The 63,563-nt window shown below is 39.2% G+C and overlaps 2 protein-coding genes across 6 annotated transcripts; both read left to right on the plus strand.

Annotated features, from left to right (window-relative positions):
- The first annotated feature begins 774 nt into the window (after positions 1–774).
- LOC140171583 (ubiquitin-conjugating enzyme E2-17 kDa) lies at positions 775–20,206 on the plus strand. Of its 4 annotated transcripts, none has more exons than XM_072194862.1 (6): positions 775–937; positions 10,007–10,070; positions 11,757–11,788; positions 12,431–12,508; positions 14,945–15,050; positions 16,519–18,381. In XM_072194862.1, the coding sequence occupies exons 1-6, from the start codon at positions 914–916 to the stop codon at positions 16,656–16,658; spliced, it is 444 nt and encodes a 147-aa protein (XP_072050963.1). In that variant the 5' UTR covers positions 775–913; the 3' UTR covers positions 16,659–18,381. The 4 variants fall into 4 exon arrangements, with proteins under 4 accessions (XP_072050963.1, XP_072050964.1, XP_072050965.1 ...); XM_072194863.1 differs by lacking the exon at positions 14,945–15,050 and adding an exon at positions 15,094–15,199; XM_072194864.1 differs by lacking the exon at positions 14,945–15,050 and adding an exon at positions 15,094–15,199 and having other exon boundaries at positions 777–937; positions 18,243–20,206.
- Positions 20,207–28,700: 8,494 nt separating this feature from the next.
- LOC140171582 (ubiquitin-conjugating enzyme E2-17 kDa-like) lies at positions 28,701–57,575 on the plus strand. Of its 2 annotated transcripts, none has more exons than XM_072194860.1 (6): positions 28,701–28,844; positions 38,341–38,404; positions 39,618–39,649; positions 50,127–50,204; positions 51,388–51,493; positions 52,701–57,575. In XM_072194860.1, the coding sequence occupies exons 1-6, from the start codon at positions 28,821–28,823 to the stop codon at positions 52,838–52,840; spliced, it is 444 nt and encodes a 147-aa protein (XP_072050961.1). In that variant the 5' UTR covers positions 28,701–28,820; the 3' UTR covers positions 52,841–57,575. The 2 variants fall into 2 exon arrangements, with proteins under 2 accessions (XP_072050961.1, XP_072050960.1); XM_072194859.1 differs by lacking the exon at positions 51,388–51,493 and adding an exon at positions 51,536–51,641.
- The last annotated feature ends 5,988 nt before the right edge of the window (positions 57,576–63,563 follow it).

The raw sequence follows: 63,563 nt of genomic DNA on the forward strand, positions 1-63,563 counted from the left end.
ACATATTTCGAATGGAAATTACCTTATGAATTGGTGACGCAGATTAAGAATGCTCAATTTTGGAGACAATCGTCAAAAACCGTGATTTTGTCATAAAATTTGTATTATATCGTGAATTTGACCCAAAAATTTACGTAAACCGTAACTAATTATTTTTTCAGTAAAATTTTTTTTTCAAAAACTATATAGGCCCCTAGGATCCGTTTTTTTATTTATTTTTTTAATCTTTTAGAAATATTCGATAAAAATGGTTGAAATTTGACAGTTTCAGTCTAATCTAGGCAATACTGGTGTACGGTATATTTTTGTTTTTTGACGGAAATTAAAAAAAAAATGAAAAAACGGCTCCTAGAGGAAAAGAAGCTGTACACGATAAGATAAAAATGTTACCTTATATCATATAATGAATCTGTTACTGAGCTTCAATAACGAAAAATTGAAAATATGCACGAAAATAACGGGCCATTGCGCGCGCAAAACTGTGCAATTTCACCCAATTTTATTCCAAAACATGGTGTTTCGGGCTAAAAAAGGATGCACAGGGCAATTCCCCCCCCCCTCCCCAAAATGTTAATTGTTGTTATAAAAGCCACCCACTATAAATGAGTCAGCTCAAGGAATATTAATGTTTTATTTTTTAGACCACCCTGTAGTACTCCGAAAAGGCCCAACCTTGTACTAGCCTAAGTACAAAAAGACTCGTATGTATGAAACACATGCGTACTTTGCAGTAAAAAATTAAACTAACAGTATTTCTTCATTGCGAGGCTTTGGTATCTCAGTTGCGCATGCGGCAGGTTCATGAATTAGATCACACAACCGGCCATTTTCATCGATGAGAGCAAGCTTCTAAAATTGCTTCCTGCTTTGTATAGTTTTCATACATGTTTATGATCTACAGATAACATAAATTATGGCATTGAAGAGAATAAATAAGGTAATTTATTGAAACGTTTTGAGATTTAGAAAGCCGATTTTTCCTGGTTGGAAAATGAGGGCTAGGCATTGTTGATTGTTCAACATAACTCATAATACATGTAATACGTGATTTTCTTTTTGTTGACATGACGATGATTTAATTGGGTTTTAAAGATAAATTGTTCTTTCAATCGGACTAAAAATCTCACATACATTAAATACGATGTTGATATAATGCGACTTCTAGGGACATCTAAAAGGAAAAGGTCTAAGAAAGTCCCAATGTTGATGATGAGAAGTATGCCAAATTCGGCAGGCTTGTCGCCGGCCAGAAATTTCAATCATGATTCATCTGCGTGAAATGTGTCATTGATTGTCTGGCAATAAGACTGTTACAAGTTATGTCTCTGTACATGATGACATTAAGACATGATGCTGATGATCTTTGTTGGCTTTGAACTCCTTATTTTAAGCACAGATGGCAGGGATCACAGTAAAAAAATAAAAATAAAAAAATCAAAAAAATCACATCAGTCATGTAATTGACAATCACATGTTCATACATACACGCTATGTAACGGCGCGCGTGATTGGTCGAGAGCCGGTGTCCCGGATGTGCGATCACCGGGTAGGAAAAATGAAGGAAAATCATGACTTTTAATAATGTTACTTGTAATTTTTGGCTCTTAGCGTAGCTAGGTGAGCCTGAGTCATTGCAGTCAGTGAGGACTGTATTTTTGCTACATATTTTGGCCACTTGCATTCTTGCTTTTTATGCTAAGGTTTCTTTTGTTTATGATATTTGGCTTTGAAATTACGTTCCAAGGTTTGCTTAGTTATTTAGCAATCGATTGCACTCCTTTAGAAGTGAATTTGGGGTGGGGAAAGTACTTATTTTGAAGTGAGAAAAGTCAAAAGTCGTCATGAGAAACAAGTCATTTCTATCGTTTTGCTTGGTTCCTGTATGCGCTAGAGATTATTTTGGTCTGAGTAATTTAAGTTGTGAGATCATGGCGGGATTGACGGATTGCACTATTTTTCTTTGGGAAAGTGACCTTTTATCATGAATTTTTGCGGTGATCTCACATGGATAGAAACGTGATTGGATGATTCCTTTGTCCAGATTGTTTATTGAGTTCTCGGGAGTTTTGTTACCATGGGACAACACTTCAAAATATTTAGAGACCAGCGGCGTAGTAATTTAGCTAAATTAACGCTAAATAACCAGGGTTGCCAAAAAAATTCAGCCCGAATCGCAGGTCAAATAATCGAAAAGTCGCCCAATATTTTTCTTTACCCTTTGCATTCTATGGGGCAGGAAATTGTCCCGGGGAAAATCTTCAAAAGTCGCCTAATTGGGTTACCAAATCGCGGGTTTGACAACCCTGAAAACAACGTCTCGACAGCGAAGGTCACATCTGGCTATTCATTATCATTGTTTGTCTGGCACGCTTTCTACAGCGTGGGTTGGGAATTCTGAAAATCTGTAAAAATTACAATTTTGCGGAATAAAGGGTGGGTTTCTAAAAGCGTGGGAGCAATATATAATTATAAAGCGTGTGGGTAACGCTACCAATTGCAAAAAAAATATAATAAAGTAATTTGATGATCTGTTGAAAAACATTCATATTTTCTTCATAAATCTGGAAAGAAAATGTCAAAAATTAATTTGCTGATGTTTTCAATTCATACGACGTCACCCCACAGTAGAATCGACGCGCCGTGAGTTTTATGAATGAATATAATTTTCAGTCTCTACATCAGTCGCTTTGGCCCGCTCGCTCACACTAGAAGTGGAGCGATCCGAACCACAGCGGCCGTGTAGAGAGTATAGACTGACGTTTTCATGTATTCAGGATCTCACAGGTATCTCAGCCCTTTACAATTTGCCCATGTGTTTATGATAAACAATCTAAAGTCGTATCTTTTCGATGCAGTTGCAGTGATGCAGTTTTGCCAACATTTAATATGTCGCAAATGTTTCAGATGAATAAGAAAATCACGAGTGTTTGATAGATGAGGATAAATTCTGCATCAATTCGGATTCTGAAATGGATTGATGGCGCAGATAATGATAAAAATGGACCCGGAAGTGACTGTATGAAGCGGTAACGCGCCCGATGTTCAGTCTTCGAATTTGATAAAGTAATGCTGGATGCTGTAAACAATCTAAAGTCGTATCTTTTCGAAAGATGTTTCAGATGAATAAGAAAATCATGAGTGTTTGATATAATAGATGAGGATAAATTCTGCATCAATTCGGATTCTGAAATGGATTGATGGCGCAGATAGTGCTAAAATGGACCTGGAAGTGACTGTATGAAACAGCGATAGCGCCGATGTTCAGTCTTCCGAATTTGATAAGTAATGCTGTAAGCTTTGGTCCGGAAGTGACTGTATGAAACAGCGATAGCGCCGATGTTCAGTCTTCCGAATTTGATAAGTAATGCTGTAAGCTTTGGTCACAAACACTGCATAAGGGTGGGGGTTCAATTTTTGATAAAAAAGGTGTCTGTCTAAAAAGTGTGGGGGAAATATAAATGGTGGGGATTTGACCCCCTGACAAACGTTCGAAATTTGTAGTTGCTACAACTCAACTGATCATCACTATTTAATTCACTATCTGTTTCTTTGTCTGTGTCTGCCTCTTTACTCAGAGACTATTGTAGTAGTAGCTCGTTCACGTAGTGATTCCGTTGTCCCACTGGCCTACAAAACTTAGATTGCATGGCGATCGGAGTGTTATCGTCAGAGCACCTCAGACTAGCATAGTAGGGAAGCATGTTCCTCAAACTTGGTGGGTGGATGCATCTTTAGTACACCATGTCACATACAATATTTTCTCAATTCAATTTTATCCTTTCTGGGTATGACTGATTTTGTTACCGTAAAATTTGTGTCAATTCCCGATATCACATGTTAGTACCGTACTACCGTACACTATAAATGCACCAGATTTTGTAGGCTCCAATTGCTGATTACATAAATGAGAACAGCTGGTAACCAGCGGCGGCACTGTGCAGTACCGGTCTGTTATTCAATTGCGTTGTGTGTGGGTTACGTGTATTTTATGTGTAAAATGCGGTGATCCACCCAAAAACAAAATCATCGATAGATCCCTGGTACTAGGTGCATCTTGACCCCAGCATAAGTTTGTATTGGTTAGCGGGTCAAGGTCACCTGAGGTCATCCAGGGTCATCTGAGGTCAAATTTGCAAAAACTGTTGTAGGGTCATGAAACTGGTTACAGTCAACATTTGGAGTCAAATTTTGGGAAGGTCATCCGGGGTCACCCAGGGGTCATCTGAGGTCAAATTACTAAAAACTCGTATGGGCATGAAACTTGGTGGGTACAGTCAACATTTAAAGTCAAATTTTGGGAAGATACTAAAAATTGTCGTATGGGCATGAAACTAGGTGGGTACAGTCAACCTTTGGAGTCAAATTTTGGGAAGGTCATCCGGGGTCACCTAGGGGTCATCTGAGGTCAAATTACTAAAAACTGTCGCATGGGCATGAAACTTGGTTGGTACTGTCAACATTTGGAGTCAAATTTTGGGAAGGTCATTTTGGGGTCATCAGGGGTCATCTGAGGTCAAATTACTAAAAACTGTCGTATGGTCATGAAACTTGGTGGGTACAGTCAACATTTGGAATCAAAATTTTGGGAAGGTCATTTTGGGGTCACCCAGGGGTCATCTGAGGTCATATTACTAAAAACTGTTGTATGAACATGAAACTGGATACAGTCAACATTTGGAGCCAAATTTTGTGGGGTCGCATGTTCCTCGAACTTGGTGGGTGCATCTTGACCCCAGGCAGAACAAGTTTGTATTGGTTAGTGGGTCAAGGACATTTGAGGTCATCCAGGGTCATCTGAGGTAAAATTAGCAAAAACTGCCATATGGGCATGAAACTTGGTGGGTACAGTCAACATTTGGAGTCAAATTTTTGGAAGGTCATTTCAGGATCAACCGGTGTCACCCAGGGGTCATCTGAGGTAAAATTGCTAAAAATGTCGTATGGGCATTGGTCGGTACGGCCAACATTTGGAGCCTAATTTTGTGGGGTCGCACAGAACAAGTTTGTATTGGTTAGTGGGTCACGGTCACCAGAGGTCATCCAGGGGTCATCTGAAGTCAAATTAGCAAACACTGTCGTATGGGCATGAAACTTGGTGGGTACAGTCAACATTTAGAACCGAATTTTTGGAAGGGTATTTTGGGGTCATCCAGGGGTCATCTGAGGTCAAATTACTAAAACTGTCGTATGTGCATGAAACTTGGTGCGTACAGTCAACATTTAGAGTCAAATTTTGGAAGCTCATTTCGAGTCAGCCAGGGGTCACCTGAGGTCAAATTACTAAAACTGTCGTATGGGCATGAAACTTGGTGGGTACAGTCAACATTTGAAGTCAAATTTTTGGAAGGTCATTTTGGGGTCATCTGAGGTCACCATTTAGAGCCAAATTTTTGGGAGGTCATTTTGGGGTCGTCTGAGGTCAATTTAGATGAATTCTAATAGTTGCCAAGGCTTTCTATAGTTGTTGAAAACTAAAAATACTAAAAAAGGGGATTTTAAAATTTTGCAGATCAAATTATTCTTGCTGGTTCAGTAGTAATTTGCACAATAATGAATTATTTTCAGATTTTGCAACTAATAGTAATGCGGCTAAAAATAATAATGCGGCGGAGGAAGATTGACCCCCGCATCGAGTTTCAAGGACCGTATTCAATATTTGTGGGGAATTTTTTTAAACCTTCAGGCCGACCTACCCAACCTTTCCATACAGCTACCAACCTGTTGCGCATTCGACTCCAAGAACAATTGCTTTCCCACAAAAAAAGCGTAGAGCCACAGTGCCATTGGTGCTCTTGTTTGTTATTATTTTGATGAAATAAGAATTACAAAATGTTCTTGTATGTATGAGCAGGGGTTCATTAATATATTTTCATGACTAAGCGGTTGTTTATGCCCTCGGGCAAGCGGCCCCTCGGGCATAAACAACCGTTTAGTCATGAAAATATATGAATGAACCCTAAATCATGCTATGCATGAATGGTTTATGAAATTATGACAAATGATTAATGTGTATAAAAGTACCGTACGGTATGTCATTTGTGACTGATGCATGGTGGTCATGGTGGTGTCCAAAATGGTGGGAAGTGGGTAGTGTCGTACTACTATAGTATAATACGCTGACTTTAGTATTCGGCGAGGATGACAATATCGACCTCGTTTGTTTACAAACAGAGTCAGGGAGGTAGACAAAACTAGCCTGTCAAAACTGTTCCGCTTGTCCAAATACTCAAGTATCAAAAAGATGGTCCACAATAGAGTGATTTATGCAACATGAATAGCAGATTAAAAAACTGAAGTAGGACCATGTGCTTCTTTTGTCCAATTTGCCATTAAGATTTCGAATGGAAACAGTTCAGATCCAGAACACGATCATGTCAGAAATTACTATTTTGTTCTGGGTCTGATTATTCGGACTAGGAAATGGGAAGGTATTTTGACAGCGTCATGAACGATTTACTGTAGTGTAGTACTACTACATTTAGATTCATGTCATGACATAGGCACCCATTACCCATATGGTCAAGGCTCAAGCATACTCAAAATTGCCCGAACATAGTGAGGGTGCTACTGCTTGGTATATCATTCATGCCATGTAAAAATTAAGATTGATTTGCTAGCATCCCTGTCTGTCAATTTAAGTTTCCCGGCTTGAAACACATGTACCATGGTACATTTATAACATGAAATCACACAGCATACCTTGTATATGGGGTAGGGTTCTCTATTGTAGGTGTAATACCAGGTCCGCGGTTAGTCGATTAATTAAATTTAACACAGAAGTCTATGTTTGGATTATGATGTGTGTGTGGGTCCATGGTTTTGCTGTTAGTGTTAGCAACCACACACACACAATACGGGTCCACAGTTGTCAGTGAAAACGTGTGGGGGTGAGTTTGTAAACCCCTCCAAATGCAGAGTTGGTGTTTTCCCCACTAAACTGGGGACTTCCCTACAAGTGGGGACATCCCCACAAGTGGGGACATCCCCAATGGTTGTTTCTATGGCTAGGGCTCCCCCTATGGGTGAAAATGTCAATAAAAGCATTACCACAACTGGGTACTTACAGGTGGGGTGAGGTCCCTGGTTGTACTAAACACAAAAACACATAGATTGGTAGGATTTTGGCCCCTAAAAGTCCCCAGTCGACACACAAGTCCCCGTTTGTCAAAAAAACTGGGGGTGTATCCCCAGTCAGGCACACAAATGAGTAGGGGTGTACATGTACAATGTATGTGTGTCATTGTCTCAGTTGGGCATATTTGGTTGTTGAATTGTTTCATCTTCATCTATTGCCCATTTCTCATGTCTGTCAAGATGAAGGGCTAAAAGGGGACACCCTCGGCCTCTTGACATCCCTAGATAGGTTTGTACAGGGTCCCTATTAATTTTCTGAGCACAGAAATGACCAATTTGTCTACTTCATTTTAATTTAAAAATACTGGGAGTTGATTTCCATGTTCCCCCCAAAGGAAATAGAACTTCTGGTATTGTTTCATTGTATGTATTGTAACTGTATGGCATGTTTTGTGATTCTCCCCATTGAGTGCAACAGCAAGCGCCCCCTTTGTGTCAGAGATTGGGAGATGTAACAACCAACCAATGCGATCTACCGCAACTCCGCAAGACCTTGGTAACCTTCATGTCGACTGACAGAATCTGATACCTAGTACTGTAGATGGTAGTAGGCCTACTACATTACATTTGTACACACATGTACAGTATAGTACACTTTGTACACACTTGGAAATCCAGAATTTCTAGGCCTACAATTGGTTATGCAAAAGGGCCTTGGCCTTGCTGAGAAAATCTAAAGTCAATTCTAAGTAACAGCAGTGAAGAGTAAAACCCCCATGATGCTTTGCGAGTAAAGCATATTATCGAATGAGTAGCAACTCTGACGTCATCATTTTCATGTTGGTCCTCAAAGGGTAAAGACCATTCTCTCACATGTGACTTCATCATTTTTAGATGGGGTATAAACCTAAAATGTTGAGTTGATTTGTGGAAGGAAATAATACTTAAAAGCAAAGATTCATGAAAAGAACTTGCAATGTATCATTAATCATCAACATTGGAATCGGTAGTTTCTTTTTTACAAATCAAATCAATTCGCCACATGACCATTATCAACCACATCTAACATTTCTCAAACCCTACACCCCTGTATTAGGCGATACCATTTTACGCAAGAAATATTTCTATTGAGACCTCAAACAAAACAAGGTTGAATTTAGCCCTATTTATAGAAAATATTTAATATGAGGCTAAAACTTTGATATGAAATAAAGAACCAAGAATTAAACTTCCATTTATGGATGGGATCGTGATGACGGCTAAAACTCTGTGAGTATTGCAAACCTGAGCAAATCCATGGAATGCATCAGCGTGTCATATGCACTGTGTAATGCCTGAGCACAACACATGATTACAAACATGACGAGTCGCGGCTCAAACTAGAACGAAATTAAACACATATACTGGCCTTATCTGGACATAAACGTTAATATATACGTAAATAAATTGTGTATCTTCCGGGAAATGGAGTAAAAATGACGTTGTATAGGCAGAAGTGTGATAAAATAAAATGATTCTGCCCCGTATTTTATTAATTCACACAGTACAGTATTCAGTGTATGTTGTTGTACACGAGTGCTCGACTACACGAGCCGACAATCATGACTCATGCAGTACTAGTCTATGCTCTAAAGAATGTTAGCCATGTGGGCCTCAAGCGGGCGCTCATAATAAAGACTACCAGGGCAGTGCATAGCGATTTTCATCTGGGTACGAGACTAACCTGTTTCGTAAACATTTCGCTGGTTTTCATACTCCTATGGATACATACTGTTTTAATGGATAAATGATGTAAATAATGGAGCGCTTCCAACAATAAGAACATGGTTTGCATCATCTAAACGTTATAAATCGATACAAGCAAAGAAATCTTGAAGCGCCCGTTTGTTTACATGCATATTAAGCTGTTATTAGCATGACCGTATTTGGCACGTATTTCAATGACGAGGTTCCCGGTTGTCGTTAAATGTGGAATTTTCGAAGAATTGTTCTATGGGAAGGCCCTCCACACTGCTGTGATTCTAAGTATACAGTGCAGTCTAGAAGGTCAGAGGATGTGCATGACTATGATGGACAGTGTTGTTGCTACGCCTCTAGGCGCCGGTCGGGTTGACTGCACTAAAAACAGGGTGTTTTTTTTCCACAAATGATTTATAATTATAGTAAAAAATCTAAATAATTTTAAGGGGTATACCCCCTAGCTTATTCCCTGATCCCTCATATTCGCTAAAGAGTTTGTGCCCCGAGGCAGCGCTTTATATTAAAATTAGTGGGCACTCAACTTGGGCTAGTTACAACCCTGACAATGGAAGAGTGCAAGATCTGACACAAGCCTTGAAATAAGCAGACTGGAACCAGGAGCAATTTGTAAAATGAACATAGCTCCTGGTTCACTGGGATTTTACAAGAACCAGGAGCAATTTCTGAAGAAACAGTCCTGAGCAATCTTCAAATAATAGCCTTTTCTGCATGTATACATTGTATAATACAATGTACCAGCACCACTGCTGCTGTACTGCATCAAGTGTAACAGGAGCAATTTGTTGTAGAAAATTTTTCCTGGTTCATGAGATTTTACAGGGACTGCCTTTTGAGGAGAGTGAGAGCAGTAATTGCTCTCTATTGCTCTCCTTAAATCTTATGGAGTGATTTTTAGCTCTCCTTTATTGACCATTCTCTTGTAAATGCTCTAAACAGCTCTCCTCAAAGGTACCAGATGAGCCATTTAATGCTCTCTTACAAATTCCAAAAGACAGTCCCTGAATTTACAAGGACCAGGAGCATTTGGTGGCTTTACGAATTGCAAATTTGTTCCCCACTCCTGCTTAGTTCAAGGCTTGATCTGACAGCTGGGCAACACGACATGCCTTTTCAAATTTGTGAAATTGAATTGACATTCAAACCCATGAACATTGTTCTTGTTTTCTTGCAGGAACTTCAAGACCTTGGTAGAGACCCTCCAGCACAATGTTCAGCAGGTCCAGTAGGTGATGATTGTAAGTATCTCATGGAGGGGGGGGCAAAAGCTTCATTGATGGCTGTGGGAATGAACTTCAACTTGGCAGGAATTCCTGAAATATTGTCCTTTTTAAAAACATTGGGGTGTAGTACCCCCTTAAAGTACGTTTTTGTACAGATAATTGAATGGTCATTGGCTTCTATTATAAAGAGATTATAATAACAGTGCCCACAGGCTGAAAAAATGTTTTTTTCCCTGCAAGCAATCCAGAATTTCCCTCTTGTATTTCTTTATTTTTTTGGTCAAAAACTAAAAATTTCCCGGCAATGAGCTTCCCGTATTGCCCACTTTTTCCTGCCATGTTAAATAACACATTCCATACAGCATTGAAAGCTAAAAGCCGTAACTCGGAGATTATAGATTTCAGTTAGCGCCAGAAAGATGTAACTCAGTACTTCAAGGAAAACTAAAGAATATCTTAAATTCTACTATTCTTAATCATAATTGGCATTATAATCAAATTAAGTATTTCTTGGCCAAACTGGAACACTGTGAACGCTAGTGGCTCCGCGATAAACACACCCGAATATAGTGCGGTACGGTACAGAAGAAAGTATACACACGCCTTACACTGTGTACACGGCACGCTTAGTACACTACATGGACGCAACATGCATGTTCCAGTTTGGCCAAGAAATACTTAATTTGATTATAGTTATGATGAATAGGATAACTTCCGGTTGTTGAACCAAATTTGAGTTAAATCAGACACTTACATTGTGAGTTGTAAATAGTTCGCAAAAATTTGTTTTTCTCAAAAAAGCATTTCATGTATCCAAAATAATTTACAATAAATCATATTTTTCTCATTACCATCCTAAAATTTGATGCTTCAAATTGATGTATTGCCGATGAAATTTTGGTAAAAGGCAGTCACAGACCGTGTTAGAAATTTAAAGCCAACATCTGCAAGCAGTGTTCGAAATAAGCACTTATCCTCTTGTCCTCTTGTCCAAAAATCACGGGGGACAACCAAATTGAGCTATGTACTTATCCCTGGGACAACCACTATATTTTACCTCCCAATATATCACACATATTGGGGACAACCCAACTGTTTTGAGGACAAGTAGAATTTATGCTTTAGTTGTCCTTGGGACAACCTCCATATTTTCCGTATTTCAGACACTGTCTGCAAGGGCCATTCAGGCCCTTAGGTCTTGCTATGAGCCCCTTAATGCCCCTCATGAAATAAATGGACCCCTTAATGCCTCTCATGAAATATATGAGCCCCTTAATACCCCTCATCAATATTTTATTGGCATGAAACCATGAGCTCTAACAATCTAGCTTTTAAACATTAACAATTTTAAAGGGCCACTCAGGCTCTTGTCAATGTGTACTGTAGGCTTTTGGGCTGCCACATTTCCAGTGGCGACACCAGGATTTTTTTCTAGGGAGTGGGGCCCTTTAAGTGAAATTTTAAGGAGGGACAAGCAGACAATATTTGTTAACATTGGCCAGTTTTCGCCCCAAATACAAAGGTTTTCTTACAAAATAGAGAGGCATTTTTTGCCTTTTTAAATAAAAAGTGGATTTTCTGTGATGTTTTGTCCTGACTAGGGGAGCAAAGAAATAATTTGATCCCCTGGTACCACCACTGCATATTTCTAACATTGTCTACAGACATCAATAACACATTGTTCTTTTTCTTACCCCACAGTATTCCATTGGCAAGCAACAATAATGGGTCCAGTAAGTAGAAATCATATTTGCTAAACATAAACCGTGTGTAATTTGTGAGTGGAATCACGAGTATTGAACAAGCAATTGTGGGGTGGCAGGGGTACAGAGAATGCCTGTTTTTAAAAATGTATTTTTAGATTCAGGTTGTGAGGATTTCTGTAGAATTGGCCCGTTTTGAATACTGTTTCCCTTAGACAATCCTTCAGTTTTCTACGCTGTGCATTTATTTGTGTTTGCTTGTAGTGATGACTGAAAATGTTACTGACTGTTATATCATGTCGGACTCATGAAAATATTCTCGCGTGACTTAGTATGTGGGTATATATATTGTATAAAAATGTGGTCAAAAGGTCAATATGGACTGGTGGAAAAGTCGGACACCTTTTAAAGTAAGTTTCTCGGTTGTCCACCCAGAAAGTTGACAAGTTGGCAGCAGTCTAGTTTCTCCTCGGGACTAAATTGATCCGGACCAGATTAATAAGGACCGAATTTTCAGTGGCCGGGCTTAATTTCTCAAAAGCTGTATGATACCTTATTTGTGCATGTGTGTTTGAAGTGTAGTATTTGATATTTACAAAGAGCGCTATTTTTAATGTAATCAGTGATCATCATGTGCTAACATCCCAATGTATTTCTTCTGTTTATTTACAGCCCGACAGTCCTTATCAAGGAGGTGTATTTTTTCTCACAATTCACTTCCCCACAGATTATCCATTCAAACCACCTAAGGTAAGCATACTTAACCCTCCCTTGAATACTATCTGCATGCTGATTGGCTAAGAGAAGTCTGTATTATGATTTTTTGAGCCAATCAGCATTCAGCAACATGGTAAGAATTCATTTGTACAACTGAAGAGCAATTATTGACCTTAGAAATTTGGAAGCTGTATTTTAATTGGTCAGTCATGTGAATAAATCTCATAATTAACCAATCAAAAACACTGTAATAATAAACAAGTATGTGACAAGATTCTTATTGTGGCCGTCTGTACAGGTACACCGTCGCCAAGGTACCTGACTGGTGCACACAAAGTACCCACATAGTATCACTGCTGCTACTGTACTGGACCCACCAGCAGTGGTATTGCACTCTGTGCACTGGTACTACATTGGTACTCCCTGGCGATGGTGTACCTTTGCAGGCCTCCCCAATAGGAATCTTGCAGTGTAGTTTTCCGGGGTTTAGGGTGTCTATTTTGTCTGTTATATTTCCAATACTAGTAACATGTCTTTCATAATGGCTAAGAATCTGATCAAAGTTAAGATATCCTGGTGATGTTCAGAAACGTTACGCACGTGATAAAACCAAAGTTCAGAGGTCATGATTCTCATTCCAATAATATGTATGTTTCAACAGTTGGTTTCCTTTATATATTGAATCGATTTTGAAATATCTTGCACCAGCAAAATACCCCTTATTTATTCCATAGGTGCCCCTCAGAATTGTAAGTTTATAACTTCTAAGAAATAATATTGTTTCTTGAAAGAGATTTTTTAAATTTCAGCAGTAGTTTCACTAAACATGGCAGTAAAAAAATTGAATTGTTGAGTAGAACCAGTGGCACAGCCAACATCTTGCACCCCGGTCCCTGATCATATCATCAACTCCAAATGCATGTCTGAGAAAAATCTGTGGCCCTTTGAAAAATGTAAGGAAAAGAATTGCCATAAATTTAAAGAGGCATTTGGATGATGTACTAACTTTGACTGTTATTTATAAGGAAACCAACTGTCCATCAAATGCATACATAGCCCTAGCTAGCTAGTTCATGACCTTTGACATTTGATCATATCCTATATGCAATTTATCAATTATGTCATCAGTTGGGTGAGGGTCATGTTTCATGTGAGAGGAAATGGACTCTAGTTTAATTATAAGCACACGATGAGAGTGGATTGCGACATTGCAGGTGACATTTGTAATAACACAGTGCAACATACGGCTCAGTCTGTCACATACTTTGTTACTATCACTGCGTAACAAATTGGTCTGGACATGCAAACATTTTAAAGGCCCTTTGTGTACTTAAAGGGTGTATGTGCGAAAGCATATTAAAGGCCCTTTGTGTACTTTAAGGGTGTATGTGCCAAGATATACGTTGGCACCATTCGTTTTCAATTCCAAGATTTTCTTCTCATCACATGAGGTTATTCCAGTCTGAAAAATACATATCCTATTTCATTATTAATTTAGACAAGATATTTTTGTGTGTATTTACAAGAATTCTGTTAAGCATGAGATGTTAAAAATATACCTACATAATTTAATGTTTCTTTTTACAGTCTATTCATGTATTTGCACCATTTTCTTGTTTGCTAGTGTTTTGTTTTCCCTTTTAAAGGAAATTCTACTAAAGTTTCATGCCTCCAAATAGAAGTTGCTTCTAAATTTTGACAGAAAAAAATGATGCATTTACAGTAATTGAATAATCAAAGGTTCCATATAATTGCAAATGGAGTCAAAGGTTTTTCATTAGGCGACAAAAAAACCCTGAACACCCTGTTCTACGTGGCAGACAGACCTTTTGGACCTTTCAAGTAGGGTCCAGTGCTGTACGGTGCAAAAACTGATATAAATTTAGGCGCCCAAATATTGCTCCCAGGCTCCCAAAAATATGAGGCGCCAACTGAACAGCCACATGCGTTGAATGTTCATAGCTGCTGTACTCAATATTCCCATTGTACGCTACATACTTCATACATAGCATGTACAGTGTAGGCCTATATGTTTTCCAGGAAGTCCCCATCAAGACATCATGATAAATGCATATTCATAGCATACGTTCGTACTCTTGAATGCTACATGTACATGTACGTTACATACGTATTTTGCAGTTGCTGGTGATTAAAAGCTTCAACAGTTGGTCGCCATTGTCGCCAGGGGTTGAATATTTAGTCGCATCAGAAAAAATCTAGTCGCCAATGCGCCTAAAATGGTCGCACCGTACAGCACTGGTAGGGTCACTTGTGCATTTTTTAAGTCAATAATTTTGCCAAAAAAAATCTGATATCACATGCATACAGTAAAAAAGAAATCCCAAAACACACAATCTGTGTTGGGTGGCCCCATAGAACAGGGGGTTTTCTGTCGCCTTACTGGGAAAATCTTTGGAATTCCCAACCAAAAACACTTCCATGTCTTAATTTGTATCATTGAATGTAAAGGTGGCCTTCACAACAAAGATCTATCATCCAAACATCAACAGCAATGGCAGTATCTGTCTAGATATCTTGAGGTCACAGTGGTCACCGGCTTTAACCATTTCAAAAGGTAATTAGCAAATTGCATGCAATTTTATTGTTTCATTGTACAGCTGTCTTTCACAACTAAGATCTATCATCCGAACATCAACAGCAATGGCAGTATCTGTTTAGATATCTTGAGGTCACAGTGGTCACCGGCGCTAACAATTTCAAAAGGTAATATGTGATGTGATCTTGCAAAACGAATCTCTTGTCAAACATTATCAAATTATGCTCCGCTTTATTTCGCTGAAAACGTCCATCGTAATACGGAGCACACCTATGGTTCTAAAGCATTTTGCACCTTGATGTGGCAGTGACATCAAAGCGTTGGGGCAGCTGTTTCACACGCACATCTATGCGGCGTCTTAAGGCGCGTGCGTGTGTACGCCAGCGCTTTAAGCGAACACTAGCGATTTGTAGCTGCACCTAATGAAATAAGCACTGACGTCACTGCCACATCAGGGTGGAAAATGCTTTAGAGATATGGTCATTGTGGTGTTCAGATCAATGCAATACAAATGAAGTTGAATCGTATTATTGGCTATATATCACAGAATTTATTTTTCGCGACAAACGTCTCGTTTAGCTTGATCATATCACATATGCATGATTGACAGTGCCGTGACAATACACTTTCTGTTAGTTTCTTTTCCCTGAATAGGCATTTTAATGTTGGACCATAGGTGAGGCACAGTGGCTCCCCAAAGTGTGAGTGCTACGTTTGGCAACAATGTTCTTTGTTGGATATCGAATGTTAAAATTAGTAGAAGTGGGGCATACTGACAGTAAAGGGCCATGATACTGTGTGGTAATTACGACTCCCTGTGAAGTCTTTACAGAGTCCTCAGATGTATAGACCACTTGATATACATTGGTTATCAACAAAGGCTAGGACTGGTCTATCGATATGCTTGAGCGAAACGCTAGACTGTTCAATGGCTTTCTTGTACTATATGGAATGTGGTGGGTGATTTTAAAATGCATGTGCCTTGAGCAAACTACGATGCGTCTTGCAACTGCAGGGCAAAGAACAATGGAAATTGCCATAATTAAATGCGTATACTGCTGGGCATTGATGTCACATGTCAAGTGGTCTATAGTTATATAAATATGCACATGCACAAATACACACCCTTCTTGTGCCTCCTTGGTCGAATAAACCTGGAGTGAATGATACAAGCAATATTTTGCAGTTAACAACTTGTAAATTGAATTCCCACAGTGGTAAGTATAGTTGCACAAAAATTAAAAACACACCCACATGCACACCCCCACATGTACAGTACATGTATCAATGGTTTCCTACATCTTTCTCAGCTTCACGGTCCTAGACAAAATCGGTTATAAAGATGCTTGCCAAGATTATAAAAATTGATAAGTTAGAGTAGCTTGTATGTAGCAGGTAAGCCCAGGTGATAATTTAAACTTTTAACGCCGTAGTATTTTTTGTCATTCTTTTTTCTTTTCAAACTTGTGCCCATTCTCTTCCACAGTTCTGTTATCAATCTGTTCGTTGCTTTGCGATCCCAATCCTGACGATCCGTTGGTACCAGACATAGCTCGTTTATTCAAAACGGACACGCCAAGATACAATGAGTTAGCGAGGGAGTGGACAAAGAAATATGCTATGTGATACAGTCAACATTATACTTAGAGAAAAAACAAACAAATTGATCTTATTATTTTGTCAAGTACTGTTATTATCATGTGTCCTTATATGAACCTAAAACAAAGAGGAGGAAAATTACACATAGCTCAGGTTGCTTTTTAGGTTGTATTAAAGGTGCAAATGAAAGAAAACCTGGGGTGATTTTAACTTTTTAATATTATACATACATGTGTGATTCAAGTTTGTTAGTAGAGAGTTTTGCTTCCAAATCTGGATCTTTTTATATCCTATTTGTTTACAAAAGCGAAGATGTTTTTTTTTTGGAAACAAAATGATGAAACCGATTGGTGCAAATTATAGGTCATTGCAAACTAGTATCATATGCCCCCCAAAGAGATAGTGATTTGCCGACAGTTGGTCTTAGATGAAATAGGGGAACTTGTTGACTGCGTCAGAAAACTGGCAAGTATGGAATCATTTCACCGCAAGGTGGTATTTTTGAATGATGCTTGTTGATTTAGTGTTGCCGTTAATGATTCTATAACATGAGCATCATGCACGTTTAGTTGTTTGACACCTTCCACAAAAGTAGATATGAATTCTTAATTAATTAACCGATATTTAACTAATTAATACCCCACACCCGCCCAGAATGAACTAATTGAGACTATTTCATGTGGTTTTTACTCTCAGTCTCGCCGGCCCACATATATTTTTTTGCATACTTTTTTTTTAAAGTAATGACAAGTGTGTCTTGTATTATGATGTTTGAATATAGTTCATGCTACTTTGAAGTGTTATTACATATTAGTTGCATGGACGACTGTGTTAAGAAAGATGTTTTGAACTAAACACTACCCTGAACTTTTCAATCTCATGATGTGTGGTATTACTAACACCATATTGTATGCACATGATCAGTTGCTGATAAAGGCGATGGCTTCAAGTTCAAATTCACTTCCTCTTTCTTATAAAAATCAGGAAAGAAACTGTTCTGGAGAGATCAAATTGATTTACTTATTTATTTACTCGGAATAAATGAGTGATGTTCATCTGTATGATTTGCAATAGCGGACATTGAAACTTTTTTTGGACGGAGGGGGGGGGGGATCCGAGGAAATATCTCGGATTAATATAGATTGATAAAAGAACAAGATGCACCTATCAGATAGCAATGCTACAGATGAGCTCAACCAATTTTGATTGTGAGAATCCGTCACATAAATCTGGCTTTTATGGGCAAGTGATGATCGTAAATCATCCTCGTCATGACTTGCCTGTTTTTGACGCCATACAATGTTTATTAAAGGTTTGTGGTCATTTTTTTCACAAAGTGGGAATTTGCGCAAGGGTCGTCTTTTTTGAATTGCTATCTTTGTGTAATAGCATCAGGCATGAGAATTTACAGGCTTTTGCCTGAATTCAGGCAGTTTTGTTGTCCAAATTTACACATTTTTATTTTATTTTTTTCAGGCCGAACTTGCATTGCACCATTTTGCAGGCAGTTTTCAAAAAAAGCCATTCTCATGCCTGAAGGGTTCACATTATAATCGTTCACACCATTCACAGTACTCTTTGTATGTCCCATTTTTTTCTCCTTCCCCACAGTTCTATTATCTATCTGTTCGTTGCTTTGTGACCCTAACCCCGACGATCCACTGGTACCAGACATAGCTCGTATATACAAAACAGACAAAGCCAAGTACAATGAAGTAGCGAAAGAGTGGACCAGGAAGTACGCCATGTGATACACGCAGCCGAGCCGGCCCAGCCGAGCCGACCGACGACACACTTGTGAACATTTTCTTTTTCATTTTTTTTTGGTCAAATTAAATCCGAAAACCCAGATGTCGTCGTCGCCTGACGTCATAATACTTAACTCCAGCGGAGCTCAGGTCATATTAAGTTGAGAACATCTTTCTGGATTTTTTTTGTTGTAAAAACTGAATTTAAAAACAAAACAAAAAAGACAATGAGCGAAATAGGTACTTTTTTGTTTTGTTAAATTGTATATCACTTAAATTATTTTCTATGTTTAATAACAATTAACCATTTTGACTTTAAAAAGCATGAAGATTTATGTGATAGTCTTGATATTCAACAACATATTGGCAGGATTGTACAATTGAAGTCTTTGGTATAATGGCTGATATTCCAAAGGGATAAACACAAGGCCTGGACTAAATATGGAGATCAGTCTCATCATGTTGGACCTTTTATAAAAGAATTGGAAGGTCCAACATTTATAAGACTTAAGCTTCAATTTAGGCCAGGACTTGCATAAATCCCCTTTTTCAGTACAATGTACGGATCTACAATTTGAGCTTATTGTTTGTAACTCAGGCACGACACATTACATTTATACGCAAGGCTCACTAACACAATACAGAATAAATTGAATTAAGGGATGAAATCAAAACTCGACCAGCGGTTGACCACCGGTTCCGTTCGGTTTCCATGGTTTGCAACAATAGCAACAGGACGGAACCTGCGGTCAACCGCCGGTCGAGTTTTGATTTGACCCGTAAATACTTTTGGTCAATAGCCTCAAATTGAGCATGTTATAAGGGGGTTGGGATGAACAAGGAATATACCAGCCCTGCCAGCCAATGCTACTTGTAACAGCGCTGCCAATTTGTTGATGAATAAGCCATGAGTGTTCTATGCTGATTGAATAATATAGGGATATTGCTTGTGGATTAGATACATAACTAAATCTCTGATTGTATGATTATTTATTTCAAATAACATACTACTCAGTTTTCACCCCCTGAGCACTACCTGCCGATCTAACATTCTCTCTGATTGGTCAATTACATGATATCTTCATTTCAATCACCAATCAGAATGGAGCTTTGCAAATAATTCACCCCAATTTTTGTGTGGTGAAATTATTCTAACAATGTTGCTGATTGGTCCAATTAATAATGAAAACTTCTTTTTGACCAATAGGCAGGTAGTTCTCATGGGGTTAACCGGTACATGTAGCATGAAGTTTTACTCCACACTCTGTTTGAAGTAGTCTTTTTCCCTCTCACAATTAATGCTTGAGAAAAATGCAATGCAAGTTACTGGCTTTACCGTTATTGCTTTATAGCAACCCAATCAATGGGCTATTTCAGTTGAATTCCTGACCCCCTATGGAAGATGTGACCTTAATCTCCCACACAGGGGGGGGGGGGGGTGAAGATTTCAAATGGGTAACCCCCATTTGAAATTCACACTCCCTGTGTAGGAGATTAAGGTCATGTCTTCCATAGAACATGTATAGATTACAACTGGCTAACCCAATTCATTACTTTGTGAGAAGTGACTAATTAAATGGTTCTAAATACTGTCAGTTTTCTTATCGATTTTCCCCAAAAAAACGCATTGCCTGAAAATGTAAGGCACTGCACTTGTCAATTTGTAGGTGTTGCAGATCTGACCTCCCATGGAAAGATCCAGTATATGCTATGATTTATCCTCGTAGATGCTGCGTTTTTGTTCATGGGAGGATAGAAATATTGAACGTGAAAATGTAGAGAAATTAGATCTTTTGTATACATCAATTATCAAAAACATCAAAATGACTGAATTGTGAATTGGAGATGACATTTCTCAGGTCTATGGCATGTATTCAATAATTGGGCTATTCCATTTCTCAAATCCCCACTACCCCTGTGGAAGATTTTGGAAATATCTTCCACAGGGGAGTATGATTTTCAAATGAAATAAACACATGTGCAGCTCCATTTGAATTTCATACACCCTCTGAGAAAGATTCAACCTGAATCTTCCACAGAGGGAGGGTGAGTTACAAATGGAGCTGCAGATGTGTTCATTTCATTTGAAAATCATACTCCCCCTGTGGAAGATATTTCCAAAATCTTCCACAGGGGTAGTGTAGATCTTGGATGGCATCGCCCCTTGCATGTCACTTTGGAGCAAATTTAAAATATCTGCCGTCCATGACTCGCAGCATTCATGCTTCTGAAGAATGACCTTAGACAAATGGGCAAGTGGCAAGTACTGTGGTAACCAGTGTTCCCTTTTAGGTCATATGGGGCCCAATTTGCCCAGAAAGTTGTGAAATTGACCAAAAAGAAAAAATAATACACATAAAATTGATTTTTGATGGTCATTGGGCCAAATAATAGGCAGTAACGAGATTGGCCCCAGCTAAAAATCCTAAAAGGGAATGTTGGTGGTAATGTATTTTTACAACTTTAGATATATGGAAGTGGTTATATGGACTGTTCAAAAAGCGAAAGCTAACAAAAGTTTCCTACCTTCCTTCGGTTTATCAAGCTCAGTCCCGTTTTCATTGTGCATCACCAATATATTTTGGATCACAATATTTACTCAAATTTCACTAATATTCATGTATGTGGTACTAGCCTGCAGGTCCAGTTGTAATCCTTTCAGCCGATATGAATTTTAAATTAAAAAGAAAAAGAACGCCATCCTTTTTTTTTTCAGTAATGTTAATGGTAATATTTGAATAATAATGGAAGACCTCGCCTTTATCTTCCATACAGGAAGTGTGAATTTCAAATGGGGTTACCTAAATGAGTGACTCCATTTGAATTCTACACTCCCTGTGTGGGAGATTAAGGTCATGTCTTTCATAGAGGGTGTGTGGATTTACACTGGGAAAGCCCAATAGTGTTACTTAGTTTAAGACATGCAACTTTGTACAGTAAGCTGTTTAAATTCCCTCTGTGGAGGTACGTAATGTGTAGACAAAGGCGGGACAAAATCACACTGCCAAATGCCATTTCTAAACAACTTGCAGGTAGTCATACAGGCAAGCATGTGTGTGCTGGAATTGCGCTTTATATTGATGTAAGGCATTGCAGGGCCAACCCAACTTAAAGCAAGTGCAGTGCCCGGATGTGCGCCTTGGAAGATACTTGACTATTCTGTGTTTGCTTACTGCCATGTTGCACCCAATTTTCTTTTCTTTTCTTTAAAAAAAAAGTTTTTCTCTGAGTGATTGGTCATTGTTGAAACATGCACTATTATTGAAAGTCGAACGTATAAGAAAATTATGTTTGACGTGTCAAAGTTGTGTATGTTTCTTTATTGGCTTGTTATTACTAAAGGAAATCAAGCACAGAGTGAAAAAAAGTAGATTGTATTTCTTGTTGTTATGCAACTTTGCTCAGCATATCAAGCAGCATTTTATGCATTTGTTCTTTGAAGGGTTCTGAGTAATATGGCTATTGCAGTTGAAATCCATATACCCCTATGGAAGACATGACCATACTCTTCCACACAGGGAGTGTGAATTTCAAATGGAGTAACCTGAATGTGTTACTACATTTGAAATCTACACTCCCTGTGTGAGAGATTAAGGTAATGTCTTCCGTAGGGGTGTATGGATTTTGATTGGAATTGCCATTGTAATCAAGACGAGAGAATCAGTTCTGAGACGGTTTCTACAAAATGTGTGAGCAGTAATCAGTTGTGTCCCAATTACATATAACAATATGTATGATCTATATCTAGAGTATATTAGAATGGATTGATCCAGTTTATAAAGTTTGTTCACAAACTTCATTATGTAACGTTGGTTGGACTTCAGGTTTTAAACCAATGGGATATGTCAATTTAAGAAAGATGTTTTTAACAATTTTCAACCATTGGGTTCATTCATCACAATGTTTTTAACGACATGTGTTTTGTCGTCAGGGTAAACCATAGGCACTGCAGGAAGATTTCGGTTGAAATTGATGAATTTTCTAACGATTCTTGTACACTGATGGTGATTTTAGGAAATGTTTATCATGCTCAGCAGCAGTTCCAGATTGTTTTAGAATTTGTTTCTTGGCTAGAAATATTCTGTTTCTTGTATAGAAACATCTGTGACTATAAACATCTGTTTCTTGACTAGAAACACCGGTTTCTTAACTAGAAACACCTGTTTCTTGACAAGAAACAATAAAACTTTCTCTGTTATGACTAATCTCTTTGAATGATCTTGGATTACAAACTGGTATCAGATGCAATAGAAGATGTCCTGAAACGTGGAAATTCTGTAGGGGTATGGCAAATGGCATGCTTTAATAGTTGAAAACATCTTTCAAGATTTTGAAAATGTTGCCATTGTTGTAGCTTTGCTGACTGATCTATAAAGAACATGCAAATCAAGTTGAATGAATTTCAATCTGTGATGAATGAAATAGCATGGAAAATTGACTGCATGCTGGTAATCCGTGGGACTGATGCTATAGGTAGCTAAATAGTAAGTTATCTTACTCATATAGAAGAAACATGCAAGTTGATGTGTAGAAAGCGGGCGGCGTCAATGCATGCATTATGAGGCTATTTCAGTTGAAATCCTTACACCACCTATGAAGGACATGGCCTGAATATCTCACACAGGGGGTGTAGATGGAGTCGCCCATTCAGGTAACCTCTTTGAAATTCACACACCCTGTGTGGAATATTAAGATCATGTCTTCCATAAAGGGTGTATGGATTTCAACTGGAATACCCTATTTGAAAGTGAAAAATATGCTGCTTCATCTCTGTAAATACATAATTTTTTTAATGAAAATCGATTGACCTTTTATGATTGGCATATTTAAAAGAGCGTGCATTTTTCAGTTACAAATGTCAGTTTGTCAGCAAGCTACAACTTTTTTTAAGCATGAAAAAATACTTAAAGGTCCACAAACGTTGGCCTGGTCAACTGGCCAGTTGGTAGACGACCTTGTCCTTATAGATCACACTCCTGTATACTTGTATACTTGTCTGGACCAAAGTATACTTTGTCTGGACTTAGGTGGTGTCTGGACTGACATGCCCTGGGCCACATAACTCAATTATGTAGTTCATTATTCCAGATGTGCTGGTGGACCTTTAAAATGTATGGTTTTATAAATTCTTGTAGATTGGGGATAAATGTATTTTTCTGTAAAACTAGATGCATTTTTGTGAAAAGGTACAATCTGGCATTTAAAGTATTATGATATGTTTAGAAGTCATCAATTAAAAACACAACAGTCCAAGTTATGAGATATTTTCTCAAAATATCAAGAGCGATCTTAAGAACGACTGAACCAATACTAGGCTTGTTTGTACTCATTTTAATGCATTTTCATGATGAGTCCAAATATGGTTATGAACATTTACTATTCTGAAATTTTTGAATAAAAAAAAATTGAAACTTATCATCTGCAGTTGATACCCGTGTGGAGAGAGTTAAATTCATAGAACTTTGCAGACTTTGTGATTCATATCTGTGCGTCACTGTTCATTGTTTGTACTTTTCACCATAATGTAGGAATAATTTGAAGAAAAATACATTGCACTGAAGGAAAACAATGGTTGGTATTCAGAACTTTTAGGTTAGTCCGACCATGAGGACCTTTTTTGGTGTGTTAAAACATATGAAAGAAAACCCAGGAACTATAAAACACTGCACAAAAAAGGCCTCATGGAAGAAACCGATATTCCTGAGTAGGACTTTCATTGCCCTTTTGAAAATTTACCATTGAAATAATGTTTTGACTATGAGGTTAACTTAAAACAGTTACATGCTTTGAATACTTTGTTATTGTTTTGAAAGTTCATCCTTTTCATAATGTGTGGTGGTGTCATCAAGTGGACAAATTCAGTCAAGTTAATGTCCAGTTTAAGTCCAGAGCTAATTACCTTTGAATACTCACTCGAGTTCCCAAATAATGACATGGACAGTTGAATACTTGAAAGTGTATGTGCTTTCTTGTAATTATGCACATATGACTTTCTTGCACTGAAGTGACAAAATGGGCTATTCCAGTTGAAATCCCTACACCCCCTATAGCAGACATGACTTTATTCTTCCACACAGGGAGTGTGAATATGAAATGGAGTTACCTGAATGGATGACTCCATTTGGAATCTACACCCCTTTTGTTTTGGAGATTAAGGTCATGTATTTTATAGGGGGTGATGGATTTCATCTGGAACAGCCCAAAGAGCCTTTGCTTAACTTGTCAACAGGTACAAAATAATTGGTGAATGTGAAAACTTCTATCTATTTCATACTAAAGATTTGTCAGCATTGTATTGTGGTTCATGGATTGATAAGAATAATAATAACTGTTAGATTGAACTTTTTCCCCAAAATTGATTAGGCTATATACCGCTATATCCAGAAAAATGTTTTGAACCTCTTATATGTCTTTTATAATTACCAGAAAACTCAAAAACTATAATAACCAGCAAAACCTGTACAGTTACACCATCCACGTGTACTGTAAAGTGTCCAACTTTGCCCATGTAATTTCACGCTTTGTCTATACATTAGAAAACATTTTTGGCTTGATTAGATTTTACATTGGCCAAATGTGTGCGCAAGCTTAACTGAACCTAGGGCTCCATACTTTAAAGAAAATATCTGCTTCTTAATTTTAGGCTAGCTTTTGTAGTATGGTGCATCATCAAAGCGTGACAATTACTGGTCCGAGATTGCGACTTTTTACAGTATACAGTGAAGATGGGAGGTTTTGTAGTATAAATTTTTTTGTTTTAATTTTTTTTTGAGCTCTTGTTATGGAGAATTTTTGTGTGAATGTGTAGGAAATTGAGAAATGGTGTGGCCATTGCGTTGCATGGCAATAGGATGCATCTGTCATGACATATGCCATCACCACACTTTCTTTTGATTTGGTTTTTGTCATCTAATTTGGTAAAAAGGTGTAACCAGGTGATGAAGCTACAACATAGTTATTGGCTGTACCTTTTCATAATTATGTTCATAGGTTACGATGGCAAAAGCTACGTCAAAAAGGAGTATAGTGTTAGGCAATTCAAAATGAAATGCATCCTTTTGGCATGGTGGGGTTTGGGGAATCTATGTGAACAAGGAATCATTTTAGAGGCTTGTTCATGGAGAGTCTGTTGTAGATGATAATAATACATTAATAAGTGGCTCATTTGAGTATTAAAAGCACCGAATTGAGACACATGGGAACTAAACTTTTAACCAATATGTACTAAAATATTATTGTAAAGTTGCTGTATTCCAATAACATAATTTCTTTGCTTTTTTTTGCTTCTCTAAGATCTGAATACTCTGTGGTATTTGTGATTTTCACACAAAATTGAAAGTTACGGTGATGTAACCAATAACTTAACAATGTAAAGTACAAATACATATGCGTTCAGATCTTCTTGAAGAAGAAAAAAAGCAAAGAAAATTGAGTAAAACATTGGAGAACAGTAAAGTGGACTAATCCATTTTAAATCCACACTACCCCTGTGGAAGATGTTGGAAATATCTTCCACAGGGGGAGTATGAATTATGAATGTAATTAGCACATTAATCAACTCTATCTGAAACTCGCCCTCCCTCGGTCGAAGATTCATGTTGAATCTTTCTCAGAGGGTGTATGAAATTCAAATGGAGCTGCCTAATGTGTTCATTCTATTTGAAATTCATACTCCCCCTGTGGAAGTTATTTCTAAAATCTTCCACAGGAGAAGTGTGGATTTTAAATGGAATAGCCCAAATGTTTTCTTTAAAAACGAAAAAGTAAAAACTATGTTAATATTCAATGTTTCGGTTTAGATCAGAAGTCACTTACCCGTCAAGGTGTACCTCCCTGTATCTGCTTTTATTTATTTTCAAGGTTCTTTTTGTTTTGGTCTTATTATTGTAAATGTTAACACACCAAATGTACTGCAATTATTGTAAGAGTGTGTTTTGGTATTATTATCATCCCTTGTACAAAAGTTTGTATGGCTAAGATATATAGTAAAATTCAACCACAACCGAACCAAAGGATTTCTCTGTGTTTTTTTGCTCTGTGTGTCTTAAGTTTATGGGTTTACAGCTTTCCCACATCAAACTTTTCAAAATAGCATTAAAAATGTTGAATTTATGCAACTTTTCTGATCCCCACCTTCCTCCACCCCCATGCCCATCACCTTGCCAAAAAAATTGGTGTCAACATGGTAGCTTAACGGATGGACACTCAATAATGAGGTTTACACTTAGTGCGATCCTTAAGCCCTAGTTTCATCTGCCACCCCAAATAAGTGAGTCTAATAAGACCATATTTTCCCCTCAATGGCCCCCCTACATTTTTAAACAATATCCGTACCAAAAGACCCATTCCCTCTAAAAGAACCTTTGAAAACAACATCCTAACCAAAAAAACAGCCCTCCTCATTCTCTTTAAAAGACTAAATTTGAGCATCATTGTTTTTTTCCTGAAAAACTCCCAATTTAACCCTCAAAGACCCATGATGAAAGTTGCAGTATACCAAGTCAGAGCATGGTGGCTATTGGTTTGGGAGCTTTCAGCCATTAGTGTAGTAGCCATAGGCATAGATTCGGGGTAAAGCCCCAATATTTTGCCAGAGGGATACAATCATCCCACCCAATGTTGAATTGTTGATGCCTGTGTGTGGGTATCTGACCAAAATTAACCTCATATTTTGCCATTTTAGCCCCAAAAGTGCTCATTTTTGCGCGCTTCACGCAAATTTATTCCTCTTGCACCATATTTCACTAGTTTAGCTTCAATATGGCAAAATTTTTCAACGCAAGTTTGCACGCATTTTGTACCATAAACTTATTCTGTCACCAAAAGGTGCAGGATTCCCTACTATACTTCACAAATTTTATTCCAGCCCCATTCCCCCCCCCCCATGTCAAAAAGAAATCTATACCACTGGCACTGAGTATAGCCAGGGCCGGGAGCCAGGGGAGGAGGGGCAAGGGGTAATTTTTTTCAAATTGGCAGTGGTGTTATCATGGTTATACTAGATTTCTTGACATTGGGAGGATGGGGTTGGAAAAAATTTCTTGGAAGTGAAGTGAATCAAGCACATTTTTGGCAACAGAATAAGTTTATGGTACAAATGGGCGCAAACAATTTTGCCCTGAAAACTGGCCGGTGCAAAAGTGGAACAAATTCGTGTGGAGAGCGCAAAATTTTGCCATAGGCCTACATGAGGTTAATTTGGTCAGAAACCAAAATACATGCGTCAACGCTGGGATATTCAAGAAAGTATAAAGTGCACACCCCCTATCGAGGAGCAACTTTAAAATAAACGAAATGTGTGGATTTCTAAGTTTGCTTTTGAAAACAACCGGAATTCCAGTTGCCAATGTTATTGGAAAAAGCTTTAAAATGCAATTAAATCAATGGAAAAGTAATGATATTGTCCAAAATGAGCTCTAAAATTGAGGATTTTTGATTTTGAATAATTTTCTGCTGGATTTTTTGTCCACCTTTTTAAAAAGTCTGGATTTCCAACAATCATGACTGGATAAAAAGTCAGAATTTTTTTTTGGGGGTGAGATGGGGTACAGTGAATTGGGGGGATCAACAAAAGGTGCGTAAAATTGCGGCAAAAAGTTGAAATTTTCAGAATGTTGGTGTTTTAAAGCTGAAAGTGGGGGGGCAGGAAAAGTACTGGTGGGGGGGGGGTGGAGTGCCACCACTGCCCAAATGAGATGATTATTCTGATTTTGTATTTTGGGAAAATGTTTCAGAAAAGTTGACATATTTTCAGCCCTACTAATTATGGGTCTAGGGCCAATATTAGTGGCAAAACTTGTTTTTGTGAAAAATAACCCCCCCCCTCACACACACACCTTATACGGTAGCTCCTTATCAACCTTCCTTTTAAAAAACATGCTTTTTTTTCTTTGTCTTGTTTACACCTAGAGTTTATAGTGAGTTAATATGGTTCACATTTAATTTATTTACAAATTATAGATCCAGTTCCAGTTAATTCTATACCAATTGCATGATTCAGCATATAGATTATGTAAATGATAACAGCAGTCATGTGTGACTCAATGTGCCAAGCTGCACAATGCAAAATATTGCAACACCCAATTACCAACCATTGATAAACTCCGCGAAAGAGACTAACTTAAGCAGTGTTTTTAAATTTGATTGTTCATAAATTCTTGAATATCTCTAACATTTGGGCTCTTGATCGTATTCTGACAATATAAACTTATTTGATAATTATTATTAATCTGAATAATATCAGATTTAGACAATTTCACACCATAAAATTAAGAAAAAAATGATTTGTTCAAAAAGATCTAGAAACACATTGATGCTAAAAATAGCTCATTGTAACGAATCAAACAAGAGCCGGGAATTGATCAGGGAACAACATTACGAAACTATCTACGTAGAACGATTCACTTCCTGCTTCGAAGAAAAGAAATCATCAGAAACTATAATGTCGCTGAAAAGAATTAAGAAGGTGAGTAATATCTGATATGTTAGATATCGAGAGAGAATGAGAAATCCGACTTGATGAGTTTGATTTTAACCTCTCAATCAATCTGTTCTGTTTCAACTTGTCTAGATTTTGTCAAGACATGACTGTTTTTATTTTTTTGTCTAGTCTTTTGTCTTTGTTTTCATGCTTGAATTGTTTTTGTTTGTATTAAATATTTTGTAAAATTTATAAACCAGTTTTAATAATATTACAGTACTTTAATACTGGGCCCGGTAAAAGTCAGTGTTTTCTGCTGAATCATGATCATGATGGATGGATTCAACCCAAGTTCAATTCAACACATGTTCAGTGTTCCACACTGACTGTCAAATAGTCATCATGTAGGTAACCCAGGCAAACCTTAGTTAACACATTTGCTGGTCAGCCAAATTCGCCGACAATGTCAATGCATTTTTACATAGAAATTTAAAACTTGTGCCCAAGAAAGAAACCTACATAAATATGTTTTCTATACTTCACTTGACCCAAATATATAATTTTTTATGGTGATAAGTCACCCGCACATGGAATTTCAGAGGGATTTTGATAGCAGTTCCATTAAAAAAAGCTGCTATCGCCATGAGACTAAGATCTAGAAACACCTCCGAAATGCCGTTTTGGGGAATTTTGCTAGATGAATCTTTTTGATGAAAGTCAGGCTTTGACAAGATGTAACTTTGCTACGGAAAGTGCTATGAAAAAAAAGGTTTTCAGTTTTGGCTTTGTTTACTCAAGGGCTTTAATTTGATATATAAAATGATGCAGTTTGATGGCAAATTTGAATTCACCTAGGATACCTACATCATGATCATGACAGTGACAGTGTCATTGTCTATTCGTAATGTGTCTGTGTCTCATCTCAAGTTGAGAGATGAGAGACTGATTGGTTAATTAATGATGACATACATGCATGCATGTGCACTAATCTAATCCCGCAAGACGTTAACACAAGTTACCATAGGCCTACTGGATTACCGGTATGCTCCAAGACCATGACATGTTTTTGGTCTGGACACTTAGCTCCGAAAGACCCCTGAATTTGACCAAAACAGAGTGCTGAAAGACCCTTGATTTTGATAATTTTAGCTCTAAATGACCCCTAAATTGTGCTTTCTCCACATTTCTGTGTTTTTGTTGCCATTTTAATCAAAAGGCCAAGAAAGACCCAGCTCGAAATTTGCGGGGAACATACCCACCAAAAATTGATGATTGATATGCCCCTGAGGCCCGGATACATACATTCACATGTAGGCCAAGTAAAAGCCTACCGGTACATAATTATGGAATTTCTCAAAAATTAGTGAGGGAGGTCCTTATTATTTGTTATTGTGTTGTTATTTTTTACTATTCATTTCTGTGTAAAATTGCAATTGCAAAGTGTTTGTCAACACATCATATAAAAATTGGGGAGGCCCTATATTTTTGTTAGTTTCTCAAAGCCCTCTAGCTTGAAGAAAGTGTTTGCAAAATGTGTTTATAAATGATAACCAAGAACTTCTTGACATGTTCTTTCATCACAACAATTTTAGAAATAAAGTAAGGAAGCAAATAGGAAAAATAACAAAAATATTTGACAATCTCCAAAAATCGGTGAGGGTGGGGATGATAAACATGTTAATTATTTTACTTGGCCTTATAATAACTGTATGGTACGGTACGGTACCATACAACTTGACATTTTTAACTACAAATGAATGAACTGCCATGATATATGGCCAGACAGCAAATGTGTAATGCCCTAGATCCTATGGTGAATTATCAAAATGGTCTGCCAAAAATCACTTGCCCTCTCAGCCTTGCCAAAACTCTTTTCCCCTATAAAAAACTCTTTTCCTCTGTGATTCATCGCCCTGGGGTGCCAGTACACATAATTATTCACCACCCTTTAAAGGATTACCGTATGAAACTTTTAAATATTCCTTTTTATAAAAAAAGAAAAATATCACACCAGTATTTTACGAATTATAAAATATCCCATGTGTCACAAGTTGGGATCCTCTTTAGTGACATACTGTTTTTATAGCTCTGAAAAACTTTGAGATAAATAGTAGGTAAAAAGGTAAAAAAATCCCATGAAATTTTGAATATTATTCAAAATTTCATGAATAGAACAATCCTAAATCCTAACCTAATTTAAGTCTTAACCAGTGTTTACTCTCTCTGGAAATTGGGTGCGCCAAATGAAACATTTTTTCCCAAATTGGCCCAATTTTGTCGCAGTAATTCCCCAAATTGATTAATTGTAATACAGTATTGCAAATTTGCTTGCGCCAAAAATAATTTTCACTGGGCCAAAATTGAGACATACGGCCTCTGAGTAAACACTGGTCTTAACTATGCTACAGGTGTGAATGGAAAAGCACTGGTGATGTTTTGTTGAGAATTAACCTGAAATAGAAAATAAAAATAATGCAATGTTCCTATCAAATGTCACCTCCTCCCCTCCCCATTTCCCCTAAACCAACCAAGAACCTGGACATGTACTCATAATTTATTGAAAAATCCTGCACTTGCACCGGTTTGCTTCAACAACCCAGGTGGGGCATCTTCAAATGGCGAGTCCCAGACCAAGTCCGGCCCATACTATCCCTTCAAAGTCCCTGACAAGATTCTGGCTCATTTCCCCAGCCAAAATCACCACCATTGCACCGTACAAGTTCCTGGCCAGGGACGGATTTAAGCAGTGGCCCGGTGGCCCGGGGCCAGTGGATTTTGCGTTGGGCCAGTAAACTTCCAACAATGCTGGCCCGACGGGCCACTAGATTTTTGAGCCTGATATAACACTTACGAGACAAGATATCAGTGATGGTCATATTTACACAGTTTTATGCTCTGCCTGTCACTTGAAATTTATATCTTTATTCAATGATTTTTTTGCATAATATTTTATGTATATGGTCGAATCCAATGAAAAGTGTACACGGCATGTTCAGGGCCATAACTTAAAAGTATTAATCAATTGGCATTTGTTTTTGTATTGTGTTTATTAAGCCTTGATCATACGCTTGCGCCATATATAATAAGACCCCTTCTGTGAAAAACTTAGACACAGAGACCCCAAAACATGCTATTTTTACCCATTTTTTCAAAATATTTCTTAAGGTATTTTTAAAAACATCTAAATCAGTTATGAAAAGAAGTCATTGGATTGAATCTAAATTGATTTCCTGAAAGGTGTATATTCAAAGATTGCCTGTTCAATTTTTCACATATTTGTACATAATTATGAATTTTTGTGATAATTTTTTGAGTGGTATTTTTTTCATTACCTACTGAATACAATTTTTCATAGCACTAAATATATCTTTAAAAATGGAAATCACTAATAAATGCGCAATTGATACAAGCTTTGATATGTCCAATACTGAAATGCATTGCATTTGGACATCTTTATTATTGTGTTTAGCTGCCAGAAATTCTAAATGGCACAAAGGCAGGTTTGGTAAAAAATATGCATTACCTCCGAATACATGTTAAAAGCTGTGTCATTTCCACAAACTGATAGAATAGTAAACAATAGTTAAGCAATAGGTGCAGGGTAATACACTCTTTATTTCTATCAAGTTTCAATAGCCTGCGTTTAAATATTTCTGAGATGTCAACAATAAAAGCAAGTATTCAGTAGGTAAATTTCGGTAACCGAATGTTACCTCGAATACAATTTGACATCATGCCAGTATTGTGAAACACCGCCATTCATGCCAATGCCCATATTGGTACATAACGAAGGCCTGTATGTTTGCTATCAAATCATATGTCAATGAAAGTTGCGAATTCACATACATGCCCACCATGCAAAACTGAATACGGCTTAATTGTTGAAAAATATGTACTGAAATAGACGACGGTCTGCTCATTTGAAAGAAAAATCAGATTCAAGAAGATTAGAAGGGATAAATACTTGGATTTGTCAGCTGTCATGTGTGGTTTATTTTAAACGTTTACCAACCTTCTGGTTTGAGTAATTCGTGTCCAAATTGGTTTATTCGAAGGTAACTTTTGGCGTTTTCGCTAAGTTTACCTCTGAATACCATGGACAAAAACGACTTTTCTCATTGTCTCATGATCTAGACAACACAGTGGTGGACCCTAGTACAAAGCTAATTATAGTTGCCCTCAAATGAAAGGCCACAAGACGTTACTGACTCCAAGATGGACTTCACAAGTCTGCAATAACGGTTTTAAGCGATTTGTGTGCAATTAAAGGGACCATTGAAAGAAAATATGATTTGGTATCAAAATAAAGCCCATAAAATATAGAATCAATATCAAAAACAATTGAAGAACTAACTATTTTAGAAATAAAAATACAATGAAAACAACGTACTCGATTTACCCCCCTTCCGACGCTACATCGCGTCATTTATCAAAAAGTAGAAAATTGGGCGCTTTCCTGATGACGTCATTGGGGTTGCGCGTTTTGTGTTGCGTTGACATATTTGCCGGGATAATTTGACAACAGCGATCGCGATCTAAATATCAGATGCAATAATCATGGTAATACAACCACTTATAATTATTTAAAGGTCAAGTAAAAACAAAATTCCAGTTGATTGTCCACATGTTATCAAAAAGAGGAAGTGGCGGGCCTTTTTATTTATATTTATTAGTTATTTTTTACAATGCAAATGGATCATTTAGGCCTAGGCCCTATGTATTATTCCCGGATATTATTACTAGTTGTGTAATTTGTAGAGGAGGATGATAGGACCGAGGCTCTTGTTATTTGATGGTTCTCTGAGAAGATGATTAAAACAAAGCCTCTAAATTGAAATCCTTAATGGACAGAAGCAAATCTAAACTATTGACAATATTATTAACTTTTGAAACATTTTAAAAAAGAAGTTTTCCCTTATAATAAAGAAAATAGCATTAAACATTTCAGACTCCCGCAATTGCAATACCATGCGAAAGGAAGCGGGCGGGGACGATCAATTGTTTTGTTTTTATCATCATCAAGCATGCAGCTTCCTACCCCGGTGAACATGACCAAGATATGATTCCGATGACTTTATGTAGGCCCTACATGGCATATATAAAACCATAAAACTAATTATGAGTATGCCTAATAGGCCTATGATATAGTGACGATGTTAAGGGGAATATCGCCAAGATTTGTCGCAACACATAAATTGCAGATGATGTGCCGGCGCGAGCACCTCCCATGGGTATTATTATTATAGGCCTATGTATTTTTCGGCGGGACCTACCTTAAAAAATATTCAAGAGATGATTATTTTTTCCAAAACCTGACAATTGGTATAAAAAAGCTTTTTCTTCCATAAGTTAACTTTCAAAAATGCTTATTTTCATACCCCCAAACAATGCAAAGTAGGCATAGGCCCTTTTATTTTGCAAATTTATTCCCCTATAGGCCTACCATGTGTTATACGGGAGACTTGCCGATATTATTTGAGCCGTTGGCACTGGGGCAGTAGCTGAACGGCAGATGAAGAAGTTGGTTCAGAAGAACATGACATGCAAGCTGTTCTTGAAATAAATTACGAGGAACGCCTACAAACATACATTGGCCTTCAAAAAGCCTATGCTACAAACATCAAATTGGAAATATTATAGGCCTACACTTAATTTCATCCATGGATGGTTAGGACCGGAGTAGGCCTAGGCTATGCGAAATTGATGTAAAAAATTTCTAAAAACGATTATTCAGCCAGGCGCACTGTATTTTACAAGATTTGCCCAATCGACATAAACTTTGTAACTGTAGGCCTACCTTTGATAAAACGCTCGGACACTTTGCACTTTCAAGTAGGCCTATCAGTTTGAGTTGAGATTGGATTAGGCCTATAAGCATTTCCATAACCCAAACCAAAGGCTGACAGTAAATATTGTTCATATGATTGTTTGGAGTGGCCTTAATATGTTCCTCTCGTGGTTCTTTATCTTCAAATTTGTTTTTCATTTTTCATAGGCTTTTAAAAATAAATAAAAATAAATTTCGGCTTTTATATAATAACGCCTTTTCCCAGATCTCGGAGGGTTCAAAGCGCTGTAATTTCGCTGCCATGGTACTTATCACAATCAGATCGCATCATCTAGGCTGGATGCTGCCGAACCTGTCGCAAATCTAGCCGCGCTTGGATTGTAACATCCACCAATTATCTTTTCAGCTCCCCAAATTTCATTGGGTGAAGGAAGTTTTTGATAACCAAACAACTAATCACCGATTTTTGAGAAGCAGGAGGAAACTGGAGATCCCGAAGAAAACCTGCGGGATCGAGATCAACCAAGTTCACACGAGTCTTTGGGCCGCGGCCAGGGGCTTGAAGTTGAACCGGGACCTCAGTAGTGGTGCAAGGCGAGGAAACAACCCGCCAACTCGCTCTCCCGAGCCTGACTTTTGTTTTGAACCTGGTCCCATAAGTGTGTCTTTTCTGGGATTTGTCAGATTTTTTTTTTTTAGATTTTTCAATTATTTTAGACTTTTGACTGATTGATGAATTTTTCATACATAGGCCTATAGGCCCTAAATAAGTTTATTAGAGAACAAGGACCACTTCCAACTCCAAGTCTTTTTGTGGTAGGGCCTACTCTAGTGGGTTTATCCATTTGAAAAAAAAAGTGCGTCATCGTTTCCTCGAGCACTGTTGGAAAAGACCGAAAACTGCAGACAATGCTGATTTTACACTGAAAAAAACAAACACCTCCCTCCCTCATCAATTCATGAAAATCCTCTGGACAAGAACCAAAATATTAATTTTATACGGCCTAACCTAGGCCGCACGCCCGGGAGGTAGACTATAATTAGGTCTAAAGAAATTAAGTCGCATGTCATGGGCTAACCCGTAACATCATTGCCTTCTCTTTCTTATCCTCACCAGATATTTCAGAGGAAATATAAGTAAAGAGATGCTATATTATATATCAGAATGCCTCAGTCAAAACAAATGATACTCTCTTGCAAACGCCGAGCAGCTAGCACTGACAGCTTTGACTTTGTCAATATGAAGGCCTATGCCTAACTTACTTATGTTTCCCCGTTGTTGGCCAATTTTGTAGACCTAGCTAGAATTTATATAGGCCTATCATAGAAGTCATTGTAGCTTTGTAATTTATTTTATAATATCCTTTTTAATATACTTGTTAGGCCTAAAAGGCACATAAAAGTTCATTGCTGTAAACACGTTCATGCGTTGGTTTAGGACCAAGTCTGGACTATGCAGTGTTGCCATGCAGCGGAAAGGATAACCACTTTGACGTCACAGGGGTTGCCACGTGTCTCTGTACATGTGAATTAGGTGAACGACGCGACATTGGGCGTTGTCTTTATTGCTGATTTGGGGGTAAAATAAAGGAAAATTGCGTTTATCATTTTAGAAATGGATTCTATATGTTATTAGCTTTATTTTGATACCAAATATGTTTTTCTTTCAATGGTCCCTTTAAGCAAATTAAAGTCACTTTAGTGCCTTTGTTTCTTACTTCAATCCCCTTTCAACCACTGTGAACCGACATTAGATATACATGATAGGGTCTCAAGTATCAATAAACGCACATAAAGAAAATAATACATTCAAAGTGCTTTATAAAATGAAGATTTGATTGCGATATCCACCAAAAGTCTAATTCTTACCTACAAATACTGAAATGTTACTTACGAATACAGCATAATACATGACATGTGTAATGAAGTGTCCCTACCAATGGAAATTAATTGTCAAAACTTAAAGCGGTACCCCAGGACACTATTATTACCCATATACGGATTCATTCAACAATTATTTATTATGTATAATTGCTGATTAACTACTTGTATATCAAAATGAAGTGGTCAAAATCTTGCTAAAAGCATCAAATATTTTTGGATCTAAGGTAATAGCATTTATTCATTTGGACGTACCATCTGAAAGAGATCTAAAAACTACCATTTTATTAATTCATTACCATAATAGCAACATTTAAACCTCTAAACTCAATATAGATATTGTTAAATCGCTCATGTTACCTACGAATACCCGGGTTTCTTCACCTTTTCATTGTATAAAGCGTTAGGTGTATGCGTATAATTCCTAGTATTCTTGAAAACATATATCCTACTCGTTCTTATACAATGTGTAAATTGATTCATACTCATTTGATAAATAAAATACAGAAACTGACCTAAACTTCGTTTTCAAAAATAAACTAACATAAATTGACTAAAATCATATTGATCGCGTTATAAAAATAAAAACAAATATTTTCTGGTTGAGCTAGCATTTTCCTGACACCCTGTGGTCTACATTACACGAAAAAAGCGTTAATGGGAATATTCCATTTGTTTTAGGTTGATTAGTATTGCGATAATGAAAGCATCCTAGTGGTATTCGTAGGTAACATTGGGTTTTGATATATCACATTTACTATCACACGTCCTGGATTTATTTTTCAAGATTAGTAATGGCACTTTTGGTTCCTATAAGGCCAATATGTCATCAATCAATGGGCAAAAGGAAAACATTGTGGAGACATTTTTATTTCGGATTTTTATTTTTGGCTTGTGGACACTTTTGGTTGGATTCGACCATATATTCTTATTCTTGCGTTGCTAGCAATTTGGAAATATACGGCCGCTTTTTACGATGGTAGTAGGCCTGTGTACTACTTAGCTCTTCCATGCGCTACATAATTATATCTGATGATGATAGCGATACTGCAAATACCGCCTAGTTTGAAACTTTTGGAACTAAAAAAGGCAGGACTACTGGCTGAACTTGTGTTAGTGACTACACTCTCTACATTGAGTACATGTAGGCCTACATTCAGTACAAAAAAAATTAAAATGTTAAGGTTTGCTTGACTTTAAGGGCTCGGATAGTGATGTTTCCACATATTTTTTGTGAGAGCACATCAGATATATCAATTGCATTTTAAAAGCGAGGAATATCAAATAATTTTGATATATTTGCGATATGATACACATGCATGTATGATGACAAATGATTAAAAATTGATATAGATTTTTCCCCAAAAGCACCAACAAAAAAGTTTTTGTTTTTTTTTTGCAGTAGAACATATTGAAAAATCTGGGCCAGTAAATTTATTGCAGGGCCACTAGATTTGCCATTTCACTGGCCCGGAAGGCCAGTAGAAAACTGAAACCTAAGTCTGTCCCTGTTCCTGGCTGGTGGGGATGTTTTTACTGGAGTTAAGTCCGGCTGCCTGCTAGATGCCCTGACGAGTGGGTTGCAGGGGATGTGACACACTTCCCCCCCCCCATTTGCAAAAGTATAAAAAAAAGTCCAAAAATTTAAGAATTTGCGAGCGTAACAAGCCAAAAAAATTGATTTTTTTTAAAGCTTTTTTGGTCAAAAAAGGTCTAAATCTGGGGAAGAAAGTTCACTCTTCACAGAAATGCCCGCTCCACTATATTATATCGAGCCCAGGTACGCAGAAGCCAGGGCTGCAAATGACAAACTGTCACGTGATGAGCTATCTTGATCTTTTAATAACCCAAATCACTACATTTTTATGACAGGAACTTACTGATCTGGGAAGAGATCCACCAGCTCAATGTTCAGCAGGTCCAGTTGGAGAAGATTGTAAGTATATCAGATCAAATCTAAGTACGGCTAGCTAGCCACCTGTGTGGCCGTCATTTTAGACGGCCAGTTTGCTCCCGGGACGGGCAAAATTAATGCCTTTGACAGATGCTAAATTATAAATTGTTTGTTTTGAGAAGCTAATTGACCTCTTTAGTAGACCCAATTTGTAGAACAAGGCCATATCAGCACATATTTGAACTCTTTGAACCCCCAATGGTCTATTATATATAATAGATGTCTGGGAAATGTTTTAAAGGTCAAATTAGGACAGGCAATTTTATTCAAATGACGGGCAACCCTCAATTTCTAGCTAAGACCCTGAAGTACGGCATTCAATAGATGTTTGCAGTCAGGGATGTGATTTTTCAGAATTTGTACTGATTTCAGGAATTTTATGCCCAATTTCAGTATTTTTTGCCTGGTTCCAAAAGTATAGGAAAGTGTCATTTTCATGATATTTATCAGCTACAAAATGTATTTGTGTGTGCATTTGTGTGTGGATGTATAAATTCCGTAAATCCACCAAAAGGTTCACTTTTTTGGTAACACAAAGTCACGGAGGGGAGTGGTTGTTAAATCAGCTAATGCAAAGCTATTTTTTGTTCAGAATGAGGTCCACATTTTGGAATCCCCCCAACCATGTTATTGTTAGTGCTAGGAAAGTCTTGAGGCTCTTTATATAGTCCTGAATGCATGGCATCGCAAGCATGACATCATGTGTACCAAAGTGCTTTATATTTATTCCGCTGTCGTTAGAATATGTCAGTTGCCACACAATGCCCAACGCATGCTCATACCTTTGGGTGGCAATGGACAATATTCATAACAGCTCACCAGATCACCCCTGGGTAGAGAGAGGCAAGTGAGGTAAAGCGCCTTGTCTAAGTGTACAGCACAATGCCTGGTAACCGCTGGGGCTTGAACTCGCAATCCGATTGTAAGGCAGAGCCCGCACCACTGCGCCACCATGCCTGTCTACAGACTGACCTGAAGACGTCCTGCATCGGTACATACGATATAGGGATACACTGAAAGCCAGTGTTGTTTAATTTGACCTCAGAAATGTTGCAGACCCTCTCATTCATTGTAATTTACATAAATTCCAAAATCATAGACCAGTCGTTTATTTGAAATTGGTACATTTGGAAACTTCTTTTCTCTAACTACCTTGTTTTTTGTTTTTGTTTACTTGTTTGTTTGTGTGTAACAGTGTACAGATGGCAAGCCACAATAATGGGACCAGTAAGTACATGTAAATTATGTAATTTAACTTTTAAGATAAAGGTGAATGATCAGATTTTTCATACTATTTTTATCTTACATTGAGGCCTACCATCAAAATAATCTTTTTCCAAATTTTGATTTGTATGACTTGTATCACTCTTGCAGTTTTACATGAGAAGTAAAAATGTGTATAAACAATGCCCCACATCCAGGATAGTACATACTTCCAGTTGAGTTGGTGGTTACTAACTAGTACGGTAGTACATGTACATGTACCGCTTTTAAGCCTTTTGTGTTCACACCATCTGAACAGAGAAGTAATTCATTGGTAGAGCACCAGCGCAGTCACCTTCAGAGCCTTATTTCACCCTTATACAGATGAGCACTCCATCAATAGGCATTAGATGGTAATAAATGACAAAAATTAGTTTTTTTCTGATACCAAAATCTCAGCTTTGATGAGGAATGAAGCTGTCGATCTTGTCACACACGTTTACATAGACTCAAATATAAAAAGATCTTATAGTAAGAATTCTTAGTATTTGATGAGACCTTGGATATACATTTTCAAAGATTTTATAAGACTTCTCAGTATTTAATGACAAGGAGACATTCATTTCAATGGTTTCACTGTAAAGAGTTGAGGCACAAAATGTGACGCATACAATGCAATGCTTTATGCCGTTGCTATTTTAGTGCAGCTGACTAACATAATTTTTTATGGACAAGCTTTTAATTGGTGCCCCACCTCCCTATTATGTTGAGAGGCAAGTTATGAACCATTGCAATTGGTTAGCAGGTAAGTTACTAGGTAAATGAGAGCCTTGCTGCCAAGTACCTCCACCCTTGTTACCTCTCATTACCAATACACTCGTTGTAAAATGTGTCTTATTTTACTGCATTTCAGACGCAGTCAGTGGCACATTGCAGAATAATGTATTGTACATACCCTCATGTGATGCGTTTGGACAAATCTTGGTGTACAATTTTGAATAATAGACACTGGACAGTAAAAATAAAATGTGGTTTTTGGTTCCCATATGATCTACAAATGACCCCATGCAGTAGAGTGGAATAAATCTGGATTTTGGGTTTTTGGATTTAGTGGCATTTTTTCAAAACTTTATTTAAATACAGTTAAAATCAGATTCAACATAGCAGTTGTTCTTCCACTGATCCGTATGGACACACATAAGGTATTGCACAAAAATACAAAGTATTTATAGAATTATAAAAATATGATAACAAATTAAAGATCCACATTAAAATACTCAGGACTATAACAATGTTTTGAAAGAGAGCTACAAAATACAATACAGTTATAAAAGCAACAGTGCCAAATCATATGCAGAATATACATATGTGTACATAATATAAAATTCACAACTAAATGAGATGATTTAAAACTTTAATATACAGTTAATGCACAATACAAAGGGTAAAAATATAGCGGGGAATGTAGGGATTCCAGATTTGAAATGTCCCCAGTCGCAAATAACATATTTCTAGGAATATATTTATTAACTACGGTGTACACATGGCTGCCCAAAATAATGCAGGTCCTTAGGTGTCTCATTATGATTAGACAGCATAAATTAAGCTATTGTTGGCTTCAATACAAATGTATGCATATAGACTCAGTACACCGGTCGATCTTACCGTTTCCGATGTTGATTAAGATACTTCTTGCATCGATCCCGAGATGCGGAAAAAAACCAATAGTCATTTTGTCCCACATAAATGAATAAATAACAAAAACCCCGATCCCCGAGTGGACTCACCCATTCGGTGACGTCACACACGATAATCACCCTTATCCTCCTTGGTTTCTAGATGAGATAGGCGTGTGGATTTTTCTTTACCAACGCTAAGTATCATTACGAACCAAAGGAAGAGATAGACAGTTTGTTTGTTACACTGAGGTAAAACTCAACCAGTATAGTCGCTAGGGAGATAGTTTTGACGACATTTTTCGGCTAGAAAAGTGACAAAAACGATCCAAAACTTAGCTTGTATGTGTGTTTCCGTTCATATCACGGGACACTTTACGGTTTCAAAATGGCCGCCTTAGGGCCCATTTTATTTTTGTTCTCACGTAAAACAACTATAACAGACTAGTAAGTTACAATAGATGTTTGTACAGTACTGTGTATACATGTATGGTGAGTGATTATCGCTATGTTTATGGTGTGCTCTATCGTTATATCTTTCAGTGCAGCGTCTGATGACGAGTTACTGCTAAGAGTTCGTGGGTTTCGAAGGACCAGCCTGACAAATCTTCCCCAAAAGGTTTTCAGTTTTCATCCCTTTGTATATATATTTTATATCATACCACTACATCAGCGTCAGCCACTGTGCGTGTGGGTCTGTTTATTGGGCTTGAGCTTGTGTTCGGGGGGGGTAGTGCTGTACGCTCCCCGATTACTACAATGTCTAGGCCTTGTCAATCATGCCCTTCCCTTGTGCCAGAGTGGGACCCGTGCATCCACTCTGCTACTCCCACAGGGATTGCTCTAAATCAAATAAGTGTGCTTCCTTTTGCATAGGCTTATCGGACATCCACTTGAGGATTTAGAAAGTAGCGCTCGTTTAGGTCTTCGACACAGACAGAAGACGAAGACTAAGAAACAGAAGCCTACAGGTAAGATTGATATGGTAGGTACTAGCACGGCCGGCAAGGGCCACGCTAAGGTAACCTCTGGGGCTCCGGTCCCGGCAAGCAGGCGGACCCTCCGGGACTGCTAGCGAGCCCGAAGGCCTAACAGCCAGCGAAAGCACTGACTTTACGCCTAAGCTAGTAGCAGGCAGCAGGGCGGTACTTGCCCCTAACAGGCGAGTACCAGTCTACCAGTGAGATCTCTAGCGAGCTTCTTGCAGGTGGACACCCGCCTATTGCTGGCGAACGAGCGGGTCTAGCACCCGCGGAAGTAGCCGGCGACGGACAGTATGCCAAGGGTGCCCCGGGCTTGCCTGGGTTGACTCCTAGCATACAGCGTGCAGCGGACTTGCCTCGGCCGGTCTGTAGCACGCAGCGTGCCAGTGGTGGAACCCGGGCTTGCCTGGGTTGATCCACGGCACGCAGCACGCCTTCGTTCCCAAGGGTCGAATGAAAACGTGCATGGGTTTAGCAGAGACGATACCGGGGCTAACGCTTCAGGTGTAGTCTTAGCAGAACCAACTGGGGTTGTCACACGGCAGCGTTCCATGGTGGGACCGCCGAGTGATTCCCTGGGCCTTGGAATGGCTGCCGGCTGTCCTCCGGGACTGGCTAGCGGCTATACCGGGGGTGGGCTCGCAGTCTCTCACGGGACAGCGACCCAAGTGCAAACAGTGGCAGCTACCGAGGGCGAGCTACGGCTTGACTTCAGTGGTAGCCACTATGCACGCGCCCATAGCTGCCGTGAGTGGTCCGCCACACACAGCGACCTTGGGCGAGGCTCAAGAGGTTAGGGTAGGTAGTTTGAACAGCCTGGCTGATCAACAACCCACTTATGTCCTCGAGAGCCAGCAGAGCGTGGTGATCCATTACAGTCAATGGGTCAATTACCCTCTTATGATCGATCACTATCTATTCAGCGGAGCATGGCTCCATTGATTGATACTGCCTATTCAGGTAGCGAGGTGACTGATCGAGGGTATACACGCCAGCTACCCGTGATACTAGGCAAGCTCCTTTTAGCCAAGGGACAGCCAGTATAGCGGGGTACCCATACACACGGCTTGATCCTCTAGCGGGGAACGCTGTGAGGCATGGGTACAGTGGTACGCAACCGGGAGCCCTACCGGGCACCTACGCTACAACCACGCAGGTACCGCAGTACTGCGTCCTGGTTACCACAGTCTCTGTGGCAACAGGGGAGGCGGTACTGGTACTGCCGTTCCATGGGGTTTCCCTGGTGGCGGATCCTTTCAGGGTCAGCTACCAACAGGGTATGCCCGTGGTATCCGCCGCAGGGTGGTTTCTTCCACGGTCTTCCACCGTGGCAAGTGCCGCCTAGCGTTGGGCAAGCAGTACCACCAGTTGTTACCCAACCCGGCGGCGAGTGGCTAACCCTGATACAGCTCAGGGTAGGCCGCACACTGCTATGGCTAGGGCGACAGCAGCGAGAGCGTCACGGATCCCGGGTGCTATAGCTAGCATCTCGGGTCTAGCGGGAGTACTCCCTCTTCTGCTGGTGTTCAGTTGGCTAGCCACACGGTGGCGACACCTCCCTGTCCACCTTCAGATGCCCGTCGTCAGATCTCTTCCTCATCAGAGAGTGAGTCAGAGTCTGAAGGCGAGGGAAAGGAGTCGGAAGATGAAACCAGTAGCGACTCACAGTCTGATGAGACTGTGCAGCTAGCTTCAGGTATCCTTCCCCGCTTCCCGTGAGGAACTCGCTAGCAATGGTCTGCCTCATGGACACCGCTGAGGTGATGAGCCGTGTGGCCCAAGGTTTGGGCCTGGCTTTCTCTCAGGAGGAGTCCGTTCAGGAGGACCAGGGCATCTTTCAGTAGGATGCCCAGCTAGCGGCGTCCACACAAGGGTCGCCTGCACTTGCATTCCCCGGCGGACCTCAAGGGTAGGTTTCAGTAGGGCTGTCAGGCTCGCTGGAGCTTCGACGCCGCGTGCTTGCACGCTTCCACTGCGTGTTTCGCAGGGAGGACTACTGAAACCTACCTCAGGGTCCCTGACATGGATCCAGACGCGTTGCCAGCGCCTGCCGCTGCGGCCAAGGCGCACGGGTCGTTCTCCCCCAGTGGGAGGAGGAGCTAAAGCTCATCGATGGCGAGCACGCCGCTTATCAGAGTCTCTAGCGTCGCTACCACGCTTGCCGAGCACCTCGGTAGGAAGGTAGCGAACGACCACGGGGCAACGTTTGAACTCTTCCGCGAGGTTAATCTGTTAGCGGTGCTAACAGCTAACCTCAACGAGAGTTCTATGGGCCTAGCCCATAGGATGTCATCTCGCCGCCGGCAGAATGCCTGTCTGTCCCTCCAGTCAACTTACGGCTCCGACTTTGCTGATGCAATGAAGAAGTCAGACTCGGTGGGACAGGGGCTACTCTTTGGACAGGCCTTTTGCGCTACGGTTGAGGACCGGGCAAAGAAGGCCACCAATGAGAGCACTCTGAAGAAGTCGGAGGCTGCCCTGACCAAGGGGAAGGGCAGTAAGGCGAAGAAGCAGCACAAGAAGACGAAGTCTTCTAAGCGTTCTTCAGCGCCAGCTCCGGCTTCAGCAGGACGCGCACCACAGACTACACCCGAGCCCGAGGCTACTCCAGCACCTCCCAAAAAACTGGGAAGCGCAAGAGTAGTGCTGGACCAGATGGCAAGCCCCTAAGAAGAGCCGTTCTTCTAAGGGTGGCAAACCAGATCGGTCCTGAGGGCAAGGCGGTCGACAGTCCATGCCGGCAGGCCTTTGGACTTCCACAGGGGATTCCCCTGTGGGCGGCCGCTGTTGCATTACGCCCAGAGATGGCATGCCATCTCACCGGGCGCCTGGGTATTGTCAGTGGTCAGTGGGGTTACAGGCTGGAATTTACCAGCCACCCTCGTGCGCCTGCACGATTCAGAGGTCCACGGTAGTGCCGCCAGACGGCCCCCAGCGTCCGGGCACTACTGTCAGAGGTCACTCAGCTTCTCACGAAGCAAGCGATTGTCCCGGTCTACCCCCTTTCACCAAGGGGTTTTGGAGCACGCTTTTTCTGGCTCCAAAGAAGACCGGCGACTGAGGTTCATTCTGAACCTCAAGCCGTTGAACGAGTTCATCAGGCCCAAGAGGTTCAGAATGGAGACTCTCGCCGGTGCTAGCCTGCCCCATCAAGGGTATGTGGGCGGCATCGCTAGATCTCTCGGACGCATATCTGCATGTTCGATCGCACCTCAAGATCAGAGGTTTCTACGCTTCAAGGTACAGGGTCAAACTTACCAGTTTTGATGCCTGCCATTCGGCTTGTCCACCTCCCCCAGAGTGTTTACACTCCTGGTCAGGGCGGTGGCAGCATACCTGAAGCGCAGGGGAGTCAACATGTGTTGCTACCTGGACGATTGGTTCATTTACGGACGCACCCCACTGGAGACACAGTGTCTCGTGGAGTTAGTAGTCCGTACGGTGCGGGACCTGGGATTTCTGATCAACGTCAAGAAATCCAATTTGGTCCCGACGCAGAACACCACTATTCTTAGGGGCCCAGATCAACCTCAAGGAGGGATCGCGGTGCCCTCACCGAGAGGGTGACGAACATGGCGAGGTGTGCCCGACTCTTGGCCGAGTCAGAGGGGGCACCCGCTGTGGCATGGATGAAGGTTTTGGGCCTTATGGCCAGTATGGTAGACCTCGTGCACTGTACTGCCGCTTTCACATGAGGCCTATACAACTACACCTTCTAGCCTTTTACAGGCCCAGTCGTCACCCAATATCCCTCGCGGTTCCGATGTCGGAGATCGCGCGAGAGGAACTCTGGTGGTGGACCCATCAGCCCAATTTGACTCAAGGTGTCAGGTTTCCTGCACCAGCGGTGCGCCACGTAGTGACGACCGACGCGTCAAAGCTGGGCTGGGGGGCCACATCCACGGGACTCAGTCTCGGGCCTATGGTCGGCCACGGAGACGGAGTTCCATATCAACCTTCTCGAACTTTGGGCAGTGGAGAGAACTCTCCAGCATTTCGAGAAGGTGATCGTGGATCTCATATCGTTGTCCAAACAGACAACACAACCGTGGTGGCCTACCTCAACAGACAAGGGGGCACCAGGTCACCACGGTTATGCCTGCACGCTTTTCGCCTGATAGGGTGGTGCAAGGCCAGGCAGATTACGTTGAGAGCGCTGCACATCGCGGGAGTCACCAACCTCCTCGCGGACGCTCTGTCACGCGGACAGGTGTCGGGCCCTACAGAATGGTCCCTTGCTCCGCAGGTCGCCCAGACGATCTTCGGTGATGTACCACCCTCGATAGATTTGTTCGCATCTCATCGAAATCATCAGCTGCCGTGTATTGCTCAAGGGTCGCAGACCCACAGGCATTCGCCGTGGGCGCTCTGTCCGTGAGACTGGGGAGGAATGACTGCTTACGCTTTCCCCCCGATCTCACTGCTCGCAAGGGTGGTGACCAAGATCGGGAGGGAGGATTGCAACGCCATTCTGATAGCACCGTTCTGGCCGAAACACCTGTGGTTTCGACCGATGGTGGATCTACTAGCGGCTCAGCCGCGAGTACTCCCCGAGTTACCAAATCTACTCCGGATGCCCGGAGGAGAGGTACCAAGTCTACCACTAGAGCACCTGCAGTGAGCTGCATGGCCCTTATCAGCGAACGTGCGGCGGAGGGAGGCATTTCATCAGAAGCTGCTTCTCTCATCGCCGGGGTAGACGAGTCTACCCTCCGTGACGTATAGTCAGCGCTTTGGCTCCCTACTACGCATGGTGCGATGAGAGAAATACATCTCCCACTAGAGCCCCTGTGCCTCTAGTGGCAGATTTTCTGACAGAAAAGTTCAGGTCAGGACTTCAGCAGGCAACGATAGCCAACTATAAGTCAGCCATTCTCTCGATTCATCGGGATTTGAAGACGGGTCGACTATCAATTCAGATGGGTCCCTAAGTCTTCTTCTCGACGGTATGTTCAACGAGCGCCGCCGAAAGGAAGGTGGTCCTCCATGGGACCTCAACACAGTCTTGGAGTATATTAAGGGTCCCCTTTTGAGCCCCTGTCAAAAGCGACCCTTAAATACGCCACTCTTAAGGCGGCCTTTCTTCTGGCGTTGGCTTCGGGACGGCGCTGCTCAGAGTTGCACGCAGTCTCAAGTCAGCCTCCGTGTTTACTAACAACGGAGCGACGCTGTTTCTTCGCCCGGATTTCCTTGCAAAAATGAGCGAAGTACATTCCGACACTCGCCCTCTTCCTCCCCAATATTGGGCAGGGTTCAAATAGCCGAAGACAGGTTGTGGTGCCCGTGAGGGCGCTACAGCACTACCTTGGCCGAACACAAACCTTAAGAGGGGCTCATGACCGCTTATTTATCACTCACGCCCAGAACCGCACGGTCCAGCCGCTAAACAGACTCTGGCACGGTGGCTGGTCCAGGTGTTAGTGGACTCGGGCGGCAAAGACGCCGCCTCAAGGCCCACTCAACCAGATCTATCTCATCTTCGTGGGCCTACCATAGGGGGTCCCCATAGAAGAGATTTGTCAGGCTGTGTCTTGGAAGAACCTGTCGTCCTTTTCCACGGTTTACTACAAAAACGTAAACCAACGACCAGGCGATAAGTTCTCCAGGGCTATTCTGCGGAGATAATATGGTGGTTGGGTATCAGGTGTTTTATGGGACAATCAGAATTCCAACATGGTAAGAACCAGTGTTTCTATTTCTTAACCACTGAACTTTCAGTTCAGGGTTTTTGTCTGTTCACGTAGTCTTTCTGTTTCCGGCCGTGAGGGGGGGAAATAGTTTGACCTCGCGATTACCATGCTACCCACTCTCCCGATCCTTATCAGATGCTGGCCAATCTTGTACCTCCATCCGTCGGTTACTTGCTAGATCGATCTTTCAGATGTTGATGCAAGAAGTATCTTAATCAACATCGAACGGTAAGATCGACGGTGTACTGAGTCTAGTCCCAAACAAAAATGTTTGGTAGACTCATAACCGTGCGATCTTACCTTTCCGATGTTGATTATCCCGACCCGCCGCCCCTACAAGTTTGGCGAGTAGGGGCTGCCCAAGTCGGATAAGGGTGATTATCGTGTGACGTCACCGAATGGGTGAGTCCACTCGGGGATCGGGGTTTTGTTATTTATTCATTTATGTGGGACAAAATGACTATTGGTTTTTTCCGCATCTCGGGATCGATGCAAGAAGTATCTTAATCAACATCGGAAAGGTAAGATCGCACCGGTTATGAGTCTACCAAACATTTTTGTTTGGGACTATTTTCTGTTACTTTCATTTTAAAAATGAAAATAGAATTCCATGAATCAAGAAAGAAGTCACACAAAAACAGATACAATAGTTGTGTTCCCAGAAGCTATAGGACTTCCTGATAATGCTTTGAAAATTATATTTGACTTATTTAGAGGGATATTTTTATAGTATTCATTTTTCATGATTAATAATTTTGCAACTTGTCTTATTCAATGTTTCAAAGCTTGACATACTGAAACCTTTTGGTCAAATTTTATATTTGCAGACTTTCAATTGATTCTGAAATAACCTCATAACAGGAAAATAAAAAAACTTGTGAAAATTGTCCAAAATGCATTAAATTTGTTCAAACTAAAGAACTTTAAACATATATGTGGTGTGCTCAAGCAAAAGCAGTCTGAAGTAAGACATATTCAATTTTCAATTTCTTATAGGATTGTAAACAGCATTGGTAAAGCTACATTTTGCAGAAAACCCCATGAATTTGGACAACCAGCTCAAAATGAGCAGTTGAATGTTTCCAAAACAATAGGAAACAAAAGAATTTTTTTTCGTTTCTTTGACTATATCTGAATCTATCAATATCCGACTTCCAACTGATTTTGCTTGATCACATCACATATACCCAGGTGAAATGTTAAGGCCCAAATATGTTTTTTTATGCCTCCACCGGAGGTATTATGTTTCCTGGTTGTCCGTCCATCTGTCCGTCCGTCCGAGCTTGCGAGTGCAATTTCTCGGAACTGGTAAGGCATATTGTGATGCAATTTGGTGGAGGGGTGGCAATTGGTGGTCTCCAAATTTTATCAGGTTTTTGTTGCAAAATATGGTAATTAAGTACCTAATTTGCATAATTTATGCATATCAAGCAAAATAACCTTGTGCACAGATTATCTGGAGATCTGTATGAGTTACACTGATGAAACTTGGTGGAGAGTAGCACAGCCAGAGGTTCTTGACCTGATTTGCTTTTCAGTGCAAAATTTGCGTAATCGCAAGGTCATTGTGAGGTCATTTGGGGTCATCCGGGGTCAAATCGCCATATATTGTTGCAGGTTCATGAAATTTGGTGGGAAGGACTACTGTAGGAAGGAAAACAATGTCAAGGTCATTTTGGGGTCATCCAAGGTCATGCAAGGTCAAATCGCCATAGATTGTCGCAGGTTCATGGAAGTATGTACAATTCTATGGGGCATTGCTATATGTTTTTGCTTCCACTGGAGCAATAACTGAAAATTAGGAAACCGATTGTCATAATGGTAGGCCTCAAAGTAAGATAAAAACACAATATGAAAAAATAGGACCACCCACCTTTAAAAGGAAGTTGCCGTCAGTTAGAATGTATACTAAAGGCCCGCTCTAGGCAATAATGCTCTGATTGATGATTTCAAAGGAAATATATATATTAGTTTCATACTCAACGGCTAGGAAATATATGACTAGTGATGAGGCTCTTGGGGGCACATGGAATTTCGAAATATCTTGGACATATTTTTAAAGAATCAATTTTAGTTTTTCTTACTGTTATATTGTGCTTGTTTGTGAAAAAAGAAGTAAACATTTTTTCTGTCATTTTTGTTTTTGACACAGCCTGACAGTCCATATCAAGGAGGTGTATTTTTCTTAACCATACAGTTTCCTACAGATTATCCGTTCAAACCACCCAAGGTAAGCCATTAGTTGGGGAGAGACAAACAGAAAGACAGACACACACACACACACACGCCCACCCCCACACAGAAAGAAAGACGGAGAAAGAGCGACGCAAGAGATGGTATATGAGAGAGACAAGTCAAAGAGATTAGAATCAGAGTACCGACTCCACCATGTTTATATGTCACTCATGGAGGCCAAGAGAGTGTAGACTGCTGCCCTCAGTCGTCAACCGTCTGGATTGACGACTGAGAAAACTATGTGGAAAAAAAGTGACGGATTTTGATTCCTGTGGCATAGAGCATGCGCAGTTGTGTCCAAATTGTCCTTTTGACCGAGTTTGTTGTTTTTAGAAGTTCCGAGCGCGATCTTGTTACAGCGACGCGGTACACGGCGCCGCTAGTCAGTCGCGCTACGGCGCACAACCAAAGTCGCATTGAATAGTTTTCAGAAGTCCGGCATGATATGGGCTGTAAGATAATCAGTTGTCACTACGAAGCATACACAGTACATGCGAAGTGTAGACGGCTGATTGGAATTAGTCTAAAGATAGTGTAGTCTTTGGATTATTTTGCCTTGGGCCTGGCAATTGAAAATGTTTGCTTGTTTGTGTTCTCTTCTCATGTGTTTATCTTTTAAGGATAACCTCATGAATCCAATCACAGATACGTGGATGCAAATGCATGTTATTGGAAAGTATATTACATTTTTGTAATGTGTGTAATTGTATGATATAATGTGTTATATGCCATTTTTATTTTGTATTATATGTATGGCCTTGTGCCACCTGGGAACCAAGTATGGTCTTGTGCCACCTGTGAACCAAGGGAGAACAGTGCCAGTGCATTGATTGGTCACCCCATAAGAAATAAATAAAATAAATAAATAAATAATTACCACGTCTTGTGATGAAGATAAAAGTATGCTTTACAATGACCGTGTTGTGTGACGTGTTATGCATTCAATCAATTTACGGAATATCCCTCGGGTATTCCTCGGTTACAAAGCACAAGGTGTAGATATATCAGTGCCCTCAAAACAACTGATGCGCAGTCATTAACTTCTAAAAAAAATTAGTGCATTATAGTGCGCTACGCACATGCACAACACCTAGCCGTTGATCCACAAGCCTCAGCACACTTTACAGTTGAAGCATTTGATTTAAAGAAGTTACATTTTTAATTGTTTTATTATCAAGGTGATCTTCACAACTAAGATCTATCATCCAAATATCAACAGCAATGGCAGTATCTGTTTGGATATCTTGAGGTCACAGTGGTCACCGGCTCTAACAATTTCAAAAGGTAATTAGCATATTGCATGTATTTTATTGTTTTATTGTACAGGTGAATTTCACAACTAAGATCTATCATCCAAACATCAACAGCAATGGCAGTATCTGCCTAGATATCTTGAGGTCACAGTGGTCACCAGCTCTAACCATTTCAAAAGGTAAGTACAGGGTTCCAGCAGTCCTTCACTATGGACCACAAGAGCCTCATCCCAATGGCATAGTCCAATAACCTCAATTACTTAATCATAGTGTAAAATTTGACATCAAGTTGCAGAGTTTTTGTACCCAAATCTTCAAAGGTCATTCAATGAATGTTCAAATGTATTGGGGTTAAAGAACTGTGCCTTGATAGATGAGCATGTTGTGGTTCCTAGTGCTTGAAAGTCCTTGAAAATTGGAATTTTTGGAGTGGAAAGGAGCTGTCACTTTTGTTAATACACAGCTGTTTGTGTTGTGGTAAGTCCTTGAAAATCATGCTTTTGACCTTGAAAGTCCTTGAATTTTAAAGGCTTCAAGGTGCGGGAACCCTGTAAGTTAAGAATAGAACACAACACATACATTGTGAGAAAGAAGAATTGAATATAGGTTGTTTCTGTGTTGCCCTGTTCTAACATTTTGCAGAATTTGGAAGGAAATAAGAACATTTTAAAATAGAGTCAAATAGCTGCTTTATGCAAACCTGTTAGAGGATGATTTTCTCTAGTTTATTCTTGGTGACCAATAACCAGTGAGGTAGAACCAAAGGGTATCAACTCGGCTGTGTTTGAGTTGTGTTCATAGAGGACAAACAAACTCTGCTGTGTTTGAGTAGCGTTCATGGAGGGCAAATAATGTATCTCCAGGTTATTTTGCTATGTGCCCGGCAACCTTTGATTCAAGTGCACGGTTGTTTGCGGTCTGCCAAAGTGAGCGCCGAGTACACAAACCTCTGTAACGTACAAACTTAAAGAAGCAAATTATCGTTCAATTTCATGCTCTTACAGAAAAACGCTGGTGGTACACTATTTGCCCACCATAAGAGACAAAACAATATGGTCAATCAGGCCTATTTTTGGGGTTGGTCGGATTATGCCAATCAAACAATTCTTATTTTTAGGCTAAGTCAAAGTCCAGATTTTTTGCCCAGAAGAATACCTATATAATAGGTGTGCACTCTTAAGTCACATGATAATAACTTTCTTTGTTTCCCTTTTACATTGTTTCTCTTTCCTTTGCAGTTCTGTTATCAATCTGTTCATTACTCTGCGACCCTAATCCAGATGACCCACTTGTGCCAGAAATTGCCAGACTTTTTAAGCAAGATTTAAAGAAATATACAAAATATGCTGAAGAATGGACAAAAAAATTTGCCATGTGAAAGTTAACTCACATGCCGGAAGCTGATGGAGGTTGGTGTGATGATGGACATGAATAACCCAGCATTCCAGATACCCGTATATTAAGAAGAGATTATGTACAGAATATATATTTTCCGATATTCAAGCTTACAGACCAGACCGTATGATTGACTTACTTTTGGGTTCCGTGAGTAATGGTCTATACCAGAAATTTACTGCCCTAAAGAAGGCAAGTCATTTTTAGCTTTGGAATTCCCAGACAAGAATTTCATTGGGGAAAAATGGGAATTCCCAGTTTGGTTTCAATTCCATTGAAAAATTGGGATTTCCCAGAAAAGAAAGTAAAAAAGTTTTGGGAAAACATTTATGGAAATTTTCTTGGGAATTCCCACAGATAATACATGTTAATATTGTTGGAAATCCCATGCCTTTTGGTGGATACAATTATTTTCTGGAATAGCCCAACATATCATTTTGGTAATTTTCAAAATGATTTGTATACGAAACCCAAACTACGTCAACGACACAATGGTAAGCCTGTATTATAAGTGTAAAATTGCAAAATATTCATCATTGTTCAAGTTGTATCTAGCTCACACGTAACATTATCACTTTTTTAATACACTTGGTCTGGTTTGTGAGGTTGTCCGTACTAAATGAAGAAAAAGAACAAAAACAGAAAACGACCACTTGCAGGTATTTATATGGTGGACAACACCATCTAATATATACGACTTAGTATTGCTTTGGTGAGAATCAAATCTCACAAAGATTTTTCCAAAGTTAGTTTGTGAGAATCGCATCGATTGCCCAAAAATCATGCCAATTCTAGCTATGACAATCAGTCAATTTTCACTCGATTCTCGCCATACAAGTTTGTGAGAATCAATTTTGATTCATGCAAAGTGCAACAAAATTGAGCCTGTAGCTTTTTCCTAGCTATTATGAATTCATCACTGATTACTGCGATGGACTATTTCTTCTCCTGCTAAAATGCATGTTCTTAGCTCATTGGTTAAAAACCAGGCACATCTTGCTGCAATTGATCCAATAATTCAGCTTTATTAGGCATTCTTTGAATCCCAGGATGTAAAGGTTGATATTATATTTTACATCTCCGATAACTTAAAAGGGTATTTTGTGATCCACTGCCTCATCCTCCCACTTTTCTCAAAAAAGTTGAGATTTTTATACCACTGGAAACCTTTAGCTAAATAATGTTTATGTACAAAAAATTTCTTGCAGATTAATTTGTTTAGCAAAAATATCATCAAATTTGAATAAAAAAAGTTCTGGTACAACAGAACGAAATTACAACACTGGCCTATGGAGCAGCGCAAAATCGGAATCAACTGAAATTTTGGGAATAAGCTTTTTTAGTTGATATAGATCTACAGAAAAATTCATAAAATGAGGATGCTAGGATCACAAAAAACTCCTTTAGATATTGAAAAGTGATAGTTAAATTTTTGGCAGCCTGAGCTTAACACAGTAAGTGGTTGCCTGGAAAATGGAGAATGAATGCCACTTTAATAATTTTTTTTATTCTTCCGAGTTATGTGATGTGCATATACAGGCATGAACGCAGAAATGAAAAACAATCGCACTGATTGGCTGATAAACAGTGATGACAACGTACAACATGGTTAGACTGACCCCAGTGATCATCAGTGCATAAAAGGGGTGGACACTTTGCATCTTCTATGATCGATGATCACTCACTGGTGCATACTTGGAACTCGGTAGAATTAAAAAATTACTGTAGTGTGAGGTGTTGTACTTAAAGAGCATTGTTTGTGAACCATTTCTAAGACTTACTCAAAACCTTTATCTTTGTAATATATATTTTGAAGTATGAACATGAAAATGCTATTTATGCAGACACAAGGTCCAAGTTTTTTCTCATATGTAAGTGTAAGTTACTTCTACTTGTAGAGCTGTGGATAGATTACCAAAAACAAATTTTTTAAAGTAATGATTATAAATTGTATAAAGTGCAGCAAAATTGAGCATACCAGATCGGGTTAAGAACACTTCAATGTGTATGAGAAATAAAGGTTTGCAGTGTTCTTTATGAATGATTAATGTGCGCTCGGCCAGAAACAGGCCTTAAAGGGAGGCCAGCAAAACTTTGACTTGAGTTTGGTGCCCTCAATTTCAAAACATTCTCCGGTATATGATGGGCAAGGGTGAAAATAAAGAAGCTTTGCTACCAGGACTCAGTTTGGGAAAGAACTAAGTCCTGGTTCACCAAAAGGTAGTCGGGACCAGGAGTCATTTTCGTCTAAACAGGACTCGCTTTGGTTTTAGTAACAGTCAGAATTTAAGCCAAAATGGTCTAATACCTAATGGCTGAGTTCAGTCGTGTACTTTCAAATAATAGCTAAAATTCTGACCTCACATAGCAGAGAAACCCCATTTTGGTTCACCATTTCCTATTTCTTGGGCTTCTTAATATGTATAGACTGTCAGGACAAAAAGTGTTGTAATTTTTAATCTCAATGGGCTACAGTAGTCAACTAATAAGCCTGATACAAGGCCCATAGTCTGCTTATTTTCACCTTTGATGATGGGCCTTTGGGTATTCTGCTCACTGGTCTTGAAAATGAATACCCTCGAAAAAATGAATTTCGCGGCCTATCCCTGGCACATTATTTCCACATTTTTCCAACCTAGGACACATTATTCCGACATAAAGGACACTGCTTCACTCTTTATTATTTAAATCATAGAAGCTGCAAAATGAGTCATCATTCCATTTTTTGCGGGTCAGGGGTCATTCATTGGGATTTGGCAAACATTATCGACCCTCAATTGAACCTTGTTATGAAAATGAGATAATATTTTTTAGATTTTGACAACTCAAGTCACAGACAGAGCAACTTGTGCCAATCGAAAACATTTTGTACTATCCTATAGTTAACAACAGGATTGAAACAAAAAACTACAAAATTGTCCAAAAAAACCGATGTATTTACAGATATACCACTGAGGCAGTGGTATACAGGGGAGTGTGATGGGATTCTCCCCCACCCTTCAAATTAAAAAAGAATCTTGGAAAGTTTGCCAATTTTGAGCAATCTGTGCCAAATTTTAGGCAACACATCCGATTTTTGCCTGCCTCCTGAAATTCAATGTCCCCTGAATGAAAATTCAAGTGCTGCCACTGCTGTGGTAAAAAATTGTAGAGGAATTCTTGTACTCTTTGTTGGGAGTCATCGCTGAAATAATTAAAAAAATGTGGGTGTGTTAATGAAATATATAGCAGGGAAACTGATTTAATTCAGTGCAATTTATGACCAAAACTGACAACTCCAAGGATATGCAAGTTATATTTGTGTATTACTTTTAGGTAGGGGTGAGTTGACTTCAATGCCTGGCAGTATGCGCACGAATCATCACAATTTCCATTGTTTTTTGCCTGGCAGTATGCGCGCGCATATTTTGTTCAGGGCTTGTGTTTTTAAAACTCCCGCCACATCACAATAAGGCTATTGAACAGTGTAGTGATTGCATGGGGTTCACTCAAGCATATCGACATACCAGACCGTTGCCTTTGTTGATACACATTGAAGTCAACTCATCTTAAAGAGCACAAACTTTAGTAGGGCACTCAACTCTATCTCCACCTAAATCTGGTATGATTATTTATATAAATTTTATATTTACAAAACAAATTATACAGTATTTACTGAAGTGGAATTATTAATACCTTCATCGCAATACCAGTTGGCCCCACTATGGCCGCAGTCTTCAATGTAGTAGTACCACCCATGTTGAGGCCAAACTGGGAACTGCTGCAGCCAGAATGGGGTCAATTGGGGTTAGGATGTAGTTACCAATTGCACTTGCATAAATACTGTATAATTGGTTTGGTAAAATTATCCTCCATTTATTTTGTAAATATCTATATCAGATTTTAAGTGGGGCCAGAGTGGATCGGCTCCAGTAAAGTGAGGCCGGTTTGTGTTCTGATACCTTAGCAAACATGTTACCTCAAATAAAGTTTTTGAAACATGTTTAACAGGAAGGATTTCAGGAAAATGTATGTTTATATGTTTTTGCTCACTTTAGAAAAAGCCTTTATGTATCTCTGTTCATGTAAAATGTGCTTGTTTGGGTTGTTAGTAGAGCTGATGAAAAGCAGAGGGGTACCAACCAGGGGGGGGGGTTGCCCCTCCTGAAGTACCGGGACAAAATTTACCAAACGTTGTAATCTGCACCTTTGGCATGTTTTTAGACCACAATTATTCTCATTTTGGCCCATTTTAGCATTAAAATTGCTCATTTGTGCGCATTAGTAGTGGGTTAGAGGGACAATTTGGAAATTTTGGCTCGGTGACCCCGGTGCACGCCCTCATCACAAATCTATGCTTTAAGTGCTTTATTTTCATATACTATTATTACATTCTGTAAAATAATTATGTACATTTAATATTTTGTACTCAGTTGTGTGTCTTGATAAATTATATTGGACTCTTACGAGTTGAAATCCATACACCCCTTATGGAAGACATGATTTCAAATGGGGTTACCTGAATGGGTGGCTCCATTTGAAATCTATGCATCGTTTGTCGGAGATTAAGATAATGTTTTTCATGGGGGCGTTTGGATTTCAATTGGAATAGCCCAATTATTATTGTCCAGTGTTTTTTTTTGGTCAAGATTATAAACAGGGATACTTTTAGCAACATTATATTATAATCTAGACAATGTGAAAATGCGAATAAAAGCACTGTAACAGTGCGAAAAATATTTTGTTTGCATTTTGTTTTTGTTTTTTAAGTATGAAGGGCGGTAACCTGGTTTGGATTCCAGAGGGAGTGTGCCTGTAAAGAGAGTGTGCCTGGAGGAGTGTGCTTATTTAAGCGTTATTCAGCAAGTTGTCGTAAAAGCTCACAGCCAACTTATTTTAGTTTTAGTATGCTGAACTTGGTATGCTAAACCCATCACCCTAAAAAGGACGCCAAAATTCCCCATATAGGATCATAAAGCGAGCAAAGGGGACATGCTCCAAAGTCACTCAAAAACATTAAAATGTTCATATTATGGTCGTAAGGATCAAACAAATGTAACATTGTGTGTGTAGGACCTGTTAGTAGTTACCAAGTAGTTGTCAAGGATTCAGGAAAAGAAGAGTTTGCACTATCTGCGATGTGAAGTTCATTTCAAAGTTTTCTGTATAACGTTTTATATTTGGTATGGAATCAGTCCAACGCGTTGCTAAAAAAGCTGTTTGACAGACAGGAAAGCGAGTCAGTGGGGCCAGACTCCTCTGTATATTATTGCTGGGGGAGGACACACCAAGATGATGGCAATGTGACTCGTACCCATAACCTTGTGTAACCGCTAGGCCACCGTGCTCCCGTGAGAGACGGTAACCCCCACTATTAACCTCTGTTGACCAAAAGTTATAACGTGCATCTTCCCTTGGCCCGGTCTTATGCCACAATTATCCCAAATTTGAAGCATTTTTAGCATTAAAATTGCACTTCACACGAATTTCGGCCCCAGTAAAGTAATGTTAGTAGCGGGTCAGCGGATATTCACCTCCCCCGCCCCTTCCTCCCGGTCACGTTTTATCTGTTAGTGAGCAGTTAGTCGTATAAAGAACTGCAACCAGTCAGAGGGAATTCAGCTTTTACGCCATTTTCTACCCGTTTGCATTAAGGGCTGGGGTATGAACGTTTGGACAGTATTTATTTTGGGACATTAGAGCACATCAGACATATCGAATTGCATTCTGAATACGAAGAATGTCATTCTGATATCAAATAATTTTGAATTTTTGAAATTCGCAATTTAATACACATTTTATGGCAAATCATTAAAATTGATATTTTTGATATTTAACAGTACTTGAAGTAAACTTTATAAATCTGATGATTTATACTTAAAAGTGTATGTAGGTGGGTTGAAAAGCCGACGATCAATTGAAAATTTTGACCTTTCGTATTGAAGATATGGATTTTTTTCCCAAAACACCAAACAAAATTAGGTCTTTTTGGGAAAAAATCCATATCTTCAATATGAAAGGTCAAAATTTTCAATTGACCGTCGGCTTTTCCTCCCTGCTACATACACTTTAAGAATATATCATTAGATTTATATAATTTACTTCGAGGACTGTTATATATCAAAAATTCGAAAAATATCAAATTTTTATAATTTGTCATAAAATTTGTATTATATTGTGATTTTCAAAAAATGAAAATTATTTGATATCAGAAAGACATGCTTCGTATTCAGAATACAATTCGATAGGTCTGAGGTGCTCTCATGTGCCACAAAAAATACTATCGAAACGCAATAAACGCTCATTTTAGATCCCTTAATCACTTTACTTATATTTCCTTCCTAAAGTAGCTAGCAAATTTTAAAGATTTAAATGAAAGTTCAAAAATAATACAAAAGAACTTCAGAAAATGTAAAGGAAAGTGTCCTTTCTCCTGGTACTAAATTCCACTTAGACCAGGTCTAACTTTAGACCCGGTCTAACTCTTTTGTGCATACGGACCTTAGGGTAACAGTCTACACCCGGGAGGGGGTACTCAAGTTTGGTTTGGGTTTGAAAGTGGTCCCATCCATACTAAATTTATAATAAACATTTGGACCCATCTCTATGCCAAAAGTCCACATTTTCATCCAAAATTAACACAAATTGCCTAAGATTTTACAGCTTTCCCTAAGATATTTCGTGAATTTTTTTAAAACAAACATGAGAACGTTTTGACAAATGACACATCCATATACCAAAACTGGTCTAGAAAAAGTGGTTATATACCAAATGGACGAAAAGGTGACCCATGCTGTGTCAGATCCCGTTAAGCCCGTATGGTCATTTGTAGTACGCCTACTCCCTCAGTCCCGTATATATCTTATATGTGTATTTTGTATAGAAATATGATTGTGGTCTGCTTTCTGTTGATGGATTGTCCTATTTCCAATTCCAGACAAATTCAACATAGTTTTGTAAAACTCCCAGCAAACACAAAACGTTTGTGTCGGGTTATATAAAGGGTAGAAAACGTTTTAATAACGTCATGATGCAGTCATGTCTACAGTAGAATTCATCTCGACCTTTGCAGGACTTAACCCCATTAAAAGCTATTAAACCAAGATAACACTCATTGAAACAGCTCAACTGATTAAATCGGATCTTCTCTGGCTGTGCACATGTGACTGTTTTCATGTGCGATATCGCAATAAAGTTTGTATTATAGCTTCAGTTGGGTAACCGATTATAAAGGAAACGAAAGGAAACAATGGTATGTGTACCATTGTTCACGAAATGAGACAATGGCGTGCTTTTTGTAAACCAGCATTCTTGAAAATGAGCAACATAATGATTGTTGACTTAACACGGTTTGGAAATAATTTCTTCATATTTTTGGTGTTATCTGTCGTTTACATATCCTTCCTAAAACACAAAAGTACGACCCTCTCCAAACACCTAAATTAGCTAAAAATTTAGGACATGTTACAAAACTATATTGTCTAGAATTTTAGAAGAGTACTTTTAATATTGGCCGGTTATTTTTCACACAGCGACGTTAACTAGGCAATGTACTATTACCTATAACATTAACTAAAACACCAAAGTACGAATATTTCCAAACATCTAAATTAGCTAAAAATTTAGGACATGTTAAAAACTATATTTTCTAGAACTTTAGAAGAGTACTTTTAATATTGGCCGGTTATTTTTCACACAGCGACGTTAACTAGTCATATCCCCATACTTTTAACGTAGGGCTATTTGTAAAGGTCACGCGTCAATGGGAAAGAGCACTGTGTATTGTGTATAGGAAAACGGACAGTAACTGCAGTATGTTCCAAAACATTTTCAAACATTCTAACATTGTTGACAAAAAAGCAGAAACATGTTTAGTGTGGATTTAACCAGAGAAGATCTGATAGTTAAGTGAGCTGTTTTCAATGAGTGTTATCTTGGTTTAATAGCTTTTAATGGGATTTAAGTCCTGCAAAGGTCGTGGTGAATTCTACTGTAGACATGACTGCATCATGTTTGGCTATATAACTTGATCAATTTCAGCGATTTTAATGCAGTCTTTTTAGATGCCAAGCAAACAAATAGTTACTCGTCGTATTTCCATGTATCGCGCAGGCCTATTAGTGGTATATAACCATCAGCAGAATTCAGATAGTTGATGAAGTAGTTTGCTGTCAGCAGAAGATAGTTGATGACGTAATTCGCTGTCAGCAGAAGATAGTTGAAGTAACTTGCTCTCAGCAGAAGATAGCTGATGGCGTTATTTGCTGTTAATTTGCTTTCAGCAGAAGATATTATGAAGAATTAATTTGCTGTCAGCAGAAGATAGGTGCTGAAGTAATTTGCTATCAGCAGAATATAGTAGGGTCTAAATGAAGTAATTTGCTGCCAGCAGAAGATAGTTTGAAGTATTTGGTGTCAGCAGAAGATAGTTGATGAAGTAACTCGGTGTCAGTAGAAAGTAGTTAATTAAGTAAATTGCTGTCAGCAGAAAAAGATATAGGCCTATGATGAAGTAGGCATAGTTTGCTGTCAGCATACCTCACACCACTTGATTTTTTTCCTTTGTGGCAAAATCCAAGATCTTCGCAAACGTATTACCGGTACTGAATGCATTCGCAAGTATCCGGCGCACAAGGATGGTACGCAACGCAATTGATGCAATGAGGACCAGGGCTGAAACCTGTAGGCTATTCACCAAGGAGGCAACCAGGTAGAGGGCAGACCAGCGCAGTAAACTCACTTCAGAAGAACTAAAGTCAAACCAAACAGCCTTTTAGGGCTACCTTTTATCCTAAAAAGAGAAATGACTTATGTTGAAAAAAACAGAAAGCAAGAAACAACAAAGTAAGAAGGTAAGAAACATAATAAAACAAAAAGGCATAAATAACCAAGAAAAAATAAGTAATTGCAAGTAAAGCAAAAGAAGTCCCATTCGGCATCTATTTTACCCACAAATTAATGACACTATTAACAAAATCCATTGCCCATAAACCCACCGGTAAAGCCCATTCCATAAATAAAGTTATTTATAAAGTTATCATTCAGAAATGTTTGATATTCATGCATGGTATGTGTACTCCTTTCATTCTTTGAAGTAGCGAAACCTTCTCCGTGGACAGAGTGAAAAACGGGTACATTTCTTTAAAAGAGCATATCTTCAAAAGTTGTGAGCCGATTGATATAGGCTAATTGCTTTGGTTTATTAAAGCTAACGACTCAAAGCTTTTTACATACCAAAATATGTTTGATCAACTTTTCAGAAATAGGAGAAAAAGAGGGCGCAATGAGGGGCCTCTTTTTTTTGGGACACCCTGTAGAATAGAGTTAAGACGAGGACAGACAAGACGCGTGTATCCTATTGCAACAGTAAGTATAATGGAATAGGCCCAATTCTAGATAAAAAGTGGTAAATTATCCGACAACATTGGCAAGCTAACATGTTTTACTGTTTGACATTGTTTTAGGAACAACCCACTGAACCTGTCGGAGATTCTCGAACATACAAATCACCAAGGATAGATGACAATGCTCTAACGAGGGAGTGGCTGCGACTGAAATGTGTACGAGATATTCAATGGTGCAATAATATCACTGAAGTAGTACGACATGGAATAGTTAACTTTCTATCTATGTAACCGTCCATTCCTCTACTAAAATTGCATTGCTTTTTAACCTTCCATAACCACAAGATATAAAGTTTCCATAAAGAGAATTTCAAGAATAAACCATGATCGATGTTAAGTGATCTTAGATCCGTATAGTGACCGATTGATAATCATAATGATCTTAAAACCGGATAAAGATTATATTCAAGATTATATTAAATTGGAATCATATCAATAATCAACTGGAACCCTTTGCTATTCTCTGTCATCTGTATAAGATCCTCCATCATCTTTCCTCCTCCCCTAACACTTACAACCCTCAACCCCGGCCTTCACTCCGTAATCCAAACTCCCAAGCCATCGTTCCACCTTTCTGTCGTCTGACGTTGTGCCAAAAATCCTTATGGGTATGTCCATAAATAAGGGGTCCAAAAGTGTGACAATGACTCAAAATGGCATTAAACTAATTTGAAGGGTATTTTTAGATAAAGCATTTTCTAAAATATGCAAAAAAATAAATGGTTTTAAATTTGCTGGGCATACATATAAAACTCTATGAGCCAACATGAAAAATGACCAATATTACTGGGACACCAAAGTAATATTTTCCTTCATTTTCAGAAATAAAAAAGATCTTGAAATGACTTAAAATTCATATTTGAATGTGATTTAGTGTCCTTTAAAATGAGAAAATGAAAGAAGTTGGAAAGAGTTCTTCATAATTTTAAAAATTGCATTTTTATTTTTTCAACACTGCAAAAAAGTACCAAACTTCAACTTTACTTCAATTTTTAGCGTAATTGGTACAACATTCGCTGTTTTTCAATTTCAAATGATTAATTTTTCAAATTTTGTGTGATACCTTTAGATATACATCAAACTTGCATTTTGGCAACTTTTCTCCATCAATTTATGCATGTGTGATATTTGTGCTCAATTTTGCACTGTCGTATACATGTAACTTTGGTGTCCCAGTTACACGCGACACGGCAAAATTTTACTTTTAACTTTAAAATACAGAATGGGCTATTCCAGATAAAACATGCACCCCCCCTATAGAGGGCAAATTTTTTTTTTTCTAAAATGTCTGGAATTCCAAAGCATACTTGAGGAAAAAACCTG

This window comes from Amphiura filiformis, chromosome 15 (genome assembly GCF_039555335.1).
Source record: "Amphiura filiformis chromosome 15, Afil_fr2py, whole genome shotgun sequence".
Classification (NCBI taxonomy): domain Eukaryota; kingdom Metazoa; phylum Echinodermata; class Ophiuroidea; order Amphilepidida; family Amphiuridae; genus Amphiura; species Amphiura filiformis.

Bases quoted from the DNA above. Each gene is read 5' to 3' on its own strand.
- LOC140171583 (XM_072194862.1), top strand. From the start codon at position 914: ATGGCATTGAAGAGAATAAATAAG. The intron at 938-10,006 runs GTAATTTATTGA...GTTTTCTTGCAG, and splicing joins CATTGAAGAGAATAAATAAG to GAACTTCAAGACCTTGGTAG. The intron at 10,071-11,756 runs GTAAGTATCTCA...CTTACCCCACAG, and splicing joins AGGTCCAGTAGGTGATGATT to TATTCCATTGGCAAGCAACA.
- LOC140171582 (XM_072194860.1), top strand. From the start codon at position 28,821: ATGTCGCTGAAAAGAATTAAGAAG. The intron at 28,845-38,340 runs GTGAGTAATATC...TTTTTATGACAG, and splicing joins CGCTGAAAAGAATTAAGAAG to GAACTTACTGATCTGGGAAG. The intron at 50,205-51,387 runs GTAAGCCATTAG...TTTATTATCAAG, and splicing joins ATCCGTTCAAACCACCCAAG to GTGATCTTCACAACTAAGAT.